This window comes from Leptidea sinapis, chromosome 10, assembly GCF_905404315.1.
Source record: "Leptidea sinapis chromosome 10, ilLepSina1.1, whole genome shotgun sequence".
NCBI classification, from domain to species: domain Eukaryota; kingdom Metazoa; phylum Arthropoda; class Insecta; order Lepidoptera; family Pieridae; genus Leptidea; species Leptidea sinapis.
The window spans coordinates 9,534,917-9,607,005 of record NC_066274.1 but is presented as its reverse complement, the minus strand read 5'-3'; the positions used below and the strand labels follow the sequence as shown (position 1 = coordinate 9,607,005).

Genomic DNA, 72,089 nt, shown 5'->3' with positions numbered 1-72,089 from the left:
TTCAATAGAAGAGTTTTTTGACCACAAAGAGTAAAGGATTTTGACATTGCATTGTAAGTGGTTTATTCTTATCTTGACTTTAAAATTTTTTTTGTATTGTATAGTTTATAATTTTGTGTTTTATAAAATAAATTAATTTGTATTGTAATAAAATTTTTGCCCAAGACCAAGTTTAATGGCAAGGCCAAGGTAATGGCTAAATAGCTAATAAGCTATTGTAAGACCAAATTTGTACCACCCTATTTAATAGCAAATAAATGAATATGAATATGAATAAAAACTATTTATACTAAAAGTAAGGATACAAGTCCCAAATCTTTCCGATCCGTCCGCTCGCAGTTCGATATAGTTTTATAATAGTGGAGCCAAGGGGATTTATGAATTTACTCGAGCGTGTTATTGATTTTGTGTATGCTCCACGTATTCTTGATACGGATGCAAGAAGATAACTTATTCGTTCCTGGCAGATTCTTCAGAAGAGATGTTCAGTAAGCCGCGATAATGCTCTTTTTAAAACGATCGACGCTTCTGATATGATGCGAGCTCATTAGTAGTAGATTCGAAACACAAGTAATCTTAAAACCTTTATGTGCGTTTGATTTTGTGCAGAAGGCTCAGCTTCACGTTCTAATCATAGTATTTCATAATTTGATGATTATTTGGAGGTTTGGGCTTACTAATATGATGCTTTTTTGTCTGAATATAAATACAAAAATGTGTTAAGACACAAGTCACCCATCGGTTAAGATACCTTATTTTTCTCCTACCAAAACATTTTTTTAAAATTATAAGTTCACCCAGCTGGTAAGTGTGATATTATAGACTTTTTTTTAATAATAACTAATAATTCATATTTAATACGTTTTCGTGACGATAGAATAACTCCTCAATTCTCATAACGGGCTCCCTAACTATGAGCCAATATTAAACTCATAAACTGTAATACATCTTTGTTATTGTTGCCGTTATCGGGTCTTTTATATTGAGATATAATTTAAAGCTATCATCGTCTCTACTTATTTAGTAGCTGACTAATCAAAATCAACTCTCTCAAGGTCTCTTCATGGAACGATCGAACATTAAAACTGGATTTTGAAGGAAACTAAAGTTATCTGACCCTTTTTAGACATTGTCCAATAAATGGATTTCGAAAATCTAAGATCAAAGCTTATTATGATAGTCAGGGCTTATATATCAAACATTTATATCTTGATACACAGAATCCATTACATTATTAGATAGTTGATTTCAACTACAATAAGATTTAGGTGTGACTTTTTCAATGATTCTTTTCCATAACAATCTGTCACAGGCGCCTCTTATTTTTCATGTTAAAAAATAGGTAATTGAAATTATGATAATAATACAATTTAGTAGACACTTAAAGGGCAAGAAAGTCCAGATTCAGGTCCTGGTTTTCCAGTAACACAATAGTTTCAAAACATTAAAAACTTTTATTCGGATTACAATATATCATAAAACTAACAGGATAAAAATAAAAAATATGGTCATCTCAAAGATGAAAGGACCGAAGCATCTTGAAAATTAAAGGAATCCATAAAATATCTCATAAAGTTATTAGAAATAAGAAAAACGTTATTGATGCTCTGTCTCACTGTAAAAAACCTAAGTGGCGATCGGCTGGTCTCGTAGCTAGACTTGTCGACAATAGATGGAGTCACAGGATTCCAACGTGATGGAAAGGGCAACAAGGCACTAGAAGCAGAGATCGACCATCAACCCGATGCAAGACTGCAAAGATCAGGAATAGTTGGAAATTTCTACACGAAGCCTTCACCTTTGAGAACGAGGGGTTCTTATTATTTTTTTTTAATAAAAGTTATAGAAATAAGAATCTTGTTGCATATTATATGATAATATTTAAGGAATATGAACAAATTATTTAATCTACCAAGAAATACAAGCCTTATTATTTTTGTTTTATTTAAGTTATTTTATTACCACTACCTACCACCCCTACTAACTACCCCTACTAACTACCACCCCTCATTCAACGTAAATATAAAATTGAATGTTCGTTATGAAATTATGAAACGTCTTACTATGCTTAAATTTAACTATAAGGCTGCTAATTATGACACTATAAATACAGCACTGAATAAAATTGATTGGTCTTTCGAGCTATGCAACGTTGATACGGATATGGCTGTGCGTAGGTTTTATAATTTGATTTATGATGGCATTAGATCGCATATCCCTACAGTCCGTTATAAGTCAACACAATTTCCTTACTGGTATTCTCCAGGATTAGTACATATTTATAAGAACAAATAAAAAGCCTGGAAAAAATGGAAAACATACAATAACATTTGCGATTACGAATTTTTTTCTCTATATCGAACCAGGTTCAAAGAGGAGTGCAACAAATGTTATCTTAATCATATTAAGTTAATCGAGGAAAATATCACTAAAATATAAAACATTTTTGGACTTACATATCTAAGCGTAAAAATACATCCTAGTCTACACAGTGTGAACCCTGAACCGCATGGTTTTGTGAAAAGTAGATCCACAACTCCTAACCTTTTGATTTTCACGAACTTTTTGTTTGAGCATTTGGACCATTGCGTGCAAATCGATGCTGTATATACTGATTTTCAAAAATACTTTGACAAAGTGGACCACGAACTGATTCTCAATAAAATAGCTTTTAATGGTATCAGAGGAAATCTACTCAGATGGATCTCCTCTTACGTAAGTCGTATTAGCCAGGTAGTTGTAATTAATAGTTATAAATCAGATATCATAGTAAACTCAACTTCTGGGGTTCCACAGGGATCAATTTTTGATCCTTTATTGTTCGTTATATATATTAATGACACGCGCACGCAGCGGCTATGTCACACGCCGCGCTATCGCACGCACGCTGGCGGTCGCGCCCCACTACACAGATTGGTCGACACATGACTTTTAATGACCTTGACATTTTCTTTTCAACAAAACCAAAATTTAAAAAGCAAGTAAATGATATTTTAAGTGAACAGGATTAATATATATATATATATATATATATATATATATATATATATATATTAATTTTATATGAAATCTCATTAGGTAACTCATTTGTTTAAATGTAAAGTAATTTTGTGAATAACTTAGTTTTAAGACATCTAATTTTTTATTTCTTTCCTCTTTTTGTATGCATATATTACTTTAATTAATGTTAAACTTTGTTATTCATGATGTAAGATACTAGTAACTATAAAATTAACCTGTGGATAAAGGTGTGTGTTCTCATTAAAATTAATTTAATATCTACTATACTTTGAAATTGTAAAATGTATTGTGTGAACTGTTTGTTGTCCCTACGAAATAAAATGAAATAAAAATAAGTGGATAGTAAAAATATAAATGTATTTTGATTTGTTGCAAATCTTAAATTCAAATTCAAATTCAAATATTTTTATTCAAAATAGGATGTGAAATCATTTATTGAAAGTCAAAAAAAGTACCACCCATTCCAAAGTGAATGCCTCAGGCCTGACAAGAATGGGCTCAACAAACTTATTGTGACTATCCTAGGTAGATAAGTGAAGATTTATATGTAAGGCTAATGTTTTAATATCTGCGAAAGATATTCTCGTAGGAGTTTTGCCACGAAAATGTAAGGTGAGCCTCGAGGGCATGATAGGTGTGGAACGCTTAAAGAGTTGAACAGTAAAACTTGCCCGTTATGGCCGCTTTGTAACGAGATATGCTAGAAACAAACTTTTAACCAGGTCTCACCGAGGAAGCACAAATATTAATATCGTTTGCTAAAATTAGAGCATATTCCCGAGGGGTTTATATAAGATTTTATGATGAAAAATGTGATGAAAATTATGATGGAAAATAATTATAATAATATGTTAGACTGGATATGTAGGTAGGTTACATATTTCAGTAAGTTCATTCTTGTTCTACTTTGTACCGACAGTTCGTTAATAAACGCTGCATTGAACATACGGGTTTTATGTATCAGTGGCAACAAGGAGTTTTGCGTAAATTTATCATGGCGGCGGGACCAAGGCACGCTGAGTTTGTGTGTTATGTGGAAAATGGAGACTGGGTATTATATTGTGATCGGCTGGATATGCATTTTACGGCCAACTCAATTAGGGATGAGTTGAAAGTGCCGACGCTTATATCAATAGTGGGTGAAGCGGCTTATGAGTTGATGGTCAATATATGTAGTCCTGCTAAGCCTTGTGACAAGAAATATAATGAAATTAAAGATATTATGCAGAAGTTTTTGCAACCCAAATCGTCGTTTTTAGCGGAACGTTATAGGTTTCGCCAGTGTAAGCAAAGTAACGGCGAATCAGTGGCTCAGTACGTGGCACAGTTAAAAAAAATGGCGAGATATTGTGAATTTGGGACTGCATTTAATGAAAATTTACGTGATCAGCTGGTATGTGGGTTATTGAGTGATGGAATCAGACAACGCCTGTTTGCTGAAAATAAATTAGACTTTGAAAAAGGCTTGACATTGTCATTGTCATTAGAAGCTCCGGAGCGGGACGCTCATTGTGTTGACGGTGTCGGTGGTGTCGGGGACGGCGGCAAGGGACGGGACGTTTCTAGTGTATTCAGTGCTAAGTGTGAAGTTAATGCGTTGCGCACAGGCGGCTGTTTCGGATGTGGGGACATTCACCACAGCTATGCAAATCGCAAATTCAGGGAGTACATATGCAGCCGTTGTAATAAAATGGGCAATTTGCGGCGGGTTTGTACTTGGTCAGATGGTGGCGGCCGTGCGCGGGTGGCGTGGGGTCCAACGCCGCCGCAAAACGAACAAGCGGGACGAAGCATCAGTGCGTGGGGCGCGGGGAGCGGTCCTCGCAGGCAGTGGGGCACACACAGCGGCGCGGGCGAAGGGCGCAGGGTCACGCGGGGACAGCGCGGACGTCGCCACACCGCGGCCGACACTCACTGGGCGCGGGAGGCGGCCGGTGCTATCGTCGGGGAGGAGAATGCGGACGATGATAATTGTGGAATTCCTAATATGACGGCGAGTAGATTACAACGTTGGGCTATAACGCTATCCGCATATGAGTTTGATATAGAATATATTAGGTCGGACGACAACACTGCGGACGCCCTTTCGAGACTGATGTTGGTGTACAAGGCGGAGGGAGAGCGAGAAGACGAGACGCCGGAACAAACGTATCTCCATTTTGCTTCTGAGGCATTACTACTAGATTATAATAGCGTAAGAAAAGAAACGCTCAGTGATCCGATCTATAGTCGAGTCCTTAGTTACATTAGTGACGGGTGGCCAGAGCAGGCAGAAATTCAAGAGCTGAAACCGTTTTTTAACAGAAAGAAAGAATTATATACAGAAATGGGTTGTATACTGTGGGGCCATAGGGTGGTTATTCCCCCTAAGTTACAAGATAAACTGCTGCGGGAGCTACACGATACTCACATGGGAGTTGTAAAGACTAAAAGCTTAGCTCGAAGTTACGTTTGGTGGCCGGGTGTGGACGACGCCGTGGAGCGGCAATGTGCGGCGTGCGACGTGTGCGCGCAGCTGGCGGCCTCTCCCGCCTCACACGCCCCGCGTGCGTGGCCTTGGCCGGGTGCCCGTGGACCCGGGTGCATTTAGACTTTTTGGGTCCGATTTTGGGAAGTAAATGCTTAGTATTAGTTGATGCGTGTTTCAAATGGGTAGAAATCGTTAAAATGGGGTCCACCACGGCGCAGCAGGCAATAAAAGTTCTGCGAGTTTTTTTTTCTAGATACGGAATTCCAAAACAGTTAGTCAGCGATAACGGCCCGCCATTCTCTAGTGAAGAACTTAACACAGTTTATAGGAATAATGGTGTAGAACAATTATTTTCGGCACCTTATCACCCGGCGTCAAACGGAGCAGCCGAGAACGCGGTCAAATTATATAACAATGTCATTAAGAAGGCTCTGTTACAGGGTGAGGACCCAGAGATAATGCTCAACAGGTACTTGCTGATATACCGCAATACAGTGCATACCACAACTGGAGAGTATCCTGCCAGGTTGTTCCTAGGGAGATCTATTAGAACTAGACTAGATTGCATAAAACCGGAGAGGGAAAAAAGGGTAGAAGCCTCACAACGTAAATATGAACAGGTAGCAGGAGGATTGAATAGGGTTTTATCAATGGGAGATAGGGTATGGTATAGACAATTCGGATCTAAGGTTAAATGGGAAAAGGGTAGGGTTATAGAGAAACTTGGAGAAACTGATTATAAAATTGTGACAGCCAATGGCTTAGTGAAACATCGGCATATCGATCAACTTAAAAATCATATATTAGGTGTCAACAGTAGTCAGAGTGGGCGCACACCCACACTTATAGAGTGGGGCAGTACAGTGGGTAGTGATACGGGGGGCTCAGTGGACGAGCTTGGTGCTCCAGTCAGTGAAACAACCCAAACCTCAAAGCGTATACGTCGGCCTCCAGTACGATTTGGATTTGACGAATATATAGAGGAGTAAGATTATGTTGTTAGTCTGTAGGGTTAATCTGATACTGTATTGTTGTAAATTTATAATTTCTTAGCTAAGTAAGGTTTTGTTATTATGATGTTGTTTACTTGTAGTGTCTAATTATGTCATAGATTATTGTTACTTTAAGGGTGGAGGTGATATATAGGTAGGTTACATATTTCAGTAAGTTCATTCTTGTTCTACTTTGTACCGACAGTTCGTTAATAAACGCTGCATTGAACACACGGGTTTTATGTATCAAGACTTAGATACTTTACACATCTAGATAGAAACTTCTTGGGTCACAAGCTTCGTCTTACACTCGCGATGTGTATGTCAATTTATGTTAGTGTGCGTGCTTTGCTCAAAGAACAGGTTAACTATCAACCTCAATATCCATATTTGAAATCTAAATTTTGCGCAGAGCCCATCTTTAATTTCTAATTTAATTTACCGCTGAGTGTGACAGATTCGTTATTTAGATACCTTAGCGCATTTTCTTGCTGCGACCTGTATTGTAAAAGCAGATTCAAAGCACGTAAATGCGAGAGTAAATAAAATAAATACACTGCAGTTAATATTTATGACAATACCCGTTGCTTAATTAACAAACGTTGTCCTTATATTTGATGCATAAAATGAATACAAAAGCTAAAACGCGTGACTATATGTACAGTGTACTATTACAGACATTTTTTGAGTTATTAACATTGTTTCAATTATTTATGAAAAAGTTAAGCAAAACATGTACCTAAAAAAAATAATTACGTTACAAATTACATTACTGAAGTACAGTCGCCAAATAAGGTCACTTCCTAATGGATCAAGCATCTGATGTAAGTTAAAATATTCCTTTATTATTTTCAACAATCTTAAACTTCCTAACTCTGTTATTTTTCCACAAAAATAGCTATAGCAATAAAGTTGAAAGACTAGATTTATTTTTTAAGCCCCTAAATCGTAGATCACAATAATTACTAAAATTCAAGTGTATCTTTATCATAATTACAATATCTGATCAGACTTTTATTAATCAAACATAACCCAAACCTGGATTTTTAACACAAGCCTCACGCATGTATTGGAAAATTTTTGTGCATCTTATCCATTTATCTCGCTTTGTTTCTTGAGAAATACCATATTGGCGTACTGAAGCTTCATCATTGTCACTATCTTCTTCGTCAGTAGAAACTAAAATTGGGTCTTCATCAGATGTGTCCTCGCAAGAAGATTGATTCTACGTCACTATTTTGTTTTATTTTTAATGCTTCCTAAGAAAAAAAATATATAATTAACCAATTCACCAATTTTCCATAGCATCATTTCGTAACATCTTCTAAGTTATATATTATTATTTATTTAAACTATTAATCATTCACAGAAATAATCTTAAGCTAACATATTGTAATTTATACAAGTGTAAATAACAAAGATTGAAAACAATCTAAATCCAAGTCTAATTTTAAGGCAGTTTTGACATTTAAAATTTCTTAAGTTCAGTTTTAAATTTTCACTTACTGGTTTTTAGTCGAATGTCCTCAGGCTAGCTGTTTAATAAATACGGTAGGCGGTTTTTCAAAGTTCTATCACCGTAGTAGTTATTCATTCTAGGTACATAGAACTCACCAGCGGATAACGACCGAGTATCGAGTAACCAAGTCTAGTAGCAGAGAGCTAGCGTAGGCATGCCTACTTATTCCACGTATGCCGTAGCCGTCTGAAAGCGTTGGTGCATAGCGCCTACGCAAGGGTGATTAAATTTTGTTTTCAAAATGTAGATTTTTTTTTTTTATGGAATAGGAGGACAAACGAGCGTACGGGTCACCTGTTGTTAAGTGATCACCGCCGCCCACAATCTCTTGCAACACCAGAGGAATCACAGGAGCGTTGCCGGCCTTTAAGGAAGGTGTACGCGCTTTTTTTGAAGGTACCCATGTCGTATCGTCCCGGAAACACCGCACAAGGAAGCTCATTCAACAGCTTTGTAGTACGTGGAAGAAAGCTCCTTGAAAACCGCACTGTGGAGGACCGCCACACATCCAGATGGTGAGGATGATATCCTAACTTGTGGCGTATCGTGCGAAGGTGGAATTCGGCGGCAGGAATCAGGTTAAACAGCTCTTCGGAACACTCCCCGTGATAAATGCGGTAGAAGACACACAATGAAGCCACGTCTCTACGCAACGCCAAGTGATCCAGCCGTTCACAGAGCACTGGGACCCCGACAATTCGAGCTGCTCTGCGTTGCACGCGGTTAAATGGATCGAACTGATACTGGGATGCGCCAGACCAGAGATGACAGCTATACTCCATGTGTGGCCGGACCTGCGCTTTGAAAGCGCTAGAATGTGGGCCGGCTTGAAGTATTGCCGTGCTCTATTAATGACGCTCAGTTTCTTTGAAGCCAATTTGGCTTTGCCCTCCAGATGGCAACGGAATTGGCAATCGCTTGAGATTTCGAGACCCAGTATTCCGATACTAGGCGAGGCTTTGAGGGAAGTGTCGTCGAAGAGCAGTGATACGACAAATGGAGTTTTTTTAGTGGCAAACGCGCAAACTTGAGTCTTCTGGGCGTTAAATTGGACAAGGTTCAATTTTCCCCATTCCGCGACCTTCTCAAGAGAGGAATCGATAGAAGACACAAGTTTCTCCCGGCACTGGTTGACGATTTCCCGAGAGAGACCTGCATGGCCCGTGTATACGGCATCACCAGTGCTGTCATGCGCATAGCAATGAATGTTGGAGGTGTCCAACATATCATTGATATGCAGAAGAAACAGCGTGGGAGACAGCACACAGCCTTGGGGCACTCCAGCATTCACGGGCTTCGGGTTCGAGCAATATCCGTCGACAACGACCTATATGCTGCGCCCAGTGAGGAAGCTGGAGGTCCAGCTGACGGCTAATTATGCTCTTCATGGTTTTGGAGAGCAGGGAGGTAATAGCAATAGGCCTGTAGTTTGCCGGATCCGAACTTTCTCCTTTTTTTGGATCGGATGGACAAGGGCTGACTTCCATGAGTCAGGGACTACGCCTTTAGAATAAGAGTGCCGGAATAAACGCGTTAGCACCGGCGTCAACTCAAGGGCACACGTTCTAAGCACGATTGGAGAAATGCCATCCGGCCCGCTCGACTTCCTGACGTCCAACGAAAACAGAGCTCGCCTAACAGTTTTCTGTCTGAACTGTACTTCAGGCATAGAGCTCTGACACCGCGGGATGGTCGGCGGTGCTTTTCCGCTGTCGTCAAGAGTCGAGTTGGAGGCGAAAAGAGTGCACAAGAGATCGGCTTTCTCTTTTGTCTTATGGATCAGGGTCTCATTTCTCATGTGCAACGGCGGCATGGATGGCTGGCTGAAGTTACCAAGAGCAGCTTTCGACAACGACCAGAACTTGCGTGTTCCGGTCGGGTAACTGGAAAGCTGCTCGCTGATTTTGATTACGTGTTTTGATTTTGCACGGGCGATTTGCCGCTTAAAAAATCTGGAGGCACGGTTGTATTTCCTCTTAAGAACTATGCAGTTCGGATCCTTTGTGCCCAGCGCCGCAAGCCAAGCTCGATACGCCTGTTTTTTGCAGTCAGATGCTGCTTTAACTGACGCATCGAACCAGAGCTGTCATCTGCCACCGATGGGTACTACAGAGTTTGGTATAAAAATATCCATATCCTGTAGTATCACATCGGCTACTGCAACGGCGCAGGCACTAGGATCATCCGAAGGGAAACAAACCCTGCCCCAAGGGTAGGATGCAAAAAAGGAACGCATCCTATCCCAATCTGCTGACTTGTAGTGTAGTGACTTGTAATAGAATTTCTTTGTTTGAAAATTGCAATATTTAATTTAAATATTTTAAAATATTTTTTATCATTACGGAAAAATGGCTTTACCCGATTGTTCATTTAGTGTCGCCATTGTAGCGGCACGTTGTATATAAGTTCAAGAAACGAAAAAAAGTATTTTCCATACTTAAGAGAAAAAAAATGTTAAATCATTAGCCTAAATATATATTGCAATAAAAATAATCTTTTTCGATTTTAAAATAAAATTTTAAAATCTGTGCAAGTACAGGATATAATGCTGTGTATTAAATCACAGAATCATTGGCTTGAAGCCAGTGCCTATTCGAGGCATTTTCCTATGACAGCATTTCGGAACCACATGAATGTTCCTCATTGAGTGCAAACTTCCTATGCTCGCCAAATAACGCGGGCGAGAGATCTGCACTGGTTGCACGAATATTTCTTCGACACTTAAAAATGTTTAACTAGTTTTAATCCGCAACTTCATGTGCGTGCAGTAGTTACTTTGGGCAGAATTTTTTATTACACATAACAAACTGCTATACATTTCTATAAGCTACCAACTATACTTGCTACTAACTTTTCTCCCCACACAGGTGTAAATTTTAAAAACGCTAGAACTATTACTTAAAAGTTTTTATAGTGTTATCTTCGATAATGACGAAATTTCATACAAACCTCCACCCCCTATTTCAACACCGCCGAGCCTTTTACTCGCGATAAAAGGTATGCCTTTGTCCTTTCCCAAGCTCTTGTCTATCTCTGTTATAAATTTCATCATAATCGGTTCATTGGTTTAGGCGTGAAATCGTAACAAACTAACATTCACATTTATTATATTAGTAGAGATATCAGGGCGATACGAGGGCGGCACTGAAAATTTCGGGAATCAAGGAAGTGACACAACATTAAAAATGTATTTATTGCTTTTCGAAGTATTCTCCGCGAAATTTTACTCATTTTTCCATACGATGGAACCAATCATTGGAGCAACCATTCCATTCGGAAATGGGGTCTTCAAAATGGCCGTTTTGTAGGCGTCCACAGCTTCTTCAGGTAATGAAAATCTCTGACCACGCAATTTATTCTTTATTTTAGGGAAAGTATAGAAATCATTAGGGCTTAGGTCGGGGCTGTTCGGCGGATGGTCTAATAATTATATGTTTTCTTGCTTTAAAAACTCTTTTGTTCTGTGCGCGGTGTGAGAACTCGCATTGTCGTGATGGAGGATGATGCGGCGGTGGCAGTTCTCTTTACGGAGTTCAGAAACGACCTGTGGCAAACAAATGCTAGCATACCATTCTGCATTAAGCGTTCTTTATCCCTCAAGAGGAATAGTCGCAACATGGCCGGTTTTGGAGACAAACGTGGCCACCATTTTTTTTTGCAACACTCCGTGAAAGAACAATTTTTGTTAGCTTTAACTCATTTTCGAACACCCAAACTCGTGACTGGTTTTTTGTTTCGGGTTCGCACGCGTATATCCAGGATTCGTCACCTGATACGATGTTGTATACAGCATTTGAGGATCCTGCGTGATATCTTTCGAGAGTTCTTTTGCACCAAGTAACGCGAGCCGCTTTTTGCTCTTCACAGGGCAAATGGGTTATCCATCAGGAAAACAACTTTTTTACACCTAATTATTCATGAAAGATATTTTACATGCCAATGTTTAAAGTTGCCTAAATTTCGCGGTATATCACATGTCGATCTTCCTCAATCAGCTTACGCACAACATCAACGTTTTCTTTGGTGACTGCAGTTTTTGGACGACCTTGACTGGGATCATCACTGACTTTGTCACGTCCACGTTGAAATTCAGCAAACTAGCGATTAATTGTGGTTTTGGATGGGGCTTCATCACCAAATGCAGAAATCATCCGGTCAACTCACTGTTTTTGTGTTAAACCACTTCGAAAGTCATAATAAATCATCGCTCTAGAATTTTCTCCAGCCCTTCTCTCAACGACTAAACAAGTTTGACAAGACCTTGTGACAAGACCGAGATTTTTTTTTTTAAATAAATAAATGGTATTCGATTTTTAAAACCAAGGAGATTTAAATTAAAAAGATTTTAATATGACTGGAACAGTGGAAATATTCCATTCCCGATACTTTTAGTGCAGCCTATGTAATATTGTTCATTTGTTATAGCCGTAGGAGTTTGTTTAAGTTGAAGTTATAGATCGGGTCCTAGCCTCATTCTAATATTTGTACATTAATAAAATTGATGAGCCATTTTTATATTGAATTGAAGAATATGAAATTGAGAATTAAAGTCAACGAAATTATGCAGGGTCAGGGAAACCGCACGTATTAGTAAAAGATGTACTTAATATTTGAAGTTGTACTAGTTGAACTTAATTCATCTATATATACATAAAAATCAATTGCTGCTCGTTTGCAATTGGTGCGAGGCACTCCCCAGACCGTCTGATGGTCTGGCCGTATCAAATCCGATCACATGTTTAGGCTATTGTAGTGAGAGTTCTCGCACCCATACATATATGGGACGATGGGACCACGAGAAACCACGACGAGACGAGGAAGGTCACCAAGCCCATGTCTCATCAACTTCAAGTTTTCATTAACCGACACGCCCTCGGTATTCACTGGCCCGATAAAATTTCCAACGATCGTCTTTGGCAACGCTTTTATGAAGTCCCAATCGACCAACAGATAAAACGCCGCAAATGGAGCTGTATAGGCCACACGCTCCGGAGGGATCCAAACCATATACCGAGGCAAGCCCTAGACTGGAACCCTCAAAGAAAACGCAAACATGGCCGTCCAAAGCAAACCTGGCGGTGGACTGTCATTGACGAAGCGAAAGACATTGGAAAGACCTGGAGTGAAATTAAGAGAGATGCTCAGGACAGATCGCGATGGAGATGCACTGTGGATGCCCTCTGCCCCAGCTTAGGGATTACAGGAACTTAAGTAAAAAGTAAGTAAGAGAGAATTCTCGACGAGAATGACTTGCAGGCAAGTAAATGATGAACTGTTCATATATGTGTCTCTATGGGTACGTTCTGTGTTGTAGCCTTAAACAGTGTGCAGAAAATGGAGGAGGTATTCCCGAATAATCCTTTTTTTTATATAAGAGGGGTAAACGGGTAAGAGGCTCACGGGATGGGGAGAGGTGAGGCAACCGCCCATGGACATCCGCAACAACAGGTGTGTCAAGAAATGCGTTGCCGGCCTTTAAGGTGGGAGTATGCTTTTTTCTTTAAGGTCCCTAAGTCGTATCTGTTCGGAAAAACCGCAGCCGGTAATCGATTCCACAAAGTGGATGTGAAAGGCAAAAAATTTCTAACGAAACGCGCGGTTGTGGAATGCCAGACGTCTACGTGGTGCGGATGGTACTTTGCACGTAATGTCCGGTGGTGCAATTCGGGCGCTGGTATCAACCCGAACAGCTCCTCTGAGCACTCCCCGTGATAAATGCGATAGAAGATGCAGAGAGAACCCACATCTCTACGCAATGCTAAAGAATCAAGCCTGAGAGATGGCTTGATCGTCGATGGCTCTTCATTGTATGCGGTCAAATAGAAGAAGAAGGTACTGGGCAGCACCCACCCAGAGGTAAGAACAGTACTCCATGTGAGGCCTTTGCGCCTTATAAAATTGTCGGCCCCATTCGGAGATTTTGCAAAGCATAGTCTCGATTTCAGACAAAAGTTTGTTTCGATTCTCGTCGACGCTATCCCGGGACACGGCCCAGGTGTTGGCACGGCCGGTGTAGGAAGCATTCCCGGTGCTGTCGTCTGCATAGCAATGAATACTGCTGATTTGCAGCATATCATGCAAGCAGCCTTGCGGGACACCAGCGTTTATGGGTTTTAAATCGGAGCATGCACTGTTGATAACAACCTTGATGCTCCGATCAGCCAAAAAGCTAGCGACCCATTTGCACAACTTCTCGAGAAGCCCATGATGACAGTTTCGCTATATGCGCTTTATGCCACACCCGATCGAAGGCCTTCGCTATGTCCAAACTCACCGCTAACGCCTCTCCCTTCGACTCAACCCCTTGCGCCCATTTATCGGTGTAAGAAGATCATCAGCATCAATAATTATATAATTTTAACACAGTTTGGTTGGTTTCGGTTTGTAGTTTTATTTTATGAACATTTTTTTTGTATGGCAGTGGATGATACGTAATTGTTTTTTGTGTACGATTATTTTAGGAATTTTCATTCAGGTTGATTATGTATTATTATTATTAACTGACACTAAGAAGTAAAAAAAAAATAAACAATATGTTATGTTTTTAAAGTCATAACCCTCACTTCTAGGATTAATACACAAATAATATTTAAAAAAAAAAACTTGAGAGTTGAACAAAGCAAACAAGATTTTATAACGAGGCGTTACTCGAACGGTTAGCTCAGTTGGTTAGAGCACCGGCACGGAACGCCGGAGGTCGTGGGTTCGAGTCCCGCATCGTTCATAAAATTTTATTTGTGTATTAATCCTAGAAGTGAGGGTTATCACATTAAAAACATAACATATTGTTTAGAATTACAAGAGCGATATCTCAAGTCAATTTCCTAAATCCTAGATTTACATAATTTTTCTACCGGAATCATAAGCTGGGATTGTTTCCTTGTCACTACAAACATTGTAATTTGTTCAGATTCATCAACTATGAAATATTGTACCTATGATAATAATATATATATAATATGGCCAACAGATACCGTTCATATTTTTATTCTGTTCAAATTCATAGAAATGGGATCTCAACATTGTGATTGTGCAAATATGTCATTGTATAGAAATATTTAAAACATGGAAAATAAGAAAATAAGAAATGAAGCGTGATACTCCTTACGTATGTTGAGTACAAAGTTTTTATGCATGTTGTATTTGTAAAAGAACTGCATGTACGTTTGATAAATCCGAGTCGTTTAAGAGCCCCATTAGTTATAATTTCAATGTGTTCAGACATAGTTAATTTACATCTTTTATTAAGGAGTCACCTATCTTGTACGTAAATTTAATCGGACATTTTTGCCTCGTGAATGTTATTTTTTGGCATTTGCTGCCATTTATACATATGCAATTCTTCGTGTAATATACTGCCAGATTATTCAAATCCTTTTGTATGAGATGACAGTCTGTAGTTGAATCAATGGCATAGTAAATTTTCTTATCATCTGCATACATCAAGAAACGTGCGTGTTTAAAACAGGTAAATATGTCAAATAAGAATGCGTTATACAGCAATGGTCCTAAAATAGATCCCTGTGGAACTCCAGATAACGCATATATAAAATCACTTATGGCACCACCCAGAACTACAGCCTGTCTTCTGTTTATTATTTAGGAGTAAAGCCATCTATGTAAATTACCTCTTATACCAAGCGCATATATTTTTTTTTGCAGAATAATGTGATCCACGCGGTCAAAAGCCTTTTCAAAATCCGTATAGATAACATCCACCTGTTTTCCTTTACTCATTTTATCGACAGTGTAATTAACAAGCACACACAAGTTTGTAACAGTAGAGCGCCTTTTCATGAAACCATGTTGTTCTGGTGGTATAAATTTATGTACGAGAGGTGTAATACGCTTCTGTATTACAATCTCGAAAATTTTTGCCATCGAGTTGAGGATTGATATAGGTCTGTAGTTAACGATCTGGTTTCGTTGTCCAGTTTTGTATATTGGCACAATGAGGGCCTCTTTCCATTTTGCAAGGAACTCTCCGTAACGATTAACAGACAAAGTAAATATAATTGATAAAGTTAAAGCTAAAGTATCGGCACAATTTTTAAGAAACACTGGAGGTATTCCATCACTGCCCGCGCCCTTATTTATTTTGAGTGATTTCAGAATGCGTTTTATTTCATGTGCATCTACTGATATTTTCGATATAAGTTGTTTCGGCAACCCGATGGAAGTTCATAATCATCATAGGAATCTGCGGGATTTTCAAATACACTTTTGAAGTGTTGACTAAAAGCAGAGCATATCTCGGTCTCATTATTGAAATCTTTTCCGTTGTATGACATAGTGTTAGGATGACCTATATTACCCGTTCTTAGGGATTTAACGTATGACCATAAACGGGTAGGATCTTTATTGATATATTCTTGCATACGATCGATATAAAAATTTTTTTTGCAAAAGTTTTTTTTGTAAAAGTTTTTGTCTTGAACGAAGTAAGCAAAATTCATCGAAATCTAGCGGATTTTTATATTTTTTCCATTTTTTGTGAAGTTTTAATTTATCTTTTACCACGTGTATAAGTGCTCTACTATACCAGCATGGAATTTTTTTTGATGATTTATTTGTAATTCTAGGTGTGAACAGAGCTATCAGATTATTAATGTGCTTATAGAATATATCAAGTATGTCGTTGATGTTGTCTCCTAGTAGAGTGTTATGCCAGTTTATTTTGGAAAGGCCTTCATTTATTTCAATAAAGTTTGATCTATGAAAATTAAAGCGAGAGATAGATTTATTTTTCAAAAATTTAATATTAAGATCAGTTGTGTCTATTTCTAAGGACGGGTGATAATTATCTTCTGGAACGAGTGACTGCTTAGCTCTCAGTATATCAATTTGGAAATTGCAAAATATTAAGTCAAGAGTATTATGTGCTGTATTAGTAAGAAAGTTGTATTGCTCCAGCCCAGCTATGCTGCACATATCCAAAAATTCTATGGCAGCATTTTGAAGACCTATTGAACCTTTTTTTAAGTGACTTACCCCCTGTTGAGACCATTTCACGTGAGATAGATTGAAGTCCCCACATAAAAGTACATTATCGTTTTGATTGTTAACTAAATAATTAGAGAGTGCTGCTGTAAATGCCACAAGATTTGTGGCCTGATTTTTATCAGGTGGCATATAAACAACACCGACGTGAAGCTGACGGTGATTACGGGATCCCAGTGTACTACTCGGTATGGTAATCCAAAGTGATTCTAGGCCGATACATGACCATTCCAATTTCTCTTGAGCAAGTAGATTTCTTTTACAACAAATCATGACACCACCGCCATTATACATAAATATATATTACATTATATATAAATATATAGAAGAGATAGACTAGCCGTTCCCGCCCGCTACGCTGTGCGAATTTTAAAAGGAAGTAAATTAATGAAGGGACGTTGGAATTCGAAAAATTAGTAGTCATAAACCATCTAGGATCAATTTCGCATCGAATGGTGGTAGTTTCATGTCGGTACGATCAGTGGTTTAGGCGTGATTGAGCTTCAAACAAAGACCATTCTCAATATATATATAGAAGATAGGTAAAGATAGATTACATACCTAAATATATATGAGGTTTAATTTGTAATTAATTAATGGTTAATTAATAAATTGATATAAAATAAATCAAATATGATAAAGTAAATTAGTGCTTCTCTGGTATTGATTACTCCAAAAATATATAAATTTAATAAGACAGATCTCAACAAACTATTTTATTAAATATAAATTACTTTGATTTTAGAAAATCAAACTCCACCTAAATGTTTATTTAACACTAAACATTTTGTAAATAATAAACATATGTTTGAAAATCAGCCGATGTTAAAAACAGACTCTGATGAATAAACATTTGGTACAATATCAATAGCTTGGAAAATTGTTAATTATGAGACGGAGTTTCTTTCAAACTTAATCTATAGTTATTCTTGCAACGGGTGCTCTGAATTAAGAATATATATTTTTATTATGAAAATAAGGGATGAGACAAGCCCAAAAATTCGAGATATATGATGTTAAATCTCATTTGCTCATTAATTTCACTAGCTACGGCGCCCTTCAGACCGAAATACAGTTATGTTTATACATTACTGGTTCACATCAGAAATAGGCGCTGTTATGGTACCCATAATCTAGCCAGCTTCCTGTGCAAAGGAGCCTCCCACTGTCAAAAATATTATCGAGGGGTTTAGTACCCTTTATGAAACGGTGAGACCAAAGCTTAAACTTAAAGCTAAGAGATGAATTAAAGGTGTAAATTCAAATTGAAACTTTGACAGACTTTGAAACTTTCAAGTTTTGTTGATAATAGTGAATATTTAAATCAAAATAATTTCGGCCGCAGCTAGAATTTATATTGGCATTGTTTTATTTTCGAGAATGCTGTCCTCAATTAAACGACCCCTATAGCGTCAGTTGTTACAGTCCCTGCTGCCTACTGAGAGCTGGTCCCGGGTTTGAATCCTGGTAGGTGCAATCATTTATACTATGATGAATATGAATGTTTGTTTCCGAGTCATGGATATTATAAGTATTTATGTATGTTGAAGTAAGTTTATTGTATTAAATATATCGTTGTCTTGTACCCATAGTACAGGCTATGCCTAGTTTGGGGCTAGATAATTTGTGCAAGAGTGTGTCAATAATATAATTTTATATATAATATTATTACAATTATAGTAATTTGTAAGTCGTTAGAATTGTAAACATGTGATTCTATTCGGAAAAATAGTTGAACGTTACGTTAGAAAAATATCCATTTGTAAATATTACAAGGAATTTCATTATTGCGGTTCTTGTTAGCTTTCGAATCAATAGACATTTTATTGCTTTTCTTTACTCGCTGTCCGCTAATATTGAACTATTGGAATAATGCAATAATATAAATGATATTTTCGATGGAGTTTTTGTTTTTCCGGGTTAAATAATGAGTAGGTATATAAAGTTATTTTAAGACTTGCAGATATTGGATCATTTTTGTTAAAAATATTAAGAATGTGATTAATCAATATTATACAAAGCAAGTTATTTAAAAAAAAATATTTTCTCTACAATTACTCATTGTCAACTTATACCAATACATATTGTTTTGAGATTATATTAATTAATATATTATGTTTTTTTTTTTATGAAAAAGGAGGCCAAAGTATATATAATGCATAAGTTGAAGTATACAGGGTGTCCCAAAGTTATGGGATATCAGCTCGATCCATTTGACCGCGTGCAACGCAGAGCAGCTCGAATTGTCGGGGACACAGTGCTCTGTGAACGGCTGGATCACTTGGCGTTGCGTAGAGACGTCGCTTGATTGTGTGTCTTCTACCGCATTTATCACGGGGAGTGTTCCAAAGAGCTGTTTAACCTGATTCCTGCCGCCGAATTCCACCTTCGCACGACACGCCACAAGTTAGGATATCATCCTCACCATCTGGATGTGTGGCGGTCCTCCACAGTGCGGTTATCAAGGAGCTTTCTTCCAAGTACTACAAAGCTGTGGAATGAGCTTCCTTGTGCGGTGTTTTCGGTGTACACCTTCCTTAAAGGCCGGCAACGCTCCTGTGATTCCTCTGGTGTTGCAAGAGATTGTGGGCGGCGGTGATCACTTAACAACAGGTGACCCGTACGCTCGTTTGTCCTCCTATTCCATAAAAAAAAAGGGGACATGAAAGGAAAGTACCTTAAATATCTTTGACGCCTGGGAAGAGTCACAGGATGCATTAGACTGCGTCCACCATGAAACTTTACTCCTAAAACTAAAACATTATGGAGTGAAAAATAGAGCCCTAAATCTGTTAAAATAAAATCATATTTAAGCGAAAGAGTTCAGTAAGTCGATGTAAATGGCAAACGGTCTTCGGGTAAACCTGTGGGAATAGGGTTCTATTCTCGGTCCTTTCTTGTTTCTTATATATATTAACGATCTACCGTTTGTGGTAGATGATAGCCATGAGATTGTATTGTTTGCTGATGATACTTCACTTATTTTTAAAGTGAAGCGACGTGCGGATATTGATGACGAGGTAAGCAATGCACTCTCAAAGATAATGCGTTGGTTTGAGACGAATAATCTGCACTTAAACAGTAAAAAAACAAAGTGTTTACGGTTCATTACACCAAACACAGCGGAGGTACAAACCAACGTACTTATAAATGACCAGAGATTGAAACTTGTGGACACTACGGTCTTCTTGGGTATCAAGTTAGATAAAAAGCTTCAGTGGGGTCCACATATTACCCATCTAGCAGATAGACTCAGCTCTGCGGCATATATGTTGCGACCGCTAGATTAGTGTACTTTAGTTATTTTCACAGCATCATGAGGTAGTATATTACTATGGGGTCATGCTGCTGACATTGATATAGTGTTTGCACTGCAAAAGAGAGCTGTTCATGCTATATATCAGCTTGGTTATAGACAGTCTCTCAAAGAAAAATTTAAAGAAATAAATATTATGACTGTTCATTGTCAGTACATTTATGAAAATTTAATATATGTTCACAAAAATCGTCACCTTTTTGCTCTTAATAGTGATTTTCATTAATATAACACTAGAAATAAGGGATTGCTTGTAACTAATTCTAGTAGGCTTCATTAGATACATAATAGCTTTAAGGGTAAATGTATACACTTCTACAATAAAGTCCCAGCCACTGTTCTATAAATAAATTTAAATGTTTTATAAAAATGGCTCTGTCGTAAATCTTATTACTCCAATGCTGAATATCTTAATGATCGGACAGCCTGGGACTAGATTGTGATTATTTTATAGCGATAGAAATGAATATACAATATTGTATATTTTTATTGAAAAGAGCGCAAAAAAAAGAATGCTGGGAGAGTTTCTTGCGCCGTTTCTTCTCTCTCAGAGCGCCATTTGTTTCCGAAGCGGTAGTAGTATATAGTAGTATAAGAAATGACATCAAAAAGAATTCTTAAGGAATCAATTTTGAGAAAATAAATGCCTTTTATGCCTTTATGCCTTTATCGAAGATATGCTATTTTACTGAAAGAAGACTTTATGTTATTTTTATAAGATAGTAATGTATATGAATTATTATATTAGTAGTCATGTAGTCATAGTATTGTAAATATAGTTATAAGATTTGTTTTATTTGAATAAATGTAAAAGTTAAAAAGTATTTGATATCGATTTTTTTATGTTTATCTTGTACCAAGTACAAGTTGACTTATATTTTAGTTAACTTAATTCATAGTATAATATGCATGTTTGAATTTAGTATAATTTTTTATATTACTTTTAAACGTATGAAACTGGTTTCGTACAAACTAACTATAAGAAGCGAATTTAGTATTTGTTTAATTTCACTTTTAAGAAATATAAAACGTCAAACTTAGTTAAGGATTGGTCTCCGCTGCGCTCCAACTAGATACCGCTCTACCCAAGAATTTTAAATTTATTACGGCAACTATTAGAAGCTTGTGTGTGTGACATCCTGACACTCAATGGCATGTTTAAAATTTAGTAATATGTTATTAAGCATATGTGCTTCGTGTTATGTTAAACCATTAAAATTAATAAAATACAAAATACTTACTGATGATATGTGATCCCAGTGTCTTTCTTATTTCTTGTTGTATTATTTTTACAAAATTTTTACTACGCAACCCCGCAGTTTAGTTTCAATTATTAACAAAGTTTTAACAGAACATGTGTCACGTCAACGTCACATATTTTTCTGACCAACCCTAAATCTAAGACCTCAAATTTAATTATCCTGACATAGTACGCCTAAACCCAGTACAACATTGGACAGGAACGAGATCGGAACATAAAGGGGCTCCTTGGCTGATCAAGCCAACCATATCAGTGCCTCCCAGATATTTTGAAACTTTCCAGGAATGTTCGCAGACTTCTTGGAGCGACTTCGAATTTTCAAGAAATTTATTGGCCAATACTGTAAATTCCAGGGTTACATGATTGACCGTTTCGACTTCAATAAAATAATTTCTGCACTCAGGGCTATCTGTTATCATGTCATCTATGAAACTAGGAGGTTTCCCGTTTTGTCCTAAATAAATACGTATTATTTTGATAGTGAAATTGTCCCATGAATTTTGATAATAAACGTATTGTATGCGGGATGTTAATTAAAAATGTTATTCCAAGATATTTAAATAAAAGCATTTTGTTATATTGAATTAGTAACGTAAGAAAATGAAAATGGTTTGAGTAAATCGCTTCAAGCTATATAAGGCTGAGGTTTTCATTTATATTGGTTTTGTTTTTAATTTAAGATTCTGTACATAAAAAAGAAAAAGTAGCCAATTGTTAAATAGAGTCGCTTTCTTAAGATTTCCTACCATCTTAGATAATTTATACGTCTAGATAGAGTCTCTTGCTGTTAGTCAACCGACAAAAACCGGCCAGGAATATTAGTTTAGTGAGCGTGATAAGCTACGTCTTACACTCGCGATTTTTATGATTTGTACGACACTTTGTGTTAGTGTGCATGAATTGCTCAAAAAGGAGTTTTAAACTCGATTTTGTTCGACGTTTTCACAGCTTTCATTGTCTATCTAGACGTAGGAATAATCTAAGGCTATAACACTGTGCACGATTTTATTTGTAAAATATTATTTAAACGAACAAGAAGAGGTGCATATTTTTTATAGCAGTAATTACTTTAAATATATTAGGTAGTAATAGGAAAAAATAACATATCTAATGGAGATACAGCAAGATAGAAAAGGAAAGCGAATCTATTTTAACTGTAACTGAATGTGCGGCCACAGGTCACGGCAATTTTAACAAGCATCTTTTTAATATAGGTACAGATTGGTATAGATACAGCCCTCTATACAGAGGCTGCCTGGAGGCTGAAGAAACAGCCGCTCACGTCAAACAGCTGCTGCATTCACCAGGCGCCCTTCGAGAAGTCGTCGGCAACGTTGAGAAGTTGAGTGACTTCTTGGAGGAGCTTGGCTGGTTGGAGTAGTCTCTCCCATCCTTGCTCGCAAAACAGGCGCATATGACGTCGAGTTGCGGAAACCGCCCGTGTGAAGAAGAAGAGAAGAACACATTATCAAAATGTCAGCGGTTTAACTATTGCGCTTTAAAAGATAAAAAGCTAAAAATATAGCGAGACAAACAGCAAACCCTACTAGGGTTCAGATTTGTTACTTTTCGGATGCGATACCCAAAAAATTACCCTTATAGTATATCAATAGTATTTTCCTTGAATTCTTGTTGATAATTTAAATAGCTTAGCGGGCTTTGTCCGAAGATTATTTTAATATAAGGTATAAACACACATGAGCAAAATATTCATGTTGCATTCAACTTTGCGTACGTAATATAGAAAGATTTCATAACATTAAAATATTTCATGTTAAATTATTTACACCTCAAACTTTATTTTTATTTGGGTTTAAACATTGGTAAGTTATAAAACTAAAGCACAATTGAATTATTTAAACTATGTTAGTTTAACCTTTCCATTCCAGGAAACTCTGATCGCCCGGTATGCCTCTGATCAGCGCGATTTTGGCGCTCGCGCAGCGTTCCATCAATGTGTATTATTTTACGTGTACCAATAGGTTGCTTATATTTAGGATGATTTGAGTGAATGTATCAGAAAGCTATTGAAACAAGCTATAATACCATGCAAAATAAACTATCTTATAAACAAAATAAGGGTCAGAACTTGGTGAGGGAGTAGGGTGCCGTACGGCACTTTCGGTTTTGGTGTATCTGAAAAATTTAGTGCCCTGGGGCACTGCTGATTTAGGAAGGATAAGTGTGACACCATGTAGACCGTGTTGTAAGGGGGACTTAACAAACCTAGATGATAATAGTTATAACTGAATAAATGTCAAAGCTAATATAATAACAGATTAGTAATCAATTTTCAATATTAAAGAACTTGAAAATATATAGCTAAGGAATTCTGTTTTTACTTTTATTTCCTTTAAAAAGAGCAAACTTCACGGAACGGAGCCGTCTATCGATTGAGCTAATTTCCATTGCATATTGAGTGACACAGAACAAGCAGCATTATTAAACGTCAAAGGAGTGATATATTTTTTCTAGATACTTTTTTATGTCTTTGGCTGTAAATATATGTATGTATATAAAAATTTTAACATTTATGTTGTTTTAAATATAACTGTTCCGTAATTGGCTGTTAATAAAATCTTATTATCCACGGGGCTCACTTAATGGAAAGACCCAATATTTAGGACTCAAAGATTAAAACTCATACTGCCCGACCAAGGTAACCATCGAACTTGATGTCCCTCCAAAATGAGTGCATCTTTTTTTGGAGCTTCAAACTTCAAGGAAGACACACCACAGTACATTTACAGAAACCTTTTTCAAGAAATTAATGACAAATATAAATATAATAAGATTTATTATACAGATGGCTCAATCATAAACGGTATGTCAGGCTGTGCCATTGTATCTGGAGATGAATGTCACCGATACAGACTTTTAGACTGTCACACCATCTTTAGTTGTGAAGCCATTGCTATACTCAAAACCTTAGAATTATTCCAAAATGAACCAAATTGTAATAAAATAGTAATTTATACTGATTTTAAATCATGTTTAACAGCTTTACAAAATATTAATAACATAGAACCACTTATCATAGAAATTAAACAAAAACTGCTTAACCTAATTAAAAATAACTTTCAAGTTGAATTGATCTGGATTTCTAGCTACCGAAGGATAATCGGAAATGAGAAGGCAGATAGTGAAGCTAAAATCGCAACTAGTATTAGTCAAATTGATCAATCAGTTAAGGCAAGTCAATCTGAAATTAAAAGTTTCTTCAAGTTAGAAGTTAGAAAACTTTGGGATATTTATTGGAAAAACTCAGAAAAGACAAGCAATCTCATGCAGATACGAAATTCTATTTTTGAAAAACCAAATGTGGACTAGACTTAACTGTGTTACACCTGTTAGTTGAGTGTAATTCTTATTCTAATGTAAAAATTAAATGTAATCTTCCGAATTGTATAAAATATTGTTTAAATCAAGGTGGATGTATAAGAACACTAGAATTTTTAAAAATTATAGATTTATATAAATATTTGTACATACCGTGGTCGCTAATGACCTTGTTGTTAAAAAGCGACCTTAAATAAACGGAAAAAAAAACAGAAAGGCCTATCTCGTGTATGTACAATATTATTGTCATGGCACCTGGTATCGTGAAATGATCATCTTTGATCGCCTAATGCTCTGCAATGAGTTAGCTGGGATATTTAAAAAAATATATGTTAGTGACTGATATTTAATTTCCAAACCGAACGTTTAAAAATTTTTCAAACCAGTGTATACCATGTAATAGAAATTTCATAGTATTTAGCACGGGTCCGTGAGGGTGACGGGAGGCAGTTTTCTGCTGATTTTCACACGAATTATATTTGTTTGGGATTGATGTGAGAGCATGAATCGAAATAGCTAGCTCCACCCAAACGCTGAAGGTCGTTGGCGTGATCCTGAGCCTTAAACAAAGTTTTAACCTTGTTTGAACGAATGAAATGTTTCAAAACAAACACGTTTGAATCGCTTTGCTTCAACTCAAACTCAAACACGTCTCAGTAAAATGGTCAAGTTCTCCGTCCCACGATATGATTGGTTTTTGATGATTTAATTAATATTCAAGACCAGATAGATTCATTTAAAGTCAAACTAATATAAAGTTTAATAATATGCTCATGATTCGTTTATTCGTGGTTTAATATTATTTTACTTCTACAAAAAACAAGCAGTTTGAAAAAGTTCGAAACGATTACTGTAAAAATGTTTCTTATGAGAAAAATTACGAGACTAATAAGATGAGTAATACGTTCATATTATGGTTAGTGATACGCACTACACATTAGCATACAGTGCCGCTCACGATTATTGGAAAATCCCAGAATTCTCAGCGGAATTGGAACTCCGCTTGTCACTTTGAGATAAAAGATTTTCTTTGCTTGACGGAATAAATAGGCACCGCTGCTGTACTCATCTAGCTAGCAACCTGTGTTAATCCACTGTGATGTTGAATTCTCCCATTTGTAATAAAATTATAAGAAACTAAGGAATACAATCAATCTATGAAATTAGCTTATTTTTCCGCTGTTTTCAGGATGATACGATATCTCCAAAAAAAAATTGTGTGCGTACAAAGTACACATATCAGAAGTGAAACCTGCATTATGCATGAACCTCTAAACTGTATATGACGTCCTGGTACATGTTGCTAGGATGACACATGATTTCAACCGCTAAGAAATACATTACATTATCACCGCTACCATATTTATTTTCTCCTGGTGTCTATGTAGTAATACGTCGTGCGCATGTTGTCACAATATATTTAGTTATACTCGCGTCATACAAAAAACAATCTCTTGTTCAACTATGATCACCTTGTACCAAAACACTGTATAATGCTTCCGATTTCATTTTTTCCCACGTTAAATCTAATGAGTTGTGTATCGACTTTCAAATCACAACGAAGCTAAAGAAGTTTTCACTTCAAAAAATGCGAGTAAATTCCAAAAGGCTGCTAACACTCCTGTGATTTCTATGGTGTTGCAAGAAAATGTGGGTGGCGGTGATCATCAGTTGACCAGTACACTCATATGTCGGCCTCTTATATAAAAAGAGTTGCGGCATATTAATTAATTCTGCTACGAATCGTTCTCATATTTCAACTTATAATATTTAAAAAAACACCCCCGCAGTAATTTTCTTCAATTTTCTGACAGCCGCTTAATAAGTCTTTAGGGAGTGTATTCTTCGCGTTTCACCTATGAATATTTTATTATGATAATGCAATTTCTAAGAACTGAATTGTGTTTTCAGAGCGTATCCATGCCTACATATTTGTGTTTACAAACACAGTTACAATTACATGCGTTAGAATCCTTTAAAAATTGTTTTATTTAAAGGACAAGCTTGTCTTAACTTTCTACTAGGGGCTACCAGACAGACTTTGGTCAGTCGTAGGCTACACACAGGATAGACGAACGATCTGGGCAAGATTGCCGGAGGACGTTGGTTGAGAACAGCGCAGGACCGAACGTCATGGCATGTCATGGCCTTTGTCCAGCAGTGGACGTCTTCCGGCTGAAATGATGATGATGATAATGATGATGGAACAGTCAATCATACTTCTTATTCAGAGATACCTCTAGAAGGGCGATCAATTTTCTAGAATGCTTCATTCATAGGTTACATTAGGTAGTATAAACTAATAGCGCAGGTCAACTTCACTGAACTCTTTCAATTCGATTAATGTGTTCAGCATACATTGGGATACCAATTTATGAACAATACTGAAGATGGCTGTGGAAGAATGAACAGTATAGAATTTTTAATGTTGATTCTTTTGATAGGTTTGGCTGTACGAATTATAAAACCAAGTGCTTTGGATGCCTTTGTCATAGCCTGATCCACATGCGATATGAAATTAATTTTGCTATCGTAGGCAATGCCTAGGCCAATTGTTTCGTTTACCACACATAAAAATGTATGCTTATTAGTGCAATTAATGCAGAAACATTTGGACACATTCAGGTCTAATTTATTGAAGTAAGTATGTGATGATTACGGCCCGTACACTATTGTTAACATGAAGTCCAAAAAACATTGGTACGTGACCGGTGAGAATCAAGCCTTTTCTGTAAAGGACAAGGAAAAACAAATCGAACTATAATACATAAATTCTAGAATTGTAATAAAGTAACTCAAGACCAAAATAACAAATGATATCCATGTAACTTTGTAATAGAATCGGGGGAAAAATAGAGGAGGTTTATTTTACGTCTGAATCTAATATAAAGTTTGGATAGCAGAGTTAAGCCATAAGCATAGTCCAGCTGAATGGACTTTAAGGGACAAACTTTTACAGATATTGTGAAAGTGGATGGACCCTTAGTCGTCTAAAATCATTGCTAAGTAAACTATACAAGTAAGTCAGTGAGAAATTGTTTTTTTTTCGTCCCAGTCTCCCGTTTAGGATATTTGCTAATTGTTTGCAACTATTGATATTTATGTTTTAGTTTTTCGTTAAAATGAATATATTATTATAGATATATCTGAAATATATAAAATTTAAATACAAATAGCTATTTGTAAACATAAAACTTTTATTTATTAAAGGTCTAACTAATTTAATAGACACTGTTTTGACTGTTTGAATTGTTTGAAGATGTTTGATGTTTCATTTATTGTTAAAATACTTAATTGAATGTGTAAATTTATTCAAATTAATTTGTATAAGAATTAATATCGTTATTCTGTATCAAACTAATATTATTTTATGCAATAAGTCTTTTTTAATTGTATTTCGAAACTTGCTTGCAGCGCCATCTTCTTACTTCGTAATGTTTGTTCAAATTAAATGAATAAACTATTATATAAGTTCATATCTATACTAGCAGTTGTGCTTCAATAAACTGAGAAATTCTTAGTGTTGTATTTCTTCATGATGGACAATTCAAGGAAACCCTGGCTTAACGCCGACATACACGATGTATGTAGAAGCAGACCCAGCTATTGTTATAAAAACGCTTCGTGATTATTTCCTGTTAAGGGTTTCTTACTAGAAAAGTAACCAGTGCGAATGCTATTGTTATTGCTCTGCTGTCTATCTGTCCGTCCCTCTTTCTGTCAGCGTGTTGTATATCGTAAATTGCATCATTTCGATAGTTGAAATTATAACAGCATGCGTTACCAAGACGGTGAAATACACATTTACAAATTTTTACATATTGTTGCAAAGCGCGCTCTAAAAGTTTTTAAAAGATAGAGTTATATCACAGTAGACTGTGATTATATCTTGTATTTAAACTTTTTGTGTGCGAATTCGACATTGGACCGTAGTTTTAAAATTTCTTACATCATGTCAAAAGATTACTGCATGCATCATGGAATACCATTCGATTATATATGTATTCAATGTGGTTCTTAATTTTTTAAGTGTAAGTGTAAGTTATAGCTTCTTAAAAGAGATATTTAGATCATGACCAAGTTCAAACAAATATCACTGAAACGCTTCATTATTTGCTGTTTATCATAATATTTGAAACTTATCTCTTGGTTATTTTGACAATAGATAATTAATAATATCTATGGCATTAAATTAATAATTGTTAGAGTTAGGCCATCACTTAAACACATTTTCGTATCAAGACGACCGCGACGTGAAAATATTTAAGTCATGTAGGTGAGTGTAATCTACTATAGTATTATTTATTTCTCTAGAAAGCAGTGTTTAGAATCACTAAAAATGTTTTAAATTAAATTTCACAAATAGAAGTTAAAACAACATTTTATGAACGATGCGGGACCTGAACTCAACTTCTCGCGTTTCTGTAGATGAAGCTACAACCTGAGAGTTGAACAAAGAGTGACGTATCGCTGATAAATCTTGTAGTGTTGAAGAGCGACATCTTAAGTCAATTTTCTAATATGCACATATTGGAGTGGAGCAGGTTATCAACTGTAAAGTACATCACAGGATCTAATCTACGTTGTGGCTTCTACTACAGAGATGAAGCCACAACCTGAGAGTTGAAAAAGACATATCAAGATTTATGAACGTGACGTCACTCGATGGTTGGCAGTTGGAAAGAGCACTCGCACGGAACGCGAGAGGTCGCGGGTTCGAGCCCCGCATCGGTCATAAAATTTTGTTTATAGTTTTATTTGTGTAATTAATCCCAGTAGTAAGGTTCTTAAAACATAACAAATTGTTATAGAACTGTTTAAGTTAAGTTTATTTTGTAAATTAAATCAGAAAATGTAGGCAACAATTCATTCGAATAAACGTCATTTGTTTTTGTGTTCAGTCAAAATCTATGTAAATTCAATTTTCAAGAGTCTCTCGCCGTATCGCTGAGATCAAAGTAAAACCTTCAGTGATATATCACTTAAATCGCTGTAATCTGATTACACACAGTGCTGTATCGTGTTGCTCTCTCATGTCACATCACTAACAGCCAGGTGACACTTCACTTTGAATAACTATTACATTCCTACACTACGCTCTGAAATCAATATCAGATATATAGTAATTTGATAATATTTTACAATGTTTTTTAAACCTGTTACTAATTCTTAACAACTAAAGCACAACATTCACACATATATCTTATTTCTTAGTATACATACTTCTTAGTAATTAGAATATGTTTGATTATCTGTAAATAATGTTATTAGTATTAATATGCTATGGATGAGCCGAGTCTTCTAATACAGGCGTTATAGTGTTTAAAAGGAGGCTTCAATCGTGATTATTGATTTATGTACATACTTGATAAAGTAAAGAAACATTTTGTATTTGTTATTTGTATTAAAGCAGTGTTCACGGCGCGAGGCTTATCCAGGCGCGTTCACGAACATATCACGCGGACCAGCTATCGCTTTTTCGTTGTCTTTTATAGAAGATAGTGACGATACCACCACAAGCAATATCAATAATAATCACGAGATACTTATAATAAAAGTGAGCCATTTTGCGTAAGTTTGTATTTATTTATGAACTAGTGGAACGGACAGACGTCCTTTGCGCAGGAAGCCGGCTAGATTATTGGTACCACAACAGCGCTTATTTCTGCCGTGAAGCAGACATTACTGTGTTTCTGTCTGAAGGGCGCCGTAGCTAGTGAATTGTAGTGCCGCTCAGAATTTTTGGACTTTTCAAGAATCCTGAGCGGCACGGCATTGTAATGGGTAGGGCGTATCAATTACCATTAGCTGAAAGTCCTGTTCGCCTCGACCTTATTTTCATATAAAAAAATTAAGAACTTGTCAAGGCCAAGTAAAAAGAAGTCTCGCAGTTTCTATGATTCCTGGGGATTATCCATTTGCAGAAGAACGTCGGAAGCGGGGATTATTTATCAAATTATAAAAAATTACACCAATTGTTCTTCTTTTGTTTGCCTATAACATGTTAGTAATAATGTGTCTTGAGATTGCATTATACATTACTGAAAAAAAAAACAACAGAGCTAAAAATAAATAAATAACAAATTATCAATTAGGCTTTTGCAATCACATCAAACTACAACGAATTGCCACATACAAAATAACAAAATCTTAGCTATTTTGAATAACTTGTTGCACAATGCTAGGAGCATAAATACTTATCTTACGGCATTTTGCACGCAAAGCACCTGGCCATTTGAATGGATATAATTATATTCAAGAAAGGATCAGATGGCAATGACTATGGTACTACATATAATACACAAATTTGGAACATATATAAATAAATCAATCAATAGAAGCGAAATGGAAAGAGTGTGTGCCGAGGCGATTAAAAAAAAAGGTAGACCATTCGCTGGCTTTTGTTCACTGTATGTGGACAAGGCCTTAGTCAAATACAACTACGTTTAATTATATCATCCATGACAATTAAATTGATTTTTTTATTTAAAAATAAAATAAGTAATACACTTACTCATACATTGTAAACCATATTTTTATTAAAAAAAAACCCGCTTAGTTTCTTGCGCCCGTTCTTCTCAGGTCTAAGGCAGTCTCTTTAGAATGAAAAATATTTGAATTTGAATACTGATAAAAATAAATTTTACTGATAAGCTACTTGTATATTATCTTCAGTACCTATTTGTATACTATCTATCTATCAGACCATATTTTCATTTAAAATCTAACAGCGTAAAAACGTCAAAAGGTAAACTACATAAGCAACCTAATATGTATAACATGCTAAAGTCTAGATTACTTATAACGAAGCTTAAAAATGTTTTTAACTGCTTTTAGCGCGCTTAGCATTTCATTTTTTTAACATCAAATAAGACTGAGCTGTCACTCTGAGTACCATATCAAGTTCGTTCGGGTAAAGTAGGCTCGAGCATGGGCTCAAGTATCTTTTATGTCGCGTGGGGATGGCCTCCCGGGACATAAAAGATATTGTCCCAAAATGCACTAACGGTCCGAAGAAGAAAACGACAAAATGTGCAACTGTCAAAGTCAATAGGAGCAAGTTACATAAATGTCTACGATGAAGCACTTCAACTTCAGAATGTACCAAGCGAGCTCAACCAGTCAAATAATAATTTATACTGAATTATATATATAAGTTGTTGATAAAAACAAAGAAATAAAAACAATCAAAGTTGCTAAAAGAATTGCGTCTCTCATAAATTGCATGACATTTAGTAATTTTAACTGATTCAGAAATTTCTACGTAATAAAATAAAAGTAATTATAGATATAAGGAAAGTATTTGAACAAAATCAAAACAAAAGCAATAAATTATTAAGTACATGACAAAACTGTGGGTTAGCCAAGAGGTGTATAAACAACCATCGCTATTAATTTTATTTGTAAAGTTTTTATAGTTGTATTTGAAGAGTTTCGATACCCTCAATATATATATGACGATGCGAAATGGCGGAAAAGATTTGGATTGAGAAGTCGTTCTATTGAGTAACAATACAATATTCTTAATTAGGTAGTTTTATAAAATTTTATTGGCCGTGAGTATATAATTAATATCTTTTGTAGTCCTCGTACGCGTCAAGACCATATTTGCGTATGATCTTCATAGTTTTAAATATGTTATGATAAAATAAACTTATGTGTGAAAATAAAGTATTATAGTATTAAGATATTTATTACATAGACATATAAATAATAAAAGGTAGCTGAAATGGGCTGTCGCCTATATAAAAGGCCAGACCCGGCCGGGCCTTTGTCGCATATATATATTTGTGGTAAAATCTTTTTTTTTTCAAATAATAATAAATAATAAAATTCTTTATTGCCATACAAAATATTACAAATATAAAATGAACAATTAGGATACGCGATGAAACAAAAGGCAAAAGGAAAAGGCTCAGCTTCACCTGACATGGAATCATCGATTTATGTTTCCATGTAGCGCTGTTTTTCAGCCATCCCCTCCTCCTTAAGGTGTTGAGTGGGAGTGGATGTATTGTGGCTCCCCGATTACCTACATAAGCTATCTTTTTTTTTATAAAATGTAATATTTAAAAAAAAGTGTTCTGATTACCCTTGCAAGTATGTGTTTGTGTGTGTGTGTGTGTGTGTATGTATGTGTTTCTTGAGTGGGTGAGCGTATGTTTATGTCCATACACAGAAAAAATATTTTAGAGAAATATGTTTCCAGTGGAAGTGGTTCAATTTCTCCGCAGCAAGTTGCTTTTTTAGTAGAGCAAAACGGTATTTTTTTAAAGGACTCTATACTCGATATTTTTGGCTGTAATATTTTTATCTGGCTGGTTTTAATGATATTTATAAGGTTACATTTCAGTAAAAGAAATAATTCTGTAACATCTTGTTTCCAGTGAATCTAATGAAGTAAATTAATTTTAAATTAAATGCGATTTGTTTCAAAAAATTATTACAAAAAAGGGAAAAATCAACACAATCCGCGTAAAAAGTATGTCTCGTTTATGAACCTAATGCAGTGTCAGGAAGAAAAGCATAATTAAGGTTTAAGCTTAGTTAGTTAGGCAACATGACAACAAGCCAGGCTTATTACTTTAGTGTGCGTGACAGCTACGTCTTACACTAAAACAAAATATTCTTGACTCATGTTCGCGTCCGAGCTGCTTTTAAGCGTATACCTTGAACTACTACTTTGAACATTACTACCACGAAATAAGATGTTCATTTGAATGAATGTTTCAATGTCATATGTATAAGTTAATGTACACATATATACAACGCTGCTCAGACATTTATTGACGACCGTTTTATAGACCATTGGGAGTCTAGTTGTTTATTATACGTGAACGCTGACTTTCTATAAAATAAAACAATACAATAATATTATTAATCTCATCTTGATGAAGTTTTCACTACGATGTGTCTTTGGCACGCACCATTAGTTTCAACGAGGGTCAAACTGAAAGTTCTTAGAATATCAAAAACCGATTAAACTAACAAGTTATTTGTTAATTTACATCTTTTCAAAGTAGTGTCTAAAATAATTAAATACATACTAAAACTTGGCAAAGATTTTCAAAATTTAAGCCAATTTTTTACACTACTGTAGCGACCAGTTCTAAAAACTTTCAGTGTCACCCTCGTAAATCTACTGTATAGGAATTATTCCATCATTTTTATGGCTTTAGAAACCTCAGCCATTCCCAATCAGCCGTGAGCTGCGAATATCAGTTCGCTCCAGATAATTCCAATATCATACTGCATAATCTCTCCACGCTTGACTTTTTGTAATATTTGACTCCACTTTGTTGACTTCTCTCATTGTTCTAAGTTAAATAAAATAAAGCGAAGTATATGATTAAGAATATATTGGGCTTGCTGATAAATTCTCAAACAATAGAATTAAATCCTTGTCATAGTAAAAAATAAATACAACAATCTCTCAAAGTTATTTCGAAATTTTTAATTTAACAAAATTGCAAAGATATTTTGGTCTACATAGATTGAAATGCTAGCTTATTTATAAGCCACGGCTAATGAAAACTTACTTTGAATAGTTAAATATATCTGCCAGGAAAACGGATCATTATAATTGACTTGCGAGTAAATTTGTAGTTTTGAGATTAGAACAAATTGAAGTTGATATACAACTCTCGAGTATGTAGAACTGAAAATACGGATAGTTGAAAATATTATATATAATTTAATTTAATACTATAAATATACACACAACTTGATTGATTTTGAATTGATTTGGTTTGATTAGTTAATGTGAGTAAGTGTAAGTGCAAAATAACAATATGAAATGAAACTTATTAATGAAAAAAAATAAAAAAAAAATAACACTTTTCCGCAATGTAGCTTTTACTTCTCCTGCTTAGCAGTGAATATGTTTGACCAAAGAGTTGCCGATTTCTATGACATTTTATTATCTTTAATAATCTATGATATAGGTAGGTGTAGGTTTATACCGTATGCCTTCATAGCACTTACACATTTTGTAGTCCTCGTACGTTATCTGTATCCGATCCAAAACGTAATAAACGCATCAATACCACATTTGCGTATGATTTTCATAGTTATACATAGGTTATGATAAAACAAACATATGTGCCAAAGTAAAACAAACTTATGCATGAAAAATTAAAAATTATAGTATTTAGATATTTATTACAATAATAAAAGATAACAGATATGGACTGTCGCCTATATAAAAGGCCTAAAATAATATGTATAAACTTGTAAGAAAATCTCTGTGGCTGTACTATTTTTATGTGGCTGGTTTTGAGGATATTAAAAAGGTTACTTTTCAGAAAAATAAAGAATTCTGTAAAATTTTGTTTCCAGTGAATCTAATTAAGTAATGTGATTCATTTTAAAAATTTATTACAAAAAGGGAAAAAACAACACAAGCCGCGTAAAAAGTATGTCTCGTTTATGAACCTAATGCAGTGTCAGCAAGATTAGCATAATTAAGGTTTAAGCTTAGTTAGTTAGGCAACATGACAACAGGCCAGGCTTATTACTTTGGTGTGCATGACAGCTACGTCTTACACTCGCGATATTTCATACATTTTGTATTAGTGTGCATGCATTGTTCAAAATAAAGGCTAACAGTTCACCGATATGTTTTTCGACGTGTTCACAGCTGTCGCAGTCTCGTTACGGCCGCTGTACGTAACAGGTGACATTTTCTGTCGACAATATCACCACTCAGCGTGGATCTCAGTTTAAAGTTCCAACTTCTATTGACAGCTCTAATTTAGATGACTCAATTCATTCGCTAGCGCTACGAGAAGTAATAAGAGAAGAATTTGTTAAATTAACTGATACAATCAGTAACAAAATTATTCAACGGTTGGAGGCTGTAATAATTAACTCTGTAACGGTGTTAACTAATAAAATAACATCCTTGGAGACTAGGCTAAACACATTAGAAATGGAAGCGAAGAAAGCGGAAATCGTTAAGAGTGATATAAGTCTTTTAACTTCTCACTTATCGGGTACTCTTCCACCTCCTCCTGCGGAGTCTGAAAATATAATTTCTCAGGCATCTTATACCGTAGCAGCCCAGGCCCCCATAAAGAAGTAAATATTTAAAAAGAATAAGGGCACCGTTATATCGCATAAGCAGCCTCCAGCCAAAATTAATAGTAACACCGGGAATTCCGATCAATTTCCTCAAGCCATCCCTACGGAGGAAATTCCCTCAGAAAACGGACCGTGGACCGAGGTAAAACGTAAGCGTCTACGTATAACTCAAGGAAGCGCTACTATTAGCACGTCACAAATAGAGGCTTGCGTGCGTACAAGATATCTCCACCTTCATTATGTTCTACCGCGCGTTTTCTTCGAAATTTCTTGCCTCGCACAGCCACTTTGTGGAATCAACTACCGGCAGCGGTCTTCCCGAACTGATACGACTTAGGGACCTTCAAGAAAAAAGCATACTCCCACCTTAAAGGCCGGCAACGCATTTCTTGACACACCTGTTGTTGCGGATGTCCATGGGCGGTTGCCTCATCTCTCCCCATCCCGTGAGCCTCTTGCCCGTTTGCCCCCTCTCATATAAAAAAAAAAAAGAGAGTTGGCCACAGGGAATATGCATAAAACCCTGGTCTCAGCCCTTTCGTGGGTCAAAATAATAAACAAAGTACCAGGCATGTAGCCACAAAGATGTTCAAGTTGGGAATATATTATCAAAACGTACGTTGGTTAAAATCCAAGCTTCAAACATTTAGAAACAACTTAACAATATTGGATGATATTAATATATTTGCTATTACAGAAACCAACTTAGACAAATCAATTCATGATTCAGAGGTATGTGACTGTGTAAACTGGTCGATATTAAGAAAAGATAGAGAAGCTCGTGGAGGAGGGGGAGTTCTTCTTGCTTCTCGCTCTTACTTAAATGTCAAACGCATGTTGTGTTACGAGACAGCACACTGTGCAGACCTCTGGGCGAGAATCAAAGTTGCTGATAAATATGTGTACATAAATGTTATTTATTTGCTACCACGCACTAGTGAGGATATATACTTTGAATGGTTTAATAGTGTGGAGCGTATCTGCTCGAAGGTTTCATGTTGTGAAGTGATTATATTGGGAGACTTGAATCTGTACAGCGCAAGTGTTAATGTAAATAATTATTTTCATTGTTTTCTAAGTCTTTGTAATCTTTATCAGTATAATAGCGTGACCAATATGAATGAGAGAATATTAGATGTGGTGCTCACCAGTGCTGACATTGGTAAGGCCGTACGAGTGAGGGAAGCTACCCTGCAGGAGGTGATCACTAAGATCGACCCTCACCATCCTCCCTTGATGATTGAATTAGAGTACCCATTTAGGAGTGAAGTACTTTTAATTGATCCTACAAATATCGCTACTTTGATCAACTTTATAGTTTGCTAACGGATACTGATTTCAACGAACTTTACAAAATCAAAGATACAGACGCAGCTCTACAGTTTCTATATGGAGTCCTTTATGCAATATTTGATCAATCCGTCCCGAAAAAATCGCGAAAAACTGCACGTCATAGAGTATGTCCCGTCTATTACACAAACACAATAATTTGTGATATAAAAATGAAAGCTTTCTATCATAGATTATGGAAAGTACTAGTGATATATGTTTTTATAGGATATTCTCAGTATTGCGACGAAAAATAAAAAGTGATATTAGCTCTGCATACTCTAACTATATACACAAAATTTCAACGCAATTGTTAACAGAACCAAAACAGTTCTGGTGATTTGTTAACGCCTTGCGGAGTAAAGGTGGTGTGGAGATTAAAGTCATACGAGCCGGTAAGGAGTATCAGGGAGTCAATAGTGCAAATGCTTTTGCGGAGCATTTCAGTTGATATTTTCACTAAACCAATCACTTATATTTTTAATTTGGTTTTACAGACAGGTAACTGTCCCTCAGCATGGAAGAAATCTCGAGTTACTCCTATTCTCAAAACGGGATCCAAGACTGCGGTGGAAAACTATCGGCCAATAGCAATTCTTTCAGCTTTAGCTAAATCTTTTGAGAGTGCCTTGTACGACATAATCTTACCGCAGTGTATTCCCTTCGTTACTGAGACGCAGCATGGGTTTCTCCCACGACGATCAGTAAGCTCAAACCTTCTCCACCTTGTGGATCTTGTATCATGGGAATTAGAACAAGGGGACGTCATCTACCTGGACTTCCAGAAGGCGTTCGATCGGGTTGATAACGACGTCATGATTCACAAATTGGGGATGATGGGTTTCTCGCCAAAACTGTTAAAGCTTTTTGCAAGTTACCTATCTCAAAGAGAGCAATTTGTTAAATATGGTGAGTTTGTATCTAATCCTTATAGAACGCGTTCTGGAATTAGTCAGGGGTCTAATTTGGGACCTTTGCTCTTTATCCTATTCATAAATGATCTCCCAGAAGTCATACAGGATTCTGAGGTGTTACTGTTTGCTGATGATCTAAAGTTGGTCAAGGCAGTAAAGAGCTCAGAGGACTCCTTATCTTCTACAAAGCGACTTAGATCGGGTTTACAAGTGGAGTGTTGATAATAAGCTGTTTTTTAACCTGTCGAAATGTGAATTCATGTCATTCTCACGCTCCTCCGCCGTGCAAGAGTTCAATTATTTAATTGGTGATGTGCCGGTGATGCGAATACAGGAAGTACGAGATCTTGGGGTTGTATTCGATCCTAAACTCACGTTTCACTCACATGTGGAGACTATTGTTGAGGCTGCTTACCGACGTCTTGGATTTGTTCTACGTAATGCATCTCATTTAACGAACCAAGCACTTCGTATCCTTTATACGGCGTAGTCCGTAGTATTCTCGAGTGCAACTCAGTTGTTTGGAGCCCACATGAGAGCAAATATACTTTAATGATCGAACAAGTCCAAAAACAATTCCTTAGACATTTGTATAAGAGGCAATATGGATACTATCCATTTATGTACCCAACACTCTTTTTACAAGGACATCTGAGCTTTGATTCACTGCAGTTACGTAGGTACGTAGCTCTTACTAAGTTTGTTCTCAAAATAATTCGGGGCAGAGTGGACTGCGTATACTTATTACAACGTTTGTTGCGTTTCTTTGTACCGACCTCGTACGTACGCGCGCGGCGACACGCACTATTAGCGCAGCCACCTGCACGCACTCAAGCGCATAAGCACACGCCTGTAATACGAGCCATCTGTCTTCTAAACTCTGTACTTGAGGTAGCACCAAAGTATGATCTATTTGCCAGCTCGATGGAATGTTTGGTCAAAGAATGTAAGAAAAGATTTGAGAGTTTGATGCCTGTAAGCTCTATAAAATAACTAGTTTATAATTTTCTTTAGTATAATATCTTTGTAACGCTTTAGATTTAATCTGTAATGTTACATTGTATCTTTGATAAATAAATAAATAAATCTAGACGTATAAATTATATAAGGGTTTAAATGTTTTCAATCCGACGAGCTTGACTCAGACATTTATTGACGACAGTTTTATAGACGTTTGGAAGTCTAGTTGTTTATTGTACGTGAACGCTTACTTTCTATAAAATAAAATAAAACAATACAATAATATTATTAGTCTCATCTTGATCAAGTTTTCACTACAATGTGTCTTAGTGCCCCCGCGCATTAGGCGGCCAGGTCGCGCGGCCAGGTCGCTGCGGCCAACTATTTCTTCGGTGACATATGAAAGTGCGCGCACTAGGCGACCAGTGGCCAGCGACCACGTACTGGCCGCGCGGCCAGCAGAAACATCGCGACTCAACACGCGGCCAGTTAGCCGCCGCGACCAACGTGATTCACCATTTTTCACCATTTCAGATCAGTGTGCGCGCACTGGTCGCAGCGTCCACACGTGTTTTGTGAATACAGGATGTTCGATACGGAGCGATTCATTATCGAAATTCAAAACAGAGAAGCTCTATGGAATCAGTCGTCGGATGATTATTCGAATAAAAATTTAAAAAGGCAATTATGGTTGGAGCTGACTGATATATTTGGTGGGGAAAATTTGGAAGAAAAAGGAGAACTTGGTAAATATTTTCAATTATGTTTTTATTATTATTATATGAAAATGCCTAATACTATTAGTTATGATGTGAAAGCCAGTCTGTCTTGCCACGGAAGCTTTCCCGCATTAATATAGTAATCTGCGAATTGATTCCTGTATTGAACTGATGTTCTATTAGCTCTTACATTTTGTGCAGAAGGTATATCATTAATGGTACTTTGTATATGCAACGTATCTTCAAATCTGTATCCATCGTTTGATCGCACGATATTATGGAGAACGCAACATGCTTGGACTATAATAATTGCAAAGTTTGTTCCTACATTGATGGGACGATGGAAAATCCTCCATTTGTTCGACAATATCCCAAAAGTACACTCTATATAACGACGTGCACGAGATAGCCTGTAGTTAAAAATTTTCTTTTTGTTGTCTAAATTTCTCCCAGGATATGGTCTCATTATGTTTTCTGTTAGCGGGAATGCTTCATCGCCAACAAGAACAAATGGCATGGATGGACCATTTTCTTCTATAGGTGTCCCACGCGGTACATTCAGATGACCATCCATAAGTTTTCTGTAGATTATTGACTCTTTAAAAATGTTTGAATCACTGCATTTGCCATAGGCTCCTACATCTATATAAATGAATTTATAATCTGCATCACATATCGCAAGCAATACGAGTGAGAAATAGTTTTTGTAATTAAAATGTAGTGAACCGGAATGCGCAGGTTTTATTAATTCAATATGTTTTCCGTCAATGGCTCCAATGCAGTTAGGAAATTGTGCATTTTGTTTAAATCTTTCTGCCACTTCTAACCATTTTGACTCATGTGGTTCAGGAAAAGCAATGTGTTTCATAAGCTGCCATATTTTAATACAAACATCATACACAATTTCCCGCGCTGTGGTGTGACCTATTCGAAAGTTATGACTTATTTCTGCAAATGAACACCCACTTGCTAAATATCTGAAACAAAAAAAAATTGTTGCAGGTTTAAGTTTTCAAAAGAAATGGAAAAATATAAGAGACATCTTTACGAGAGAGTTAAGAAGACGCAAGGGCGACAAAATCGGTTCAGCTGCTAAGCGTAAATCAGCTTATATTTACTTTGATCAATTACAATTTTTAATGCCAACCTTAGAAATTAATGAGACCAGTGCAAGTTTATCAGAAACGACACCGGAATAAAACGATAATCAAACAAATGAGTTGACTGATACTCCTGAAAATACTCGCAAAAAAACAAAGAAAAATACTGGCAGCGAAGACTGCACTTCACGACAAGTGGATAAGCTTACAGCAGTGTTAGAGCAGAGCATTAAAGCTCGACAAGGAGATAGTATTCAAGATTATGATAAAATGTTTATGTTATCTTTATTAAGTGGATATAAACAAATACCAGAACTATTAAAATCAAAAGCACAAATTGAATTGATTCAGGTAATAGATAAATATAAATGCAATCCTCAATGTACTGGCTATGGATTTCCAAATACTTCTTTTGAACATAGTCAAGGTTATACAGGCTATTACACCCGGCCAAGAACGGAAAATTACTCTCAACCAAATCCATCTACATTGGAATATTCCCAAAGTATATATCAACGTCAAGAAAGTCAACCTCGTCCATCTTCTTCCTACTCCACAGCTTCTAGCGACCTTACTTTCCCTCACTCAAATGAATCTGAAGCTTCGGGTTTCATTGAACTGTTTCCGAATGATTAAATGTTTTGGATTGTTTTATTTGTATCTTTTTATTAAGCAATAATAAATAATATCTAAACCTTTTTAATTGTTTATCATTTCATTAAATACAATAGTTATACAATATGATGATACTATACTGTACAAAAATCGCACGTTGGAATACCAAGGATTGCGGGTTCGATTTTTTTTAAATATAAAAAAATATATAAAAATAAAATTAATTAAACAGTAACATCTTACCTCAAAGTTATAACCAATTTTTCTTCAGCAGAGATGCACTCCCGAAATGGGCTGAATCCAGTAATATGCGGTTTTAGAACATTCAAGATCAAAAAAAGTTTTTTTTAGACATTCTCATATAGTTAAAAAATTTATCTTCATATTGCAATACGTCTGGAAAGTATGTATGATATATTCCTTTTGTAAGCCTATTCCGTAACAATGGGTGAATCCAAAATTTGTTTTTTGTTCTTTTTTTCTTTCGCTTTTGTAATAATAAAATCAGTGCAACAATAATTCCTTCTTCGACGTCCATTTCTGAGCACAATGTGAACTCAACTGACAAAATGTGGTCGCTACGAGGTCGCAGATGAATCGCAGCTACGGCGGCCAGGTCATGCGGTTGGTCGCGCGACCTGGCCGCCTAATGCGCGGGGGCACTTAGAGCAGGCGCGCACTAGCGACCTGGCAGCGCGGCCACGACGCGCGGTCCGGCCGCAGGGGTTGCGATTTGCAACGCGGCCAGAACCGCGGCTACGATCGTCAGTTGCACATACAGCGCGCTTCAAAATGGACGTTGAGGAAATAGCAGTGCTTTTGTATCTTATAAGTAAGAAGCGGAACAAGAAAAGGAAACAATATTGGGTTCATCCCTTGCTACGTGAAAGACTAACAAAGGGATTATTTCATACTTATTTCACCGACCTCCAGCAACATGATGACAAGTTCTTTAATTATTTGCGGATGAACAAGTCTTCGTTTGAAGAACTGTTAAGAAAATTAAGTTCATCAATCACCGGCAATTTAACTAAATTTCGCTCCTGCATTTCTGCCAAGGAAAAACTTGTAGTAACTTTAAGGTAAGCCTATGCCTATCTACTTTTATTCAAATTATTTCTTTACGGTCCCTGTGTCTGTTTAATGAAAAAGGATGCAGGTGCAACAAGTAGGTGCATAAAAGTATTTAAGTACTGTATTATCATAATCAAAGATGCAGTTGTTTAATAATTATTAAAAAACGTTTGAATTATTTCTGACTCTTGCGAGGCCTGAGAGTAGTTTGATTCGGGTGATTGGATAGAATTTTCTTCTCTTCCTGAATCTAATGGCGGCGGCAGTTTACTGGGACGTGACAGAGAAGGGCGGCATCTCATTGTGGCAAGTGGTCCATTATCCGATTGCTTAGTAAAATATCCCTGTTGATATTCCTGATGGTTGGTATAACTGCTTCGAGGGTAAGTAGGTTGGCTGTGCCTGGTCATAGGTTCATAGTGGATTGGATCATATCTTCCACTTTGAGCTCGGTGGATGAGATTAATCATTTCCATCTTGGTTGTCAGCTTCGCAGATTCGGGTATTTTTTTGAAATCTTTTACTAAGGAAAGCATAAATAATCTGTCAGTGTCGTCTTCGAGAGCTGATTAACGCTGAATTCTTAAATTTATGCTTTTTTTTTTCGAAATTATTGTCTTCCTTTTTCTTCTTTGATCTTGGTTGTCCATGAGATACTGATTCGGGGGTGGGAGGAACTATATTTTCCGCATCATTTAAGTTAGATTCTGTTGCATTTGGTTCCACCGTATCTTTAAGGAACATCAGGTGTTGAAAATATACATAGGGAGATTTACGTTTAGCTGCGGCGCCACTTTTTGCGCCTTTTTACGTCGTAGCTCCCTGAGGAATGAGTTCCTTATATTTTTCCATTTTTTTTGGAGTGAATTACCTGGAAATGAAAAAAAATTTATCATAACGTGTTTGTTTGTTCCAGATACCTAGCATCAGCATCTCCTTCAGAGAACTAAATCATTCATTTCGCATTGGACACACAACTGTTCGAGAAATTGTACTTGAGGTTTGCCTCGCCATATGGCAAAATATAAAAGACATTGCCTTTCCACAACTCGATAGAGATAATTGGCTAAAAATAAGTTAAGGATTTAGGAACAGTTTGCAATTTCCTAACTGTACTGGAGCTGTGGACGGAAAGCACATAAGAGTCATGCAGCTGACCCATACAGGGTCACTATATTATAACTACAAAAACTATTTCTCTATTGTGCTGATGGCTATATGCGATGCCAACTACAAATTTATATGCGTAGACGTCGGCGCATATGGAAAATGCAGCGATTCATCGGTATTCAAGAACTCGCATTTTTATGAAAAACTTACAAATAATGATTTAGACATGCCAGACAAGAGACCGATAACTGAAACAGGTGTGCCTCTGCCTTTTGTCACAGTTGGTGATGAAGCATTCTCTTTGTCAGAAAATATAATGAGACCATATGCCGGAAGAAATTTGACAGACAAGAAAAGAATTTTTAACTACCGCCTTTCCCGTGCGCGCCGATACATAGAATGTACTTTCGGGATACTAGCCAACAAGTGGCGAATTACTCATCGTCCACTTGATGTACACAGAGAATTTGCTGTTGCATTCATAAAAGCATGTTGCGTCCTTCACAACTATGTACGGGAGCAAGTTGGGTACAAATACGAATACACGTTGTATATTCCTGCGACTATTGAAGGAATACCTCCCTGCCAGACTTCAAGAGGAAATAGATCATCTACACAAAACAGAGATCTATTTGCTGACTACTTCGTGGGTGAAGGACAACTCTCGTGGCAAAATCGAGTAGCTCTGAGAACACAATAAAATAAATATTACTTACCGAGTTCGTTTTTTTCAGTTATTGTTAATGTTTCACTACCAAATATTTCTGTGATCTCTTCCCACATCATCCTTTTTAAGTCTCGGTTGGCGTAGTCTTCACAAGACATGTCCCACAACGCCCTCCTTGTCTCAATCTCGGTTATAAATCTTTCCGTGTCGAAAGACATCGTGATGATCACAAATCACGCTATAGTTCCACAATACGTACGGCCGCCGCGGCTAGTGCGCGCACACTAACTAATTTAACTACAATTGCAATTGATCTCAGTGGCCGCAGCGGCCAGCGACTGAACACGGGCCGCAAATGCGTCGCTTCGATCTCGCTGACCGCTGGCCGCTGCGGCCTGGCCGCTAGTGCGCTATTGCCCTTTGGCACGCACCATTAGTATCAAAGAGGGTCAAACTGAAAGTTCTTAGAATATCAAAAACCGATTAAACTAACAAGTTATTTGTTAATTTATATCTTTTCAAAGTAGTGTCTAAAATAATTAAATACATACTAAATAATATTCGCAAAGAATTTCAAAATTTAAGCCAAATTTTTACAACAATAGTTGCGACCAGTTCTAAAAACTTTCAGTGTCACCCTCGTAAATCTCCTGTATTGGAATTATTCCATCATTTTTATGGCTTTAGAAACCTCCGCCATTCCCAATCAGTCGTGAGCTGCGAATACCAGTTCGCTCCAGATAATTCCAATATCATACTGTATAATCTCTCCACGCTTCACTTTTAGTAATATTTGACGCAACATTGTTGACTTCCACTCTCATTGTTCCAAGTTAAATAAAATAAAGCGAAGTATATGATAAAGAGTATATTGGGCTTGCTGATAAATCCTCAAACAATAGAATTAAATCCTTGTCATTATAAAAAATAAATACAACAATCTCTCATAGTTATTTCGCAATTTCTTAATTTAACAAAATAGCTAAGATATTTTGGTCTACATAGATTAAGCAGTGGGTAGGTAAAAATATGTCTGCCAGGAAAACGGATCATTATAATTGACTCGCGAGTAAATTTGTAGTTTTGAGTTTAGAACAAATTGAAGTTGATATACAACTCTCGAGTATGTAGAACTGAAAATACGAATAGTTGAAAAATTTTGATGACAAGCAACACACAACTTGATTGATTTTGAATTGATTTGATTTGATTAGTTAAACAATATGTTATGTTTTTAAAGTGATAACCCTCACTTCTAGGATTAATACACAAATAAAATTAGAAAAACAAAATTTTATGAACGATGCGGGATTCGAACCACAACCTGAGAGTTGAACAAAGCAAACAGAATTTTATAACGAGGCGGTACTCGAACGATTAGCTCAGTTGGTGAGCACCGGCACGGAACGCCCGAGGTCTTGGGTTCGAATCCCGCATCGTTTATAAAATTTTGTTTTTCTAATTTTATTTGTTTATTAATCCTAGAACTCACTTCTAGGATTAGGTTATCACTTTAAAAACATAACATATTAGAGCATGTATTAATCTTATTATACAGTTGATAACCTGCTCAACCCCAATATTTGCATATTAGGAAATTGACTTGAGATGTCGCTCTTGTAAATCTAAACAATATGTTATATTTTTAAAGTGATAACCTAATCCTAGAAGTGAGTTCTAGGATTAATACACAAATAAAATATTATCAACTGTTACAAAACTGTTAACAAAATTAATATTAGTAGATCCTGTAGATAAAGCCACAACCTGAGAGTTGAACAAAGCAAACAGAATTTTGTAACGTTGCGGTACTCGAACGGTTAGCTCAGTTGATTAGAGCACCGGCACCAAACGCCGGAAGTCGTGGGTTCGAATCCCGCATCGTTCATTTTTTTTTTCTAATTTTATTTGTTGATTAGTTAATGTTACTTACATTGTGTAAGTGCAAATTAACAATATGAAATGAAACTTATTAATCAAAATGAATTTAAAAAAATAACACTTTTCCGCAATTTAGCTTTTACTTCTCCTGCTTAGCAGTGAAATAATTACTTTGACCAAAGAGTTGCCGATTTCTATGACATTTTATTATCTTAAACTTATTCAAATTTTACGTACGCGTTAATCATTAGTTATGGCGAAACAATAGACAGACATACCTGAGGTTCCGAGGAAGAGATGGTCTGCAGCTGAGGGCCACTCTAATCCGCTAAGAACTCCTGGTGCTAAAATGTATATCCTTTCGGCGTTTGTTGAATGAATGCGTTACACCGAGTATTATGCGATTCGAATATTCCGTTGACCATTGATAAAATTATTAATGAAAATGTGTACAACTATGCTGGTGGCCGGTGACAATTGGTTATTAACCGGCGCGAGAGTCAATTGGCATTATATTAGCAAATCAGATACTAATGCGTCTGTTGTTCATAGTTATCTATCTACAGGAATCTATCTGCACTATAGTTTGCCATAACAAAAAATTATAACAAAGAGAATAGACAATTGCGGTGCAAACACAGACTTATTTTAACAATAGGCTCTATAGACTAATTCAGTATAAAATATTTACTATAATTTTACGCAATCAATTTCATATCACGGGGAGTGCACAGAGGAGCTGTTGATTCCAGCGGCTGAATGTCACCACCGGACATTACGTGCAAAGTACCACCAGCATCACGTTGACGTCTGGCATTCCGCGCGTTGTGTTACAAATTTTTTGCCCTGCACAGCCTCTTTGTGGAATGAATTACCTACGGTTTTCCCGAACAGATACGAATTAGAGGCCTTCAAGAAAAAAGCATACTCCAACCTTAAAAGCCGGCAACGCATTTCTTGACACACCTGTTGTTGCGGATCTCCATGGGCCTCACCTCTCCCCATCCCGTGAGCCTCTTGCCCATTTGCCCCCTCTTATATAAAAAAAAATCTCTTTATTATTGCTATGAATTTTTCCATGTATTTGCCAAATGGATTTACCTGTTGCAGAAAATCATCTTATCATCTTCTAATTGTTTTTCGAATCGTATCAATGCTGTCTCTTGGGCTTTTTTCTTTGTGGTTTGCTGTGGAAAATGTTCTTAACAATCTCATCTAAAGCAAAGTCTAAATTACGGCGGTTTAATTTGTGTTTGGACGTCTGGATAATAGAAGAAGTCTGATTTTATTGTTAATAAAGTGTTTCTATTCTATTATATTCTAATCGATTCACTGCTATAGGCATTTGATTAAGTTTGTCAAAGATTACTTATTGTGACGAATGACGTTACAAACTTTACATGTACTATGAACAATTATACATGTAGTATAGTAGCATCACTAGCCCTTATGAAACATAATAGAGATTTGAGCTTAAATATTTTTACAGTGCTAAAGGTAGTGCCTAAATACAGAAATAATAAAAAAAAAACAATTATGAGAAAAATAAATAGATTTACCCTAAACACGAATAATGAAGCAGTTAATTTAAAAATTAATGCACAATACCTCAAAAGCCAGATTTCATAAATCAACCCTTTTAAGCCAGATCGTAGTTTATTATCGGCAATGATTTGTATTAATTATTTATTGATTTAAAACCGCAAAAACATTTATTATAAAGTCGGTTAATGACTCCGCTAGTTGGCCTAAATGGCAGTATTTTAAGTTATTCTGCTGTACTCTATTATTACTTTTAGCGCTAATAATTATAACAGTTTATATCAATAATAGAAATGTATAGGGCTCATTTCATGGCAGGCAAACCTTGTTCATGTTCATCATCAGCCGGAAAATGTCCGCTGCTGGAGAAAGCCCTCCCCCAAAGATTTCCACGACGATCGATCCGGCGCTGCGCTCATCCAACGTATTCCGGCGATCTTGACCAGATCATCGGTCCATCTTGTGGGGACCTACCAACATTGCGTCTTCCGGTACATGGTCGCCATTTGAGGACTTTACTGCCCCAACGGCCATCCGTCCGTCGAAATATGTACCTTGCCCACAGCCAATTAAGTTTCGGAATCATTTGGGCAATGTTATTGGCTTTGGTATCTCCACATTTTTGATTCGACCTCGCAGGGAAACTTCGAGCATTGCCCACTCCGGTGCCCTCTCAGCGACCATGAGCTTTCTTATCAGGCCCATAGTTAGCGACCACGTCTACGTACCGTAAATCATCACTGGCAACACACACATTTGTTCATGTTGCTCGAGAAATATCCACACAGAGGTGATAACAGCTAACAAAACAACACAATATAACAAAACAAACAAAGTAAACAGCGGTTGGTAACCGCAGATTCTTTAAGCCTCGGCAGAAACCTTAAAAAATATTGCTTTTTTTAAATTCGTTTTAATGATATAATTTATTTAAAAAATTAATTTATACCAAAATTTGCGACTCGAACCCCCTTTGGGTTCCGTTCAACCACTAAATGAGCCACCGTTCGAGTGAAACATCGAACGTAAATCACGGTACGTTTTGTTCAATTCTTAGGTTGTGGGTCCATCTACAGAATCTACTTTATATAACCTGCTCCACCATAAAAGATAACCTGCTCAACCTACACAATTGCATATTAGGGAATTGACTTGAGATGTCGCTTCCAAATTTAAATAGTTTGTTTTTTTAAGTGATTTCACTTACTTAAATTTATATTAATCCCCGAAAGTTTTTTTTTATGAAAATAAGGGATGAGACGAGCAGGATGGTTATTGATACGCCCTGCCCATTACAATGCAGTGCCGCTCAGGATTATTGAAAACCCCAATAATACTGAGCTACACTAGAATTGCGCTCGTCACCTTGAGAGGTAAGATATTAAGTCTCATTTGCCCAGTAATTTCACTAGCTACGGCGCCCTTCAGACTGAAACACAGTAATGTTTACACATTACTGCTTCACGGCAGAAATAGGCACCGTTGTGGTACCTATAATCTAGCCGGCATCCTGTGCAAAGGAGCCTCCCACTGGTAAAAGTTCCGGATATCAAATAAAAATTAACTGTTAAGATATAATTTATGTGATAAGTAATATAAATTACAATTACGTTTACACAAAGTATTAGAACAATTAAAATTAAGAAATAATTAATATAAATGCTAAATTATAGAAAAATGAACCACAGATTTTGTAAAAACTGTAGATAAGTGTACAAGCTGGTGCGTTCTCGACGTTGCAACGTTTAATTAAATAATATATAATAATAGAATCAAATTTATGTATTTGGATTTAAAACAACGTGGAAAATATTACTGTTTTTATTTAACCTACGGCCGTTCCCAATATACTATCTACAGATAGAGATAAATTACTACCTTCTACTGTCAGTAATTAGCTGTCAATAATCTGAAGCTGTCCCAATATACCCGATATGTCATTCTTATCGCCTTATATTGGGATACGTGAATTGCAATTTCCATACAAACTTCTATCGCTGGTAAGCTATACGTCGTCCCATTGACAGACAGCGTGAACAGATAAGGTGAGTTACCGTCAATAAGTTTATTGGGACAGAAAAGTCAACGATAGTTACGATTTTTATCTCGGGTAAGAGATGGACTGAATATTGGGAATGGTGTTAATAAAATGGAATACATCAGATAACTTCTTTGCCACAGTTAATAGTGTAGCAGTTGACAGTATAATTGTTCCAAATGTCAGTAAATTTTAATAATTAATAGCGTCTACACCACAGTTACTATGTGGATACGAGGCGGATATTTCCAACCTAAAAATATCATACAGCTTAGCTCACAACTCATTTATGTGTGCTGAACCAAAAAGCACGATACTGTAAAACTGAATATTTATTATTAGCAAGTTGTAACGAGTCATTTTGTAAAAATGCAGTTTTTACCATGTGAATATATTTATAGTTTAGAACTACTATGTGAATACGCTTAGTATGACAGGTAGTTGCTAAGATTTGTTCAATATTACGAGTATATAGTAAATATTATTTAGTACTTATATTAATTAATTATTTAAGTATTTCTATTTGTGTATGTCATTTATAGTCTTACAAGCATGTATATTATTTGTTTCAGATATTTATTTATTTATTTATTTATTTATTTATTTATTTATTTATTTATTTATTTATTTATTTATTTATTTATTTATTTATTTATTTATTTATTTATTTATTTATTTATTTATTTATTTATTTATTTATTTATTTATTTATTTATTTATTTATTTATTTATTTATTTATTTATTTATTTATGATTCCTTACAGCTAACAAAATGAAAAGAGTATATTAAAAATTATACAGAACAATTAAAAGGAATACTATTAACAGTACAATAAGTATGTGACAAAGTAGTTTAAGACAAAAACGAAAAATACTAGAAAAACTTACAAGAAAAAATTACATAGAAAGAAAAGAAGAAATCGTTTCCATATTGAGTAACTGAAACGGTGAGTAGGTTGTGTGGTGTGAGTAGTGTGAGTGAATGTGAGTAGTGTGAGTGAATGTGATTGGTGTGAGTGAATGTGATTGGTGTGAGTGAATGTGAGTGGTGTGAGTGAATGTGAGTGTTCGAATATAATGTTTAAATTACGATGTGAGACTAATAATTTATCCTGAATATACTGATGATTAACTCCTGCAATTTAAACAGTTTAATATCAGTTTTTTGAACCTCAGACGTGATAAGTTGAAAATGTCGACGGAAGAAAATTTCTTATTATATATGTCAGGAATTCGAAATAGAGGTGAATATTTAAGATACTTAGTAGAGGCAAAGGGAATGTTAAATAAATTAGTATGCCTAGTACGTAATGTTGGTACCTGGAATGATATTTTATTTAAGATATCTGGACAGTCAAATTTATTATGTAATATATCATAAAGGAGTAACATATCAATTACATCTCTTCTATCTTCCAAGGTATCGATTTTATGATAATTACAGGCTTCTTTGTAGTCTATAGGAATGAATTATATTATATTATATATTAATTATATTATATATTATATATTAACTATATTATTAGAAAATTAAACTTTATGTAATCTGAACACCGATTATTACCGTTAAACTTAGAAGACACATACAAAGCTTGGTAGTCTAATCTAACGTGATTTTGGCAAATCTGTGGTATATCTTCCACAGAATCCACAGTAGGAAGAATAGAATAGAATAGAGTATATTGTCATGATATTCAAATAATACTTATATTAATTAACATTAATATTTAATGATAGCGATTCTCAGAATCTTTAATTCATTGAATTAAAATTGACGACCTGTATAGCCGAGTGGTTAGCGATCCTACCTACTAAGCTAGAGGTCCCGGGTTTGAATCCCGGTAGGTGCAAGCATTTATATGATGAATATGGATGTTTGTTTCTGAGTCATGGATGTTTAAATGTATTTATGTATGTTTATATGAATTTATGTATGTTTAAGTAAGTATATTGTAATATCGATGGCTCCTACGTAAATAATCGTATCCCACAAAACTGCCATTTTTACTTTTTTGTATTTTCTTAATGAACTAAATGAGTACTATAAACTGTTTTATGTTTTAGTTTTCTATCGTATGTTGTTTTCCATGCGGCGTAACTGATTGTATTTACTCTGGCTATACTTTACGCGGGAGCAGTGTACGGATGAGGTGAAGCGCTGCGTATCTTATGTATCACTTACCGGTTAATACGATGAACTTGTATATTATGCTCTAATCACAAATTTTTATTTAATTTGATGTGATAATTATTGATTGGTTTTACTATGTTTTACTTACATTAAGAAAGTCGAATATTATAGAATATTCCCGCGCATAAAAACCCTATGATATTGCTTGTGGATCGGTCTAAAATGCCTTGAATGTTTGTGACGTTGTACATAAAACTGAAGAGGATCACTGCATTTCAAACAATAACACTGAAAATAGACTATTGGATAAGTATTTTTAACGATTTTTATGATTTTTAATCATTAAAATTTATGAGTTTTTAGTTATACTTATCAATCAAATAAGTAAGACTATGGTTGGTATCACTTACGATTATGTACGTTGTTTTTATCTTCTAAATTGATATCGTATGTAACTCATACAATTTTTTACTTCGCTAATTATAGGAAGTTATTTATAGTATCTAATACATACACTTTTTTACTTTGTTCGCCGTCCGCGCAACTATAGCGGCTTTTTTCTTTAGACAGTCAAACGTCCAGGCAACCAGAGTGGCCCAGTCGACTTGCGTATTTATTTCGTGTTTTAATCTGTAGTATGAGTGAATTAGCTTGTCAAATACGATATTTTAAGACTCTATGGTAAGTAATTGTAGGCTTATTTTTAAATATCAAGTATCCGAGCAAAAATTTAAAGAAATAATTTATTGAAAATCGCTTTGCGGGCGGAATTGTTATTTGTTTGTTTTTGTAGTGTCAAGTGTTTTGTTATTGTTTTGTGTATCACGTAAGTGTAACATTTTAATTACGTATTATATTTGTTTTATATATGAAATTAATCCTCATGATATCTAGTTTCTGATTTTATGTTCAAATTACATATAAAATTCTTCTTACGACATTAAATCGACAAGTTATAACAGTATGATCGATACTACTGTATCGATTTGGTTTAAATATCAATTTTTTATTGTAATCCAATTAATTAACAGTAAATCATTGCTTGTAATAGGGACAAAATATCATAAATATAATGTTTATAATATTCAACAATCTGGATGTATTGAGACAACCAAGTATTTCACGTTTTACTTGTGCATTCCGTAGATAAATTGTAGGTATATACTAAGAATGGGTGCTTTTTTTTGTTTAATGCAACAATCCCGTAAGTCGAAGTAATGACATATTAATATAAAAAAATAGGTTATATAGTCTTTTTCAATAATAATCAAGTTTTATTAATGTGCGCGCTAATATTTTACATAAAAACTTAATATAGTGAAAATTTTATCACATTTCTACCTATAATCTCGAGCCTTAACCTTAATGTTATACTCTGATTTAAGATCAAGAATCCTTCGACATTATTACATCGTCTATGAATAGGCAGCACCTAGAAGGTACATCAGTAGAAAATTATACGGCTGTAAATAATAGCGTAACACCTTCTTCTCCTAGCTGCTCTATTAATCATTACTGATTGCACTAACGAATTTTTGTCCGTACTATATCGAAGCTATTGCTTTACAAGAACCGCTGTCCCAGCATTCCGTTTTTTCCTGCTTTTCAGCACCTCAAGCAAATACAGCAGTAGCAACTTAAGTCAAACTTAACTAAACTTAAGTTTATATCCATATAGAATTTCGTCGTAAATGCACAATTGAAGGAAGCCGGAAGGGGTGAAGGGGAATGAAATTCAGTACTACACTAAAATTATACCACCACAGGTTCGCTTTAGGTAGAACGTTGATTTATTGGATATTTTATTAAGTACTAACACATTTGCATTAAATACTAAGTGTGTCTTAAAACTATTATACATTTCACTACTAGCGCCATCTAGTCATGGCTATGGGAAGTAGAATTTAATTGCGGTTACATAAATGAATGGTTAAATTCAACGTTAACATACCGCCAATACCAAGGGTAAAGTAGACTTTGTCCCTTTACTTATGAAAAGTGAACATACATGCCGCCCACCATGAGCTAGCTTATTCCTTATGTAACTACCTATTACACAGTAAATTACACAAAACAACTTAAATCAAAATTTTACATAAAATAGTTGACCTTTTCTTAACTTAAAAACACATAACAATCTTCAAATATAAACAGTATAGGAACCCTTATAAATTTAAAACATATACCTTTGAAATTACAATTTTCTTAAACTTAAGGCTATTTTACTTATCGATAGGTAAAAAACACAATTTTGAGACAGGCCTTTTCAGAATGCCGTTTTTAGTTTTGAGAGTGACTACTCTAACAATATTGTCTTCACCGGGATGGGTAGCAATTATTCGTCCGTACAACCATTTACATGGAGGTAAATTGTCCTCCTTAATCACTACTACATTCCCGTGATTAACTTGAAAGTCTTGATGAGTCCATTTATGCCTAATTAATAATTTATTGCAAACCGTTTCATCAATCTTATCAAAATGTGCTTTTACCACTTCCAGATCTTCTATGGTTTTTGGTTTCCGCCTCTTTTCAGCTATATCTTTTGAAGCTGTTACTTCTGAGTTCACCACTCCAGATAATATCCAGCCCAGAACGGTTGCTTGCGCCACAAGCGTACCAACTGGACCTTTTTTCACTCCTTCCTGAAGTATTTGACTATACACTTCTGCACCTAACAGAAAGTCAATACAGTTAGGCGTATAGAAATCTGGATCAGCTAGCTTCAAATTCTGAAGTTCTTCCCACTCCAAGGCTACTCTTCTTGTTGGAAGAAGAGAAGTTATATTTTTTAAAACATAAGCCTTCACCGGTATGATTATATTAGAATCAATCCGGGACTGTATGTCGATGCTAACCATTGTCTTCGACACTACATTTTTGTTTCCTCCTAGACCAGTTATTTTTCTCCTTATTGGCATTTTCTTTAGGCCTAAGTACTCAACTGTTGATTCAGTTACGAAGGAACACTGTGAACCTTGATCTAAAAGTGCACGAACCTCATGACTGTCTCCGTGTCGGGACATAGCCTTCACAATCGCCGTGGCGAGTAAGACTTGTTGTTGTACCTTGTACGTAGAAAAACAGGAGACCACTTGCGTAGAGTCGGTTGTATTCACTTCTGAAACAGTGGCAACACACCCACTCGTTTCATTCTTATTTATATTGGGATTGTTACTTCCCGTGGGATGTAATATCGTGTGATGCCTTCGCTTACATATGCGACATTTAACATTTGAGCGACAGTCTTTGGCCGAATGGTTGCTACCCATACAATTAAAACAAATATTATTTTGTAAGACAAATTTGCGACGAGAATCTACAGTTTAATTTTGGAATTTTTTACATGATGGTATATTGTGATCAGACTTACAGAATGGGCAAATCGACATAACGCCACTTACATTTCTAATATGCAGCGATTTTACCTTAGCTAATGGCTATGCCCTGACGTTGGCTTGGTACCTAAAAATTCAAGCGCTTTAAATCGATTAGTTAAAAATTCTTTAAATTCTTTATAAGTAGGCAAATCATTAGTCAGTTTAGTTATGTTAAATTCCCACTGACGCCTTGACTCTGTGTCCAATTTTAGTGTCTAGATGTATCAATGCCTATATTATTAAGGGATGCCAAACAATCGTTTGTGGTATTTATTAAATCTTTTAGCCCATTTGCAGACTCCACAAATAAATTCTTTTGGCTAAACAATCGTTTCAACGCGTGGTGAGAAATATGTCTTTTGTTGTTGTACCTCTCAACTAACAATTCCCAACACCTTTCAAAATTACATTCCTGTATAGGAATGTGCCTTACCAATTGTTCAGCTTCGCCGAGCAACAAACTTTTTAGGTAGTGCAATTTTTGGACATTGCTTAATCTTTGCTTAACAAATCTTGGAAAGAAGACCATTCAGAGTAGGTTCCAGAAAAAGTAGGGATATTAATTTTTGGCAATTTCACAAAACTTTGATTTTTACTAGAGCTAGAATTACATTTAGATTCTTCGATTTGTGTATTAAAGCCTGAAAGTGTTTGTTTTAAATCACTTTTGTATTCTATAAACACGTCTTCTGTCTTATCGTATACATCATCCGGATTATAATTTTTAAGTTTTAACTCTTTTGAATTATATTTAGAGATCAATTCATTATGACCTTCTTCGAACTTTAACCATAGTGAATTTAAAGCTTCTAATCTCCCTTCAAGGTATTCCTTAGATATCCGATCTTTAGGAGATTTTTAAAGTTACTGTGAGTCCTATATACTCTTGATTGTAAATCTATTTGTAAATTAATTGTAGATTCCATTGTACACAAAAAATTAAAAAGTTAAAAATTCAAAAAAATATTCTAAGTGTCAAATAAAATTGATGAAATTTTTCTAAGTGTTTGAACACTCTTGAACCGAAGAAAAATCGGGCATAGGTTCCCCGTATCATCAGATTTTACAAAATTATTCTAAGTCTAAACTAACATGCAATTAAAATTAACTAAGTCCTTATTGCTAAAACTTAAAGTTAAAACACGAGAAATTATAAGTTCAAGAACACGAAGAGAAAAAAATTGCAAGTTCCAAATTGGTAAGTTTTATAGTTCAAAATTGCAAACACTAAATATTAACAACACGAAAAAATTACCAAGTCCCAGTACACAAAGTAAATTTTCAAGCAAACAAATAATTCTAAGTTCAAACACGATGTAAGAATAGCTAAAGTTCCAGAACGATAAGATTTAAAGATCAATATTGCAAAGCAAATAATATTCTTTCAACTTTTCACTTCACTAGTAGTGTAAATATAGATTTTTACTCACGATTTCACCACACCACTTATCTCGTGACCTTCCAAGAGTAACTTTCTTCTCGGATCCTCACGTTGCTGCAATTCCACCACGTCCCTTCCATCCAGACACGAACGCTCCCGGCTGCTTGATCACCTGACAGTCTCCTCCCACGAGGATACTGGCGGACACTTAGCCGGATGGCTAGTCTCCCACTTGCGATTGCGGCAGCAACCCACTGCCCGCAAGTATCTCACAAAAAGCTGGCTCCGTCTATATGACAGATCCGTTCCGAAGGACCTTGAAGGAAGCCGGAGGGGGTGAAGGGGAATGGAATTCAGTACTACACTAAAATTATACTACCACAGGTTCGGTTTAGGTAGAACGTCGATTTATTCACTTCGTGGTCTTCTCTCGCCTCGCCCACATGGGCGCGGTGGGGGAATGCTGATCAGGACTTTTCGTCCCCTGCAGCAAGGATCACTCGCCGCCCGTTGAAACGGGCGGGTCATTGGGGGTGAGAGTCGTTGCTCTCTGCGGAGGATGGAGATCGGACGAGTCGGCACGCGCGAACATGTTGACGGCGAGACGACGAGTGAAGTCGTCCAAGCCCTCGACTCTTAGGTCCCTCTGGATTGTTTGGTTCCTCACGTACCATGGAGCGCCCGTGATGCGGCGGAGGATCTTGTTCTGCACGGTTTAAAATACTACAAATAATTAGTATTTCATTCCCACTTCATATTGTGAATTCCTATGTTATCTATGCATATTGTAAATTTCAAAACAAAAGATATAAATTCAACGATACGATGCAAGATAACATCTTTAAAGCTCTGTCCTGAAAAGTTTGCATATCAAACATACGACTATATACGTAGGAGCCATCGATATATATATTAATTAAATATATCATTGTCTTGTAACCCATAACACAGGCTATATATTCTAACTTGGGGCAAGATAATTTGTGTAAAAAGTGAGTCAATATTATATTATTGAATTAAAATAAAAGTACCTCATTTCAGTTGCTCTCTCACAGCGCCATTTGTATCAGAAGCGGTTTGAACTGACATAAAAAACAATTCTAAAACAGTATTGAGAAAATAATTGCCTTTTTATTTGTCTTGCATGAGTAACGAATGAAAAGAAAGATTTGATATTCAATTGAGAATTATTCGGTAATTTTCAGCCGTAGTGTCAACAATTGGCACTGAGGTGCAGTTATTAGGCAGATCTTTTCAGGTGCTGGAACTCAATAGTTTTCTTGAAAATACAATGAATGTTGTTAATTATTAACAGAGTATAACGTTACAATGTATTTATAAAGTAAGGATTGGTTACAAAACTTTATAAATACAGTAGGCGCTCGCTATCCGGCACACTCGGTAATCGGGCACTTAGCGAGTCGGGTAACCCGTTCGATAATCCGACATGAACACTGGATTACAGAGCGGTTGGATATAAATAATATTAAGACAACGTAACGTCATTAATCATTAACGGCCGTTTTCAGTAACGTATCTCTTGTTTCCGATATATTGCTATCACCGTTTAATGAAAAAATCTTATCTATCCATAGTTATGTCCAAGATAGTTATATTATTATTTAAAGTCCAATGGTATCTGTCGATACGTTAATGAAATGTAAGTAAGCGCAAAATGATAGATTTGTCTACCTCTAGTAAGTTAAACTAAGGGTAGATAGGTAATTGATAGCGGCCGTAAGAGGATACATATGGAAAAACAAAAATATAATTTCGTTGCAAACAGATGAGCGCGCGGCACTGAGAATGTAAAATATCTTTTTGGGCAGTTTATAACTTATTAAAATTTGTCAAATAGTGCTGCTTTAGTGTCTATAAAATTGAATTATTGAAACAATGACATAAATTATATTCAGTATGGAGTATACATAAGAAATTAAAATAGAGTAGGTAACATTTAGATTTTTTTTTCACCATGATAAAATACTTAAACATAAAAATCCTACTTCAGTGTTAGTACATAATATCAGGCTATGATAGAAAATAATATTTTTCTCATATTATGTACTTTATAGAACAAAGCTTTTGTTTCAGGTTTTAACAAATATAACAATTTCCGTTTAATATCCTATTTAGTACCTAAATATTTTCGCCAATTTTATTTTTATAATAAAAATACCTAATAATAGTCTTTTACTATGGATACCTATCTATGATATGTAGAATTTATTTGACATTGCATGTATAAAGCTTTTACTTCCCATACTAATCAGATAATCAGGCAAACCCAGTAATCTGCCATAGAGGAAAAAAGTGTGTGTGTACTTATGTATGCACGCAAGAAGTTATACTTCTTTGGCCTAACAAAGCAATAATCAATAAAATTATTTATTCCTCGTGCTATTCTACGTTTTTAGAAAGAACAATTTTGTAAATATCTTGCGAAGATGGCTTTGACAATTAATTATTAAATAATGAATACGGCTGTATGGGCTTGAGCTCTTTGCCTGTCCTAATAATGGACGAAGAAACTAAGAAATAATAACAAATACGCAAACGTCAGAAAGTTTTAGGAACCAACTTCAACTTGTTAATTTTGTGTTACATTGATGCGCGCGAATCTTATAATTTCACTCTCATCATTTTTTCATAACGCGCCTAAAGAAGTATAACTTCAAAAATCGGGTATCGGATTAACGAGCGCCTACTGTACTGTTTATACTGTGTTTGTATTTCCTGACTGTTTATTCCTTTTTATGTGAATAGTTGATGAAACGAGAAGATGACCTACCATATATTAAAGTAAATCATCTCCCCATTAGTATATCTCCTATTATGATTTGTGTCGTTCCTAAAAACAAAACAACCAAATTCATTGGGTAATCATATACTACCCCTATCATCTATCATTGTGCCTATAAACCTGAGATAAACATATTATGAATGACTCATGATGCAGTAAGTGAACCGTCATTTTACAGCACGTAAAAAATTGTTTTTAAAATAGTACAGCTTCGTCACTTTATAAAATCATCTTTTTATTAATCACAATAACTAAAAAATCTTTTACCATAAAAAGTATTTAAGCGTTTTAAAAAAAACATCTGTACGATTATAGCACCTAGTCGCTTAATTCTTAGAAAATATACTGTTGCGTAGCAACGCTGCAACATAAATGACGAGAGTGTCAAACTTCAAGACATTGTTAATTTCAACGGCTCCGTCAGCAATACTCGTAGCTCAGCGGAAAAGTGTTTACTTTGGACGCTGTAGACCAGGGTTCGATACACCTACCAGTGTATGGAATTTTTCGGGTTTTGTTAAGTTAATGGAAATTTCTAGTAAGTTCAGGATCAAATCGAACAGAAAAAAGGGGATGGAAAATGTGTAAGCAGGATAAAAACAGTTAAAAGAATTTTCTAGTACAATTTAAATTTAAAGATGGAATGGGAGAATCATTTTGAAAATAGAACGGATCCGGGGGTATATAAGCCGTACTAAGCGTGGCCTACGGCAGTTCTAGTTCTGACTCAAAAGTGTAAAGAAGAAGAAGAAGAAAAGAAGAAGTAGTGAAAAGTGGAAGTGTTCCAAGAAGAAGAAGATAGAAGAGACTTAGTGTTCGGTGCGGTGTGACGCGTTGATGGTACTGCCGCCCACAAGAGGAACAGCGGCAGACCGGCGAAGTGAAAATCATTAAAAAGTGAACGCAAATAAAAGACTCGTTCCTATAAGCGGAGTATTATTTCCAATCCCTGACCCACCCCCGTGTCAATTGGTGTCAGAAGTGGGATTGGAAAGATGCCATTAGTGCCCAGGAACGAGAAGGGAGTGACCACACGAGCGGGAGCAGCTGCCGCGGCCGAGGACGAGTCACAAGAAGCATCCGGCTCTGGACTCAGTGCGACCGTGTCAGCACCAGGCTCCTGCCGTAGACATCAGCGCGCTCATGCAGCAGATGGCCGCCATGATGCAAGAGCTAGCGCGCCGACAGGAGGAGCAAGCGCGCCGACAGGAGGAACAAGCGCGCCGACAGGAGGAACAAGCGCGCCGACAGGAGGAACAAGCGCGCCGGCAGGAAGAGCAAGCGCGCCGACAGGAAGAACAGCTACAGGGCTTGAAAGAGGAGCAAGCGCGCCAACAGGAGGAGCAGCTGCGAGACCTGCATGAAGGCCTCTCCAAAGACATTTTATCCGTTGTGCAGAAAAACTCCGCCTGGATTGAAAGCGTGGAAAAGAAGATGGACGAAGTTGAAGAAAACTTTCAACGTAAGATGGGAGAGATGGAATTAACCATTCAACAGCTCAGTGGGAGGGTCGTGTGTCCTTCAACCAACACAGGAGTCACCTGCGGAACCACATCGACCAGAAATTTAAAAGAACCTCCCTACGACGGCAAGTCTTCCTGGCCTGCCTTCAAGCTACAACTGAAAACGGTCAGAAGAGCCTGCGGTTGGAGTGACCAAGCAGCGTACTCTGCCCTCACACTAGCTCTCCGTGACGATTCACTCTCCGTATTGGAAGCACTCGGCGCTGGGAAGCAGGAAGTGACCTACACAGACCTTCTTGACGCGTTGGAGGTACGTTATGGCGATAAACACCTTGAGCATGTGTATCGGGCGCAGCTTAAGGACCGCAGTCAAAGGGCCAACGAAACTCTGCAGCAGTGGTCTGTGGAAGCTGAGAAGCTAGTGCGTAAAGCATATCAGTTGTCGCCAGCTGCAATAAAAGAAATGTTGCTCCAAGTGCTCATCGATGGAATACGGGACGCCGAAGTAAGAGCAGCCGTACGATTGAGTCATCATACTAGCTTGAAGGATGCGGTGGCACATGCTTTGGAAGTGGAAGCGGGTCGCCACGATTCTCAGGCCTTGAGACTCCGCAAAATTGTACCAGCAGATTCCAGCCGAAGGCAAGCATATAACCCAGTATGCTATGGGTGTGGGGAGCGAGGACACATTAGGAGCACTTGCCCCAGGCGTGAGAGCATAACGAAAGGATGCGACGGTCTCAACATCACCGCTGGAGCAGCAGGAAAACTAGAAAAGGCCACTGACCGGTAGAAGCAAAGCCCCAAGGATCTTCGTTAAGCAGACATGTGACGGAATCACTTTAGTTATAGAAGGAATGATAATTGGAAAATCTTGCCGTTTCACTTTGGATACGGGAGCCTCACGTGCAGTCGTTAGCCAAAGAAGACTAGAGAGCATCGGAAGACGACATATGCAAGAAAATGTAAGCTAAACACTCACAACAGCTACCGGCCAGCGCATACCAGTCCAGGGAGAGCAGATCGTGGCCATAAAAATCAGGAATACGTTGTACTGGCAAAAAGTGGTAATCGCGGATATCACAGATGACTGCATCATTGGGTTGGATTTTCTTCGAAATCATCAGTGTACCATTAATATGAAACTTGGTGTATTGAAGCATGGAGATGAAGAAATTCCAATAAAAGGCGGAATTTTTGGAAAAGTGCTGTGCTTGAGGCACACTACCTTAAATCCGAGGTCGCAGACCTTAGTCCCGGTAGTCCTGCCAAGGGATGACAGAGGAAGATCCTGTAATTGCGCTATAATTGAAAGAGAGACATCGGACACGACATGGACCCCAGCGAGGACTGTTGTGGGAAACTCCCAAATTGCGATGGTTCCTGTGTTTAGGAAGGGGACAGTGATCGGAGCTTGTGAGGAAATAGCTTGGTTAAGACAGTGTGAAGAAGGGAGGAAGACCGTAGCTGCAAGCCAGGATGTGAACATACAGAAATTTCTGGATGGCTGTAAGGACAATCTTACCAAGCTACAATTAATAAAAGCGAGAAATTTCCTGTTACGCTACGCCGGGATGTTCTCGAAGAACGACGGAGACATCGAAAGAACTGGTTTGGTGAAATACAAGCACACAGGAGACACCATTCCGATACGGCAGAGACCAAGACGTATTCCGTTTGCACGCGAACAAGAAGTTGTAGACATGATTCGGGATATGAAAGAAAATGGTGTGATAGAACCGTCGTCGAGTCCATGGTGTTCTCCAGTGGTTCTGGTGAAGAAGAAGGATGGATCAACTAGAATTTGTGTGGACTATCGGCGTCTGAATGATGTTACTAAGAAGGACAGTTATCCATTGCCAAGAATCGATGACACCTTAGATTCACTTTGTGGCATGACGTGGTTCTATACTCTAGATTTGAAAAGCGGCTACTGGCAAGTCGATCTGGACCCTAAAGACAAGGAGAAGACGCCTTTTTCAACCGGAAAAGGGTTATGGCAGTTCAAAACAATGCCCTTCGGATTATGCAACGCCCCAGCTACTTTCGAAAGGTTGATGGAGCATGTGCTGGCAGGTATGTTGGGAGAAACCTGCCTTGTCTACTTGGATGACATAATCATTATGGGACGAAGTTTTGAAGATCATATTATGAAGCTCGAAAAAGTCTTCGCAAAACTGCAGGGTGCCAACTTGAAGTTGAGTCCAAAGAAATGTTCCTTCTTTCAACGTCAGGTGAATTACTTGGGGCACGTTATCTCGGAGCAAGGCGTTGCGACGGACCCTGCCAAGATAAGTGCTGTCAAGGACTGCCCGTTGCCGACAGAAAAGACACATGTGAGAGCATTTCTAGGACTATGCTCTTATTATCGACGCTTTGTGAAAGGGTTTTCCGATGTTGCTAAGCCCTTACATCGACTGTCGGAGGAGAAAAGAGCCTTTTCCTGGGATGAAGAATTCGAACAAGCTTTCTTAGAGTAGAAGAAAAGACTATGTAATCACCTATCCTCGGATATTCTGACACAGAGGGAAGATTCATAGTGGATGCTGATGCTAGCAACACCGGAATCGGTGGAGTACTATCTCAGAAGAGAGGAGATCAAGAAATTGTAATTGCATACTTTAGCAAATCTTTATCGAAGCCGGAGAGAAACTACTGTGTAACTCGTAGGGAGTTACTGGCCTTGGTATAGACATTACAACATTTTTAAAAGTACTTGTTGGGTCGCAAATTCCTCGTAAGGACTGATCATGCCGCCTTGAAGAGGTTACTAGAATTCAAGAAACCAGAAGGACAAGTGGCCCGATGGATTGAGCAACTTCAAGAGTATGACTTTGAAATTGAACATCGAGGAGGAAAAACTCATGGAAACGCAGATGCTTTATCTAGAAGACCTTGTCCGACGGAATGCAAACATTGCATTCGTCAGGAGGAGAAAAAAAATCCAATAATCCGGCTGATCAGAACAGATTCGATCGATGAGAACTGGAGCAACGATGCAATGAGGAGAGCTCAGGAAAATGATAGGGATCTTCAACCACTTTTATATTGGCTAGCAAGTGGATCATTTAAACCAGAATGGTCTGATGTAGCTAGACACAGCATGGCTATCAAGAGTCTCTGGGCACAGTGGGACAGTTTGGTGATGCATGACGGGTTGCTCTGCCGGAAATGGGAAACCCCGAAGGGAAAGAATTGCCATCTGAGACTGGTCGTTCCCAGGGAGAAGTTGAACGAGGTCCTGAGAGCTTATCACGATAGTTCTTCAGGTGGACTTTTGGGAATAAAAAGAACTCTCACAAAAATTAAAGAACGATTTTACTGGTTGCATTTCCGTGATGATGTGGAAGACTGGTATCGTAATTGCAAGAGTTGTGCATCTGTCAAAGGACCTCAGACCCGGAACAGAGGAGCTATGAAGTTGTATAATGTTGGTGCTCCGTGGGAGAGAGTAGCTCTGGATATAGCCGGACCGTTTCCAGTCACCAAAGCTGGAAACCGTTACATAATTTGGTGATGGATTATTTCACGAAGTGGCCGGAAGCGTTTGCTCTACCTAATCAAGAAGCAGTCACCGTTGCGACGAAGCTGGTGAATGAAGTTTTCTGCAGATTCGGTGTGTCTTTGGAGATGCACAGTGATCAGGGGCGGAACTTCGAGTCACAATTATTTCAAGAAGTTTGCAAGATCTTGGGAATTCATAAGACCAGAACTACGCCATATCATCCAAAGTCGGACGGGATGGTGGAGAGGTTTAACCAAACATTGGAGCGGTATCTGGCAAAAGTAGTGGACAGTCATCAGGATAACTGGGATGAGTACATTCCACTGTTTCTAATGTCGTATAGATCCGCAATACACGAGACGACTACGGTGACTCCTGCGTACGCCAATTTTGGAAGGGAATTGAAATTTCCAGCTGATTTACACTCAGGCTGTCCACCAGATACTCCGAAAAGTATAACAGAATATATGGATGAGTTACGGAACAAGATGGTTGACATCTACGAGGAAATTAGAACAACTGGGCTTAAGGCAAGTGAACGGATGAAGACCCGCTGCGATCGAAGAGCTAATAGTCCTAGTTTTCAAGAGAGAACCCTGATTTGGTTACAATCCCGTAAGGAAGGGGAAGTCTCCGTAACTCCAACCAAGTTGGGAGGGACCATACAAAGTAATTACAAGAATAAATGATGTGACTCACAGGATCCAGCGTACCCCTCGAAATCCCCCGAAAATCGTACATGTTGATTGGGTGGCTAAGTACAACGGAAGCAACGATGATCGGGACGATCATGTCTTAGGGGGGGCAGTGTTGCGTAGCAACGCTGCAACGTAAATGACGAGAGTGTCAAACTTCAAGACATTGTTAATTTCAACGGCTCCGTCAGCAATACTTTTGAATTTTTTAGGTTTTGTTAAGTTTATGGAAATTTCTAGTAAGTTCAGGATCAAATCGAACAGAAAAAAGGGGATAGAAAATGTGTTAGCAGGATAAAAATAGTTAAAAGAATTTTCTAGTACAATTTAAATTTAAAGATGGAATGGGAAAATCATTTTGAAAATAGAACGGATCCGGGGGTATATAAGCCGTACTAAGCTTGGCCTACGGCAGTTCTAGTTCTGACTCGAAAGTGTAAAGAAGAAGAAGAAGTAGTGAAAAGCGGAAGTGTTCCAAGAACAAGAAGATAGAAGAGACTTAGTGTTCGGTGCGGTGTGACGAGTTGATGGTACTGCCGCCCACAAGAGGAACAGCGGCAGACCGGCGAAGTGAAAATCTTTAAAAAGTGAACGCAAATAAAAGACTCGTTCCTATAAGCGGATTATTATTTCCAATCCCTGACCCACCCCCGTGTCAATACTTTAGAGGCCACGTAATAAAATATGTAGTAAAAATATAAAACTTCAGGCTTATTCCTTAATTTCAATAATGATTTTCTTGGCTTCTATTTTTTTTGAAGAGACTTGAATTTGAAGCATCAAAAGAATTTTTAATCAAATCTTTATTTTAATATTATTGATTGTTTTATAAAGTCTTTATTAATTGCCACCGTGTGAAGTATTTTATATTATTGCGGATGTTCTAAATTAAACGATGGGCGGTGTTAAATCTCCAGATGCTAAAGATGGATTTATAATTTTTGGTGGTGATGTGTGATGAAATTTTATATAATACTAGCTGACCCATCAAACGTTGTATTGCCATATAAAGTAATTAAAAAAAATTTTTGGGATGCAGCTGATTCTCAGACCTACCAAATATAATGTACTACAATTATTGTTTTCGATTGCCATCTTGCAACCCTATTGCTGATCTGTGGATGGAATAGAATATTATAAAAAATATTTTTATGCTGATAAAAAAAGGAGTAGACCACCCTTAACATTTAAGGGGATGAAAAATTTATGTTATCCGATTCTCCACTCTAGCCGATATGCACGCTAAGATTCACGAAAATCGGTCGAGCCGTTTCGGAGGAGTTTGAACTCCTACGTAATTGATTACGTACACCGTGACACGAGAATTTTATGTATAAGATTTCATCCATAGACCATATTTAACAGTTTTTGTTAGGTATCGAACTAGTAGAAGCATTAATGACGATGACGACGCATCTTTACAAATGATTCCGTAGATCATTTAGTTTGAGCAACTATATATTTTAATAGGATATAATTTTAGCGTTCAAGAAGATGCAACTTGAGATTAAATCTTATAAGTGAAGTGGCATGAGCAGGAAAATAAAGCATTAGTAATAATTATGACATAAACAAATGGATCTCTAAATCAAGGAGTAGATCGCTTCCCAAGGAGTAGGTCTCAAAATGAACATGGACAAGACGAAGATCATGTCGCACCTACTGACATAACAACTGTACTCTCGATATTGTCGACGAGTACGTCTACCTCGGAGAAACAATCCAGTTAGGCAGGTCCAATTTCGCGAAAGAGGTCACTCGTTGAATCCAACTCGGATGGGCAGCATTCGGGAAGCTCCGTAAAATCTTCTCTCCCAAATACCACAGTGTCTGAAGACGAAGGTTTTCAACCTGCGTGTGGCCAATGATGACTAAAGGTACGCAGAAGTTGTCGCTAGCTATAGGTTTTATGAAAAAGCTCATGGTCACTCAGGCGGCAATGGAGAGGGCTATGCTTGGAGTTTCCCTGCGAGATTGAATCTGAAATGAGGTTATCCGTAGGAAAACCAAAGTTACTGACATAGCCCAAATGATTGCGAAACTGAAGTGGCAGTGGGCAGGACACATAATTCGACGTACTGATGGCCGTTGAGGCAGCAAAGTCCTCGAATGGCAACCACGTACCGGAAGACGCGGTGTTGGTAGGCCCCCCACAAGATGGACTGACGATCTGATCAACGTTGGATGAGGGCAGCGCAGGAGCGATCGTCGTGGAAATCTTTGGGAGAGGCCTTTGTTCAGCAGTGGACGTCTTCCGGCTGATGATTATGATGATGATCATGAACATTATATGATACAACGACGACAAGTAACAACATTTTAACTTAGCTCCTCAAGTAAAAAAAAAAATTTAGTCGTTTAAAGTGCATCGTTTGACCTGAAAAGTATACCCACAGTTTCTATTTTATTCAGTGATTGTAACTAAATATAAATTAATAAATAGAAGCAGTGTTAAATTAGTAATATTACTCAAATAATAATCTTGTTATTCGGATTTTTAAACGTGTGACTAGTACGCGTAAGCGCCAACCAATCCCGCGGCGCTTACAACCTTTTGGCCGAGAAGGTCGGTTGAACGCGTCTGGGCCGCTTGGCTCGCTACGTACCTCCGTACCTAGGAAAGATACCGCGTGGCGTAAGTATTTTATGTACCGTCAAAATGGATTCATCACGCCCTGGCATTTGTGCTGGATGCCGGACTAAGATTACTAGCAGGCTATACTTAAACTGTTGCGTTTGCAAGTTAAACTTTGATATCAAATGCGCTAATGTATCCGAAAAGCGGTTCAATTTAATGGAAGTGGAGCGTAGAAACAGCTGGAAATGCCCGGGATGTGTGGTTAAAAAACCTCAAAATTGATAATAGTAATACGCCTGTTAGACCTACTGAGCTGAGTGGGAGCTCGCCGGAGCATACAAAATTTTCGATGGCATCACCTTCAACCCGTGATGACGACATTGTTATTAATAAGGGTGATATAAGGCTTTTATTCAAGGAGGAGTTCGCTTTAATGAAGGACACCCTTATAAAAGAGCTACATATGTCTTTGAAGAGTATGGTGGAAGAGGAGTTTAAACGTATGAGGAACGATATAACATCAATAGAAGAGGGTATTACATTCATGAATGCAGAACATGAAACCATGAAGCAGAAATTGGCCAACCAGGCGGTTGAACTAAAGGATCTACGTAGCCACAACACGTCTTTACAGAGTACCATCCATGAAATGTCCTCTCGACTTGAAGTCATGGAGCAAAACAATCGATCCTGCAATTTAGAAATTCAGTGTGTTCCAGAGCACAAAAGTTAAAATCTTTTGACAACTGTTATCCAGCTCTCGAAGGCTGTCTCGTGCGGGATCCAAGAAAGTGACGTACATCATTTTACCCGTGTCGCTAAATTCAACAAACAAGATCGTAGGCCTCGTGCAATCATCATAAAGTTGGCAACTCCCCGAATTCGCGACTCCCTGTTGGCCAGCGTGATTAAATTTAATAAAGTAAACACCAACAAAAATGACAAGCTAAATACAAGTCACATTGGTATGGGTGGAGAAAAAGTGCCGATTTATGTAGGAGAACATCTATCACCAGTGAATAGAAAATTACATGCGGAGGCGCGTCGCAGGGCCAAGGAGAAGGGTTACAAATTTGTATGGGTTAAGCAGGGTAGAGTATTTGCTCGAAAAATAGAGACCTCTGAATATATCTATATAAAATATGAGAGTAGCCTAGATAAAATTTAGTAGTTGCCTCATTTAGAAGCTCTTTTGGTGATTTAAGCTATAAAATTCGATCGATTACAAATATTCTACCAAAATGTTAGAGGTCTTCGGACTAAGACTCATAATATTCTTTGTAATATTGCATGCTTAGATTATGACATATTAGTGCTAACGGAGACGTGGTTAAACAGTGGAGTATACGACATCGAACTATTTAACAATCGTTATAAATTATATAGGCGCGATCGCGAGAGTTCCGGTTTCCACTTAGCTAAAGATGGTGGAGGAGTTTTGATAGCAGTCTCAAATAAACTATGCTCTTCTAGATTAAAGGACAAGGAGAGCTTATGTGAAGATCTCTGGGTCAAAGTTGAACTTTCTAAAAACATCGTAATTCATATTTGTGCTGTGTACATTCCGTCTCCAGTTAAATCAAATATATTGAAACAATTCATAGATAATTTTAATCATGTCTCTGAAAATATACATAATGTTTGCGTCATTGGCGATTTCAACTTGCGCTCTATTAGTTGGCCTCTTCCTGGATCTACTGATTCAATAACTAATAACGGGTCCTCGTTGGGTCATCTCCTAATTGATTTTGTTTCTCTTAATGATCTTTTTCAATATAATAATATAACCAATAACCAGCTGAAAATTTTAGACAGTTTTAAGTAATATGCCTAACATCAAAGTAAATGCATCACATAATCCACTAGTTAAAATTGACCCATACCATGTTCCCCTGGATATATCAGTTTACTTAAATGATAAATATAAGGAACTTAGGGCTAATTTTGGGGAAGTTAGATATAATTTCCTAAAAGCAGATTATCAGAAAATTATCGACCAACTTGATAAAGTAAATTGGTTGAGTGAATTTTCGGATAGTGGAGATGTAGATGAAATGGTTGGTCGCTTCTATTGTATATTAAATAAAGTAATTAATGAATTTGTACCAAAGACAAAACTTCGGAATAGTACCTATCCGCATTGGTTTTCCAAAGCGTTGATAAAAGTGACTAAAGAAAAGATAAAAGTTCTACATCGTTTCCGAAAATATCATAACCCTCTGGACGAATAGAAATAAATAAAAAATAGAATAGAATAGAATTAAACATTTTAAACAAGAGATGCAAAACATATACCATCTCTTGCTACAACAAATACATCCAAGATATTGAAGAGAGTATCGGTAGCAACCCAAAATGTCTCTGGTCCTACTTGAATAAGAAACGTGGTACGTCTAACCAATACCCTCATAAAATGATATACAAAGATGTTACTGCTTCAGATGGAACTCAAATTTGCAATCTTTTTGCATCACATTTTTCCTCAGTTTACAGTTCTTCAACCGGGTATAATTTAACAACGAGTAACGAAACTTTTGGTAATAACCATAATAACAATTTAGGTAAACTGCATATATCTAGATCAAAATTGTTTCTATACTTAAAAAGACTTGACCCTAACAAGGGCCCCGGGCCGGATGGTATCCCATCTTATTTTGTAAAAAGCTGCTGTTCTGTCCTAAGTCTTCCACTTTATCTCATATTTAACAGATCCCTTGCAACAGGTATTTTCCCATCACTTTGGAAAACTGCTAAAGTTGTCCCAATACACAAGAATGGAAATCATGTGGAGGTATCGAATTATAGACCCATCTCCATTTTACCCGTGTTTGCTAAGATTTTCGAGGCTCTAATATGTCCATACTTAGAAAAACATTTCAAACAATCGCTCAGTTTAGAACAGCATGGTTTTGTTAAAGCAAGATCTTCCAATACGAACCTCGTCAGCTACCTTCAGTATCTTGTCGACGCGGTTGATTCATCCCACCAAGTAGATTCTGTATACACAGACTTCTCAAAGGCGTTTGACACCGTGCCCCACGGACTACTAATTAAAAAACTAGAAAAATATGGTATCTTTGGAGCAGTCCTAAATTGGTTTGCGTCTTACTTATCGACTAGACAGCAATACGTGGTAGTAAAAGGCTATAAATCGAATACATTCACAGCAATCTCAGGTGTTCCACAAGGTTCCCACATAGGCCCTTAGCTATTTAATGTGTTCATTAATGACATAGTATCTGTGTTCAGTTAACTCCGCCGTTGTCGGTCCCAAGCCCGAATGAGAAAGGAGGAGGGTTGGTGTGGAGGAGACCTACCCATCCTGTAAAACAGTCAACACCGAGTATCGGGCGGTGGTCACTAACCCGACATCCCTGTGTGGACATTGAGCCCATAGGGCGGTAACCAGTGACCGTGGGGATCTAAATACCCTCTAAAAGACTGACGTGGAAGGATGTGGGAGCCCACCGCGCTTATTTTCCCATGAAAACCCCCCTTATGGAATCAGAAACAGAAAAAGTGAGTATGTTTGGCGACCCGACTAACCATCGGCGCCACCCAGTACCCGGGCTGGATGGTGTGAAATTGACGACCGAAGCTTCCCCTGGGGTGAGTCGACAGACTTCAGAGGAGGGAAATGCTACTATCGGTGTCAAAACATATAATATCGAGAAGACCTCAATTCGAACCCATCGTCGCATTGGCACTTGGAACGTCCGAGGTCTGCTAATGGCGGGCAAACTGGCCATCGTGGAAAAGGAAATGGAATCACTTAACATCTCCATACTGGGCGTTGCTGAAACTCACATGCGTGGTAATGGCCACTACAACACTACGGCGGGGAATACCATGTACTTCTCGGGCTGTGAAGATTCGAGTAGGAACGGTATCGGAATCATATTGCCGCCACACATGAATAAGTATGTCCTCGGTTATAACCCGGTGTCGGATAGAATCCTGACAATGAAGCTGAACACCAAACCGTGTGTGCTGAATATTATACAAATATACGCGCCGACAGCACAAGCTCAAGATGAGGTAATTGACGACTTTTATGGGAAACTGGAGGAAACGCTGAATTCAATTCCTGGTTGGGAAATTAAAATAATCCTTGGTGACTGGAATGCCAAAGTCGGTAGTACACTTGCGGATGACCATATCAGAAGCACAGTTGGAAAATTTGGACTTGGTATTAGAAATGAAC

General features: G+C 36.9%; 1 protein-coding gene and 1 non-coding gene across 2 annotated transcripts; both read left to right on the top strand.

Moving 5' to 3' along the window:
- The first annotated feature begins 39,789 nt into the window (after window positions 1–39,789).
- Window positions 39,790–41,121, top strand: LOC126966644 (uncharacterized). The gene is made up of 2 exons (XM_050810806.1): window positions 39,790–39,949; window positions 40,925–41,121. The coding sequence occupies exons 1-2, from the start codon at window positions 39,790–39,792 to the stop codon at window positions 41,119–41,121; spliced, it is 357 nt and encodes a 118-aa protein (XP_050666763.1).
- Window positions 41,122–46,302: 5,181 nt separating this feature from the next.
- Trnal-caa (transfer RNA leucine (anticodon CAA)) lies at window positions 46,303–46,376 on the top strand. The gene has a single exon. It is a non-coding gene; the product is annotated as a tRNA-Leu (tRNA).
- Window positions 46,377–72,089: the final 25,713 nt, after the last annotated feature.

Excerpts from the sequence above, each read along its gene's own strand:
- LOC126966644 (XM_050810806.1), top strand. The coding sequence starts at position 39,790 with ATGTTCGATACGGAGCGATTCATTATCGAAATTCAAAACAGAGAAGCT. Across the intron at positions 39,950-40,924 it reads GGAAGAAAAAGGAGAACTTG|GTTTAAGTTTTCAAAAGAAA; the intron begins GTAAATATTTTC and ends AAATTGTTGCAG.